Raw genomic sequence first — 71,488 nt, 5'->3', positions numbered from 1 at the left:
GGGGCCCTGCCTCCAGCCAGGTGGAGGAAAGGGACAACCAGGTTTATTGGACTGTGTGGATTTGATGGCCTGGCATGTCAGACCCACAAGGAGTATAAGGCTCTGGTAGACACAGGGTACCCTAATGCCATCAAGCTATAAAGGGGCAGAACCCATCTGTATTTCTGGAGCAACAGGGGGATCTCAACAGCTAACTGTATTGGGAGCTGAAGTGAGTCTAACTGGGAATGAGTGGCAGAAACACCCCACTGTGACTGGCCCAGAGGCTCCGTGCATCCTTGGCATAGACCGTCTCAGGAGAGGGTATTTCAGGGACCCAAAAGGGTACCGGTGGGGCTTTGGTATAGCTGCATTGAAGATGGAGGAAATTGAACAGCTGTCCACTTTGCCAGCTCTCTTGGAGGACCCTTCTGTTGTGGGGCTGCTGAAGGTTGAAGAACAACAGGTGCCAGTCGCTACCACAACAGTGCACCAGCAGCAATATCACACCAACCGTGACTCCAATTCCCACCCATAAGTTGATTCATTGGCTGGAGAGCCAAGGGATGATCAGCAAAACTCAACCCTTTAATAGTCCCATATGGCCAGTGCAAATGGCCCTACCTGGAGCCTCTGGCAGAAAGCACCTGGGGACACCCGAGGCCGACCCCTGGGGTTTTGGAGTCAGCGATACAGAGGATCCGAGGCTCGCTATATATACTCCAGCTGAAAAGAGATGCTGGCAGCATACGAAGGAGCTTGAGCTGCTTCGGAAGTGATTGGTACTGAGGCACAGCTCCTCTTAGCACCCCGACTGCCGGGGCTGGGCTGGATGTTCAAAGGGAGGGTCTCCTCTACACATCATGCGACTGATGCCACGTGGAGTAAGCGGGTCGCACTGATCGCACAACAGACTCGCATAGGGAACCCCAGTCGCCCAGGAATTTTGGAAGTGATCGTGGACTGGCCAGAAGGCAAGGATTTTGGAATGTCGCCAGAGGAGGAGGTGGCATGGGCTGAAGAGGCCCCACTGTATAATAAACGGCCAGAAAATGAAAGGCAATATGCCCTGTTCACTGATGGGTCCTGTCGCACTGTGGGAAAACATCAGAGGTGGAAGGCTGCTGTATGGAGTCCTATACAACAAGTTGCAGAAACTGCTGACCGAGAAAAGTGGCCAGTGCTCTATCTCTATACTGACTCATGGATGGTGGCAAATGCCCTGTGGGGGTGGTTGCAGCAATGGAAGCAGAGCAACTGGCAGCACAGAGGCAAACCCATCTGGGCTGCCCCATTGTGGCAAGATACTGCTGTTCGGCTAGAGAAGCCAGTGGTAAAAGTACGTCACGTAGATGCTCACGTACCCAAGAGTCGGGCCACTGAAGAACATCAAAACAACCAGCAGGTGGATCAGGCTGGTGGGCCTATGACACCTCAGGCCATCAAGGAAGAGATGCAACATATAGATGGGCTCATGATCGAGGGGTGGACTTGACTGTGGACACTATCGCACAGGTTATCCATGAACGTGGAACATGTGCTTCAATTAAGCAAGCCAAGCGGTTAAAGCCCCTCTGGTATAGAGCGCGATGCGATGGGTGAAGTATAAATATGGGGAGGCCTGGCAGATTGACTATATCACACTCCCACAAACCCGCCAAGGCAAGTGCTATGTGCTATAATGGTGGAAACAGCCACTGGATGGCTGGAAACATATCCCGTGCTCCATACCACTGCCCAGAACACTATCCTGGGCCTTGAAAAACAAGTTTTATGGTGACATGGCACCCCAGAAGGTATTGAATCAGACAATGGGACTAATTTCTGAAACAACCTCACAGACACCCAGGCCAAAGAGCATGGCATTGGGTGGGTATATCACATCCCTTATCATGCAGCAGCCCCCTGGAAAATTGCACTATACAAGGGACTGCTAAAAACTGCACTGAGAGCAATGCGGGGTGGGACCTTCAAACATTGGGATACACATTTAGCAAAAGCCACCTGGTTGGTTAATACTAAAGGATCTACCAATCGAGCTGGCCCTGCCCAAGCAAAACTTCCACATACTGCAGAAGGAGATAAAGTCTCTGCAGTGCGCATGAAGAGTATGTTAGGGAAGACAGTCTGGGTTAGCCCTGCCTCAGGCAGAGCCAAACCCATCTGCAGGATTGCTTGTGCTCAAGGACCTGGGTGCACTTGGTGGGTGACACGGAAGAATGGGGAAGTTTGATGTGTTCCCCAAGGAGATTTGATTTTGCATGAGAATAGCCAGTGAATTAGACTGTATGATGTTAACTGCTAAATAACCCTGCCACTGTACATCATTATATCTGTAGTGGCTATATGCTGTATTGATGGTATTACAGTAAGAATCACCCAAATCACTGAAAGATGGACTTTGAAACCAAGTGAAGTGCAGCAGTGATGGAACTTGAACTGGCACCCAGCAAATTCCTCAAGATCGACACCTTCAACCCGCAGACCGTGGGCATGGATTGCATCAAATACACCAGCTGCAAGCTCCGGAGGCAGCATGCAACAATCCAACAGCAAACACCACCTCTCCTACGCTGAAGGACTCTTATGACAGATGGAGCCCCAAAGTCATTAAATAAAATCAGCTGTCATGTTAGAGGGATGGCCCATAGACTAAGGGAATGATATCTGTGGGCAGGGGTGTGTGTATATATATATATATAAAAAAATATATATACACACATCAAAGACAGGGAAATAGGTGGTGATTAATTGGAAAGTCTAGGAACTGGGCATGATGTAGATGGTATAGAATAAGGGGTGGATAATGTCCTGGGTTTGGGTGGGATGGAGTTAATTTTCACAGGAAGCTGGGAAAGGGCACAGCCAGGACAGCTGACCTGAACTAGCCAAGGGGATATTCCATACCATGTGATGTCATGCTCAGTATATAAGTGGGGAGCGGCTGGGGGGTCGGTGTGGTATCGCAGCAGGGGAAGCGGCGGAGCATCAGGTTTGGGGTGGTAAGCAATTGCGTTGTGCATCGCTCGTTTTGTATATTCTTTTATTAGTACTATTATTATTGTAACTCCTCTCCTTGTGTTATCCCAGTAAACTGTCCTTACCTCAACCCATGAGGCTCTACCTTTTTTTGTTGTTGTTTCTCCTTTCTGATTCTCCTCCCCATCCCACCAGGTGCGGGTGTGTGGGGTGTGGGGGAGTAGAGTGAGCAAGCGGCCTTGTGGGCTTAAACCACGACACCATGTGTTAGCTTGGTTATTTTTGTAAAGTAGTCGCAAAACTAGTTTCAACACCCTAACTCTAAGGGATCACTCATTTCTGTGGAGAGAAGATGATTCATTTCTTTGCTAAATGTAGGTCTGGGCCTCTCAAGTACATTTTATTTAGGTGAAAGAATGATTGGAGCAAGATAAGGCAGTATTAAGTTCTTGACCTAAAACGTAAATGGACTTCTAAGTGAAAACCCCCTGTGTCTCTTCCACCAGACTTCTTTTGAAGTGCATGACAGGTCCAAAATGTGAAACAGGAAAAAGTTGATCATTGTTTTAAAGGTGACCTCTGTAGGTTTGGTAAGTCTGCTGGTGCTGTCAAAATGTTATTGTAACAGTATAATGGATTTCAAAGTGGTTTAGCTGATTTATAACCTTCATTTTGCCTTTTGTAAAAATAGACCTGAGCTATTTTTAGTGTTTCTCTTATCCATGCTAGATCAGGATGAGAAGTCTGTGTAAACAGATGAAAGTGATTGCTTTGTTCTGCTTGGTATTGTGGGATTGTGTGACGTTCTGCAAAGTTAGCAGCAGCTGGATTCACCCACAACTGGATTAATTTTATTCATTGGGCTTCAGTCCCTGGTGAGAACATTGCTGGCAACACAATGCGAGCTGTTGATCCTCATCCTTAGGGAACTGGTATTTATAACCACTCTGGAAGACAACTGCAGATGAAAAAGAAAATGAATCAGTGGCAGGAGCATACTAAACTGTACAGGGTTGCCTGGCCTATTTTTCTGTTCTGTGCTAGGATGAGATGTAGTGCAGTGTTAGGACAGCCTGAGCACTTCATCTTTGACAATGAGTACAGCAAACAGGTGGGTTCCTACATTTAGCTTGCTACCCGACAGGCTGGGATCAGCCCTAACCTTTGTATTCACTATGTACCCAGCAAACTATTTCATTCAGTCTGTTTCTGTAATCAAACATAACTTTGCTGATGAAATGTAAACCCCACAATATTTTGTTGCCTTAGTAATAAATATAACAAAATATATTTCTTCTAAAATACACCTTTTAATGGAGAAAATAATCGTATGATCTCAGAGTCTTGCTATCTGTTTTCTTAGATGGATGTGTGTAACAGGACCAGGGATAACGACTGTGCCACAGCAGAGACTACATTTAAAAAAGCTTTTTGTTCTGAATCCTATCCATAATTCACTGTCCTGCATTACCTACAGCAGGTTCTGTTCAAATTTCTTTGCTGAAAGGTTGTCAGGCATTGGAACAGGCTGCCCAGGGAAGTGGTGGAGTCACCATCCCTAGGGGTGTTCAAAAAACACGTAGATGTGGCACTTCAGGATGTGGTTTCGTGGGCATGGTGGTGTTGGGTTGACGGTTGGACTCGATGATCTTAAAGGTCTTTGCCACCCTAAACGATTCTATGATTCTATAGCGCGTGTTTTGGTAGAAGATGTGCTCCTATGGCTTAGTTTATTAGTTTAATGCCTCTGCGCTGCTCTGATCTGGGTCAGCTACAGAATCAAAGCTTGTGGGTTTGGTTCTCATGCATGTTTAAGATTGAGATGATGGTACCAGGGTTCCTGCACAGGAGCCATGAGTTACATCTTTAGAGAAACAAATATCAAGAAAAAAAAGCAATAAGCTTTTGCTTTGAATAGCCAGGAAAACATGCATCAGTTCATGTAAGGAAATGGAATAATTTCTATAGTAATGAAAGGTCCTACCATTTGCAGAATAGCCCTGACCAAGATTTGAGGCTCCAGTGGGCATGTTTGCTAAGGAAATAGATAAAAAACATAAGAGTGAACCTTGTCTTTTCTTTGGGGTGATTATTTCTCACGGTACTTTTTTTCCAGATACAACAGTGTTTGTGGACGACCTAGTCTTCCTCTTCACAGTTTGCTGAAAAAACAGATTGCAATCTTATTTTTTAAAGAAAGAATTTGTAATGGGAGCATCACTTGCTCCGTAAATGCTGACAGTATACTCAGCACCTATTTGAATGCCGACATCTCATGTTGAAAACATGGGTACCTAACTTCTTTTGTCCTACTCAAATCAACTCACACAGGTTTGTCACACTGAGTAGGCCATATGTGAGTAGGTCACATTGACTTACTCACACAAGTAAAGTTAGGCATGTCTGCTTAGTTTTTCCTACTGTGCTTGTAAATTATTGTTGGATTGCTCAAGCAGTGTGTTTTAAGGAAAACAGTAAATTGAGACACTGTGTGGCTGTGTAAATGTTGGAGTTTTACGCATAGAAAAAGTAACAAAAAATACAGAAAAGACATGCAGCTGGCACTGGATGTAGGTCTGATCTTCTTCTTCTGAGAGAAGCCATCCCACAGGCACTAACCTCGGGTGCAGTCCGTGCCCCACTGTGCCAACCGAAGGCTGCATTTTCCTTAGGCTTCTCACTGTAAACCTGTCCCAACAACACTTCTAAAAGCTGTTATGTTGATGCAAAATGAACGAAACCTGTTTTCCAAAGCACCCTAAAAACTGTGTATGGTGAAATGTGAGGCCTCAGTGATGCAATGTGTGGCATCAGTCCCATGTATGTAGTAACAGTATTCACAAATACAGAGAAAGTCTCAAGAAGCTTGTAATACAGTAGTGTCTTAGCTGAAGATCTTGCAAGACTTAAGAGCTGCCCTACTTGGTTCAGTGGTTATCTTTTCCCTTTCTCTCTGAATATCAATATTTCTATGTGTGCATGTATGCGTGTGTTTATATACGTAGACATTTGAAGAAAGGGAGTACAAAAATTGGATGGGTTCTGTCTCTTTCACGGAATATACATGGGGAATTATTTAGATTAGCAGGAATGGACTACGTCGCTCCTCAGTTTTTCATCTGTGGCCTGAATCTTACAGTAAAAATGTTCTCACTTTCTAAATCGTGTGAACCCCAGGCAGTGATGCTGCCCATGCCAGCAGAAGAGGCAGTACCTGAACGAGGGCAGCAGTTGCTGCGCTGGGTCACCGTGCCGTACATTGGACATGCTCCAGCTCCGGGTGAGACAGAGGAGGAAGGCTCTGCTCCCACCCAAACCAAAGTTTGTTACATCTGGATGTATGACATTCTCTACAACAGATTTTGAAGTGCTTCCCAAGAGCTGAATTCCTATGCTCAATTAAAGAACACCTGCTCTAATTAACAGCATAACAAAGCTATTGTTTATGAATTGTAAAAGTTAAGGAAGAAGATGCACAGTGGATAATTTGTATTATTTGTGCTGTAGTCGCTAGGTTCGTGTTTAGAAAGGGCAGTTTGGGTCAGGTCATGTAAAACCCCATATAAGCACAGTTCTTTGAACACTTTGAGGCCGAGTTTCACAGTATTAAAGCACTGGAGGGGGTGAATCCATCCTGGACTTTGGGTACCACTTGAAGTATTTACATGTATTTTTATGAGTGAGAATATTTTGAGTTTTGGATTTTTTTTCCTTGGGGAGTGTCAGAAGTTTGGTAGAGTGAAGGTAAGTAGAAACCAGGTAGACCTTTTTCTGAAGGCTTTTCTCCAGTCCGTTTGAGAGCAGTCCCACTGAAGCTGTGTCCTTAACTTACAGAACATATTTCAAATTATTCTTTTTTTTTTTTTTCCTTTTGAACTCATTGAGCACTAGGACATGGCAATATTGTTGTGGAGGGATATCTGCAAATAGATAAGTGGGCCAGGTCCCTGCTCATGGATGGCTCTTACCCGTTAGCCAGAACTCATCTAGGTTTAATAAGACAGGGTGTGAAGGACTGCGTGGTTTTTCAGAGAGGGGTGGGGTCAGAGAAGAACCTCAAACATTTGAGGTATGTATTGTCTTGAAAGACTGTGATTTTGATTTTTGTTACGGTGTGCTGCAGCAGGCACAAGGCTTTGAAAAAGCCAAGTCAAACCACTGGCCAAGAAGGGTGTAGAGTGAGTCAGTGGTGTAGGGATGACCTACATCAGCATTTTTTTTCTCCCCTGGAGAGCAGAAAAGGTATTCCTGGTACAGGGTGTGAATGAGAGAACTGTTCCTTTTCATTCTTTAGGATGAAATTAGTTTCTGGTGCAAAATACCACCAGCACAGGAGTGTAATAGCTCCAGTAATAGCTGGAGTGTAAAACTGTTTGGTTTATGTTTTAGAAGTGGTTTTAGAAGTTCATTTTAATGGGGATACCGAGCTGTCTTCAGCATGAAAACTGATGTCTTAATTGAAATTAGTGACGATACTATTTGTGTCTGTGTCTTCAGCTTGTACCCGTCTCTGCCTCCATTTGGGGAGTAGTTTGCATGTTAATTCTGTGTTTATGCTGAACACATAGAGTGCACAAGTATATGTGTTTTGTAATAGCTGACGTAGCTAAGCCATTCCATGTAAAGCCCTAACGCTTTTGTTTCCAAAATGCATGTGGTTAGAGAGGTGCTAAGAAGTCATAGCAACAAGTGGGAGTGCCTTTAACAGTGTGCATTTGGTTGCAGCCCAGGTGGTATTTTTAGGATTTAGAGTAGACGTGTTGTAGACATTTGACAGGTGCCATGTTTGGAGTCACAGTTATGTACTGTTTGATTTACTCAATCACATTGCTTAAGCATGGTTTAGTGTGATTTTTTTTAAAGCCTAGCCATATATAACATAAAAGTTACTTTGAGATTTTGCATCTCTGTCCACCATTCCACCCTCCATGCTTTCTAAACCCTGGCTGCATTTTAAATAATAAAGTACTCTTCTGTTCCTGTGGTTTCAGGATATTTTAGGGCTCTTTATTAATATAGAGAAACAGCAAGAAATATTTTGCTTTTTAGCTGAGATTAAGTAGATATCAATTAGTAAGAATAATTATCATCGCATATTTAAATACACAGGCAAGGAGGAACATCAGTAACCTTAGAGCTGTAGGGTAACAGCTATGCATCGTTATATTTAATTATTAATCGTATTTAATCCTACAAAGTAGTAAAGTGAAACTACTGGTTATGTCACTAGAAGCTGTATTTCTTTTGCCTAACTTCTACTGGTGGGACAATTTTCTGGAAATGCTGCTTAATTATTCAAAACGTGGCAAAGATCACCAGGCTACTAGCAGATCATCAGCTAGTAGCAAGGAGAGGGCTGGTTCTACAGACAAGTGCAGTTAATAAAGGAGAAGGGACACAAGTTTGCAGAAAAGCATCTCAAAGGTTAATGACAGTAATGGAGCAATTTAAAGCTTGACAACTAAAATAAAGAGAATGTGTATGTAGAGGAATTAGAAGTCAGCATGTGAACAGGATACATGAGTAATCAGCACAAAAAGTTATGTCCTTTTGCAAATAATGGTGGTCATATACCTTTGCTCCAGTGCTGGGATATTTGTAGAGATAACTCAGAGTCTGACTGCAGTGAAACAGAGCTTTCCAGGGGCAGGTACCCCCTACCTCTCGGTGTTGCCTGTACACCCCAGCAAATCACCCTGTCTGCTCTGTTCTGCTGCTGCAAGGTGTTTCTGTTACTCCAGAGCTAGTTCAAATATTTCCGTGCACTTGTAGCCCTGAGCTGTGTAGTTTTAGCCCTCTTTGCCAGCTGCATGCTGATCAATAGCTGAAAACAAGCTTGCTTATGCTTTCTGCTGCTCGTAGAGACGGGTCTCGCTCACTCAACCAGTGCATTGCGATAGACCTATGCATATTTTGATATCGTTACAGGTTCTGCTCCCTATGCGTTGTTTTATGGACAACAAATAATATATGGCTGTAGGAAGCAAAGGAAGGATATATGCAGCGGGATAGTTTGATGTACAATGCACCCAATTCATGCTGAGATCAATACTCCAATGTACTTAATTGGAAACCAAAGGCTCTATTTTTAACATTGTAAGAAACTCTGGAAACTTGCCAGAGCAGGCAGCATCCTTCCAATTAAGTGTAGGCCAGGCCACCCACAAAATCATACTTGTTCTCACCCCCACATTGATTCTTGGACCACTTTAAGTAGCAGATTTGACATAAATTACTATTTTTCATATTCCAACGACTGACAAACTGAAGCTGATACTTGACCTGCGGTAAGTTGTACCTTAGGGAAAGGGCAGATGCACGGTTAGAGCCCAGCCTTCCAGCCTACGAGTCTGCAACTACAAGGGAAGTCAGACTTAGTCTCAGATTGTGTTCTGTAGCCCAACTGAAACTAGTAAATGGCAGTAGCAAGACTAGAATTTAAGATACTTGGGTTTTGTTTGTTTGTTTGTTTTTTCAGTGGGAGTTTTATTGTAAATCTCCTGCCTTGCGCTTGCACAGAAATCCTTCCAAATGCAAATCGAAGGTTGTCTTCAGGTAGGGTTGCGGTTTACTCTTTGGAAACAGCCTCCTGTGGGAGGTGTGAACTTCCACACCCTCCAGTGGTAGAAGTGGAAAGGTTGCTGCAATAAATGGGTTTGGTGGTAATATTATATCTTCTACAATCAGCAAAAAATCAGTCTTTTTCTCTGTACAGAGACCAACCACGTATGGTCCTGATCTAGCTCTTGTGCTCATAGTGACTCAATCACTGTTTCTTCTGCTACCATTAATGCAAAATAAGCAACAGGACAGAAATGATAATTGTGGCAGTGCAGTACTGACTAAGTAATATTTACACCTAATCCCTTTTGTCATTAGATGTATATTCAGACTGCAAAATTAAGCTATCTTTAAAGAAATGCCATATTCAAAAACATGATATGGCTGTTTCTGGGGGAGGCACCCCTCCTATTCTCCCCATAGCAGTAGCCCAGCAATCAATCACAAGTAATGCATGGGCAAGGGAAGAAGTGTTCAGTTGTTGAGCGGTATTTTTCGGCTGTTCTTCATCACTGGGAAAGACTAACAAGCTGGTGGGAAGTGTAATTTCAGAGAGTAAATCTTTAACAGCATAATCCAAGGGATTTTTGTTAAAAGCCAAAACTGAAAAATTAAGGGGAAAAGGTTCTGGTTGTGTTACATGATTTCCATGTAGAGTGTTTCACTGAAATGATCCCATATGTGGAAATTGGTGCTGTGAACAATCTTACATGTACTGTATCTGCACCACCACTCTTGTGAAAAGCTGGTCACAGGTCCACGCTCCTTCAGAAGCTGCCCTGGTAGTGGCGAAAACAGGTTTTTTTTAAAAGGGTGGATAACATTGTGGTAATAATCAGTGTGAACAGGCCTGAGTATATTTTAGTATCGCCTGCTGGAGGAAGAAACGGTGGTAGTAAGACTAATCTTCAGAGCCACACGGTGCAGCATTATAAAGCTCATTCAGTAAAGATGGTACATTCCCCTTGGTAAACTACAGTGAATGGTCATGATAGCAAATGTGAGACCCTGCGTCCCTCCCCTCCCATCCCTGCTAGCATCTCCGTTCATATCAGCAGGAGCTTTGTGCGAAGATCAGAGGGAGACTCTGAAGGACAAAACGGCATGTGATCCTGTAGTGCAGTTGGTGGCTCTCGGCCTGGAAACTAAGGGTACCAAGACACTGGCTATGGCTTAGCAGAGAAAATAGTCAAAGACGTTATTTTTTCTTAAAAGATATGTAAAAATCTATGCAGACTCCAGATAAATCCTAAAATTCATGGTCAGAAGTATTCCCCATCTCCTTAGGGTCAACAGCTCTATATAATGATAGGAAAAGACCTGAAAATTCAGTTGTCTTTGACTTCCCGGAGAAACTGAAGCCATGACAGGCTCCACAAATTTCTACAAGCTGCGGGAGCATTTAGTTTCTCTTCAGAAAGGAGCTGCCACATCAGGCACATCAGAAGTTCCATTGTCCTCATAGTGGTGCTGGAAGGACCATCTCCATCGTAGACTTCAGCAGACCAGCATCACCTGCAGGCAGATTTCCACCATAAGCAAGTTGAACTGTGAGCGTTTCGAATGATCTGCAGGACACATTGTGGGCTCTTCAGAAAGTTACCGCAAGCTTTTCTTTTTTCTTGCAGTAGAACAGGTTTGTACCCCTGGTAATTTTGATAGGAACCATCGAGTCATCACCCATATACTTTCTGTATTCAAAACCAGTGCATACAGTTATTTTTTTGAGGCATCACATTATAGATACCACATTTCTAACTGTTCCTTGCATTTACCTCTTCTATCAGCCCGTAGAGTAATGAATTTGCTGTGTTACTCAGGAGCCAAATACTCTGCCTTAGCAGCAGCAGCTTTCCAAGCCACTCAGCTCAAGAGGAGCTGCTTAAGGTCTTTAATAGCAGTTGTTGTTGATTTCTTATGTGCTTTTGAAGATGATGACTTTTATAAATCAGGATGGTAATAGATCATGTTCATTGGACAAGTATTAAGTTGGCTCTTTGTAAAATTAAAGACTGGCTCTGATCTTGCGAGCATGTAATTATGGGACTAACTTCATGCCTGTGAGTATTGAACTCATTTAAGTGTTTGCAAGTAGCTAGTTACCCTGTTCTTAGAGTCCTGTATACTAAATTCCCTCTCCTGCTGTTTTACTACATAGGGGAAACTGGGGGGTTTTGTGTGTATTTGGAAAAGTAAATTTGTTTTCTCATATTTGGCAATAACAAGTCATCTGGTCACTTCCAGCTGCAGCTGACAAAGAAGACATAATATATTGGAATATCATTTTTAATAACTAGAAATTGTGTTAGGCATCATTGAAGGAAAGTACTTCTTACATCAGAGTGACAGATCAGTCCTCTGTACATCTATTTGTTGTTAGAAATGACTGTTTATAAAACTAAAGTTCCCTTCCAATCCTTGAAAAGAAAGTACAGAAAAATGGAAAGCCAACAAATAAAATAAATAAATAAAATTAATTTTCATAATTTAAAAAAATTAATAGAATTGATAAAAATGAAATCACTATTATTTTCAAATTATATTTAATTTTACTCCAGAGTCCTATTTTTAAACCTTTTTACATTTGATTTTTAATGTGTTTCGTATGAAGCAATAATTTAAAAAAATCTCTTACACATTTTGAGGACTATTACAACTGCAGTTTTTATATAGTTTATGCTCTCATATAAAATCTGTAAAGTAAATTTGTTGTGATTTTTAGAACAGAACAGTAACTCGTTACATTTGCTGCTGTTGAGAGCTTGTCTTCTCTGCTCCTGCCATAGCATTTTGCTGGGGATATATGGAACTAATGCAGTGTGGCCACTTGGTTTTCTGGCTGCCATTCCACCAAGTTTCACATTTTAATAGCTCAGACTTCCACTATAAAAGCTGAAATATCAAATTTTTTTTTTAAATATAAGTATGCAAAGTCCTTAGCAGTGATTCCTTCTTACCCTAGCAATACCCCAGCCCTATAATAAACATTTAAGAAGTCTGCTGATATGATTATAGATAAAAGTTAACTTGAAAAATGCTTCTGAGACCACTAAATCAGAACAATTTCATTGCTGGAGATTAAAAAAAACAACATCATTTGGATAAATGTGAATTGGGTAATGACTACATGGAAGTGATGGGGAAACAGAGCTGCTATTACAATACACGTTAACGTGATTGTTTTCCTGAAAGAAAAAGCGAGGGGTTTTACTAACTGGCCATTCATAATTGCCTATTTTAAGATTCCATCACTGAGTATGTATCTGGCTTGGATATGCTGTTGTGAAATGACATCCAAAAGACACTGATAGCCCAAATTTTCCATGAAATCACATCATCATGTGTCTGTTTTAGAAGAATTGGTTTCCAGTGTTTATGAATGTCCATTTCTACTGCAGATGGGTTCAGTGCCTGAGCACCAAAAGAGGAGTCAGTGTCTGTACTCCTGAACTGGTGTTGGCCTCATTCTGCCCCCAAAGTCTGCACAGAGTCAGTTCATCCACATGAATGAACTGCTCAGTGTATATTTTATTTGAAATGCTATAGCTGTAGAAAAATGAAAAAAGTGCATTTTAAAGATTAATTTTGACAGCATATTGCTTAATAGAACTGTTTTCTTTGTGTCTTGAGGATGTTGACCTCATGAAAGCGTGTCAGGAAGCTTTGGATGACTGCTGTCCACACCAAGGAGATGATCAGCTGGAACTGCAAGAAGAGGAGGAGGAGGAGGAGGAGGAGGAGGAGAAAGGCATAAGTCAAGTAAATGATGAAAAAAATGGAAGAAGGGAAAACTGTGAAGAGGAAGTGAAAGACGATATAGGTCTTATCACTAAGATAGAGAGTAGTGAAAGAAATGGAGTGAATGGTTTTGAAAGGAATATTTGATTGCTTCTTTTCAGTTGGAGTGTCCCTTGCAAGGGCAGGAAAGGAACAGTGACTTCAGATGGTACTTTGTGAATGATGCCCTTGTACACCCTCTCGAAAATTGCACACACACACCCACCCCCCCCCAGTATAGTTTATGTACTTGAAATGTTTTATAAAGCTTACAGAAATCCCTTGCAACTAATAATTTTTCAATTTGGTTTAATCTTCTTCATCATGAAGTTGTTGTGTTTGTGGGCAATGATTTTTGGGGCCTACAAACACTTGAGACGTGGATGCTAAATTATACTGCTTTCACCGTTACGTGAGACTTGATGCTCAGATGTAGAATTACATTTGGGAAACTGGATTGTTCAGATCTTAACATGTGTGTTGTAACTAGAAGGCAGAGAAGTAATCTTAATGATGTTAAACCAAAACAGTTGCACTTTGGATTTTGTTCTCTCCGAGAACTACAATGAAAAGAGCATTCAATCCTCTTGAGACCTTGTGAGAGCTAAGAATATCGGATCCAGGTTTCTTGCCACTGCCCTGGGCAGCTAGTTTTTGAAAAAATACTTGATTTCTCCACAGTGGTGGGTAGGTGCAGCTTGAGAGAGGAGGAAAGCCCAGTTCTGCTCTTGCGGGGCAGAGTAGGGATGCTCCTGCCATGGAGTTATTCTGCTCCATGACATCTCCCATCAGGATGAAGACTTGATGGCAGAGGTCAGCAGCAGAATTTCACAGAGCTGTGCTCTATTTCCTCTTGGACTTTGATTTTTACCTCCTTTTATGTAAAATAACTGTACTTTACAAAGTGTTTCTGTTTCTTCTGTCACAGAGCAACCACAGCCACGTAGATTCCCTTCTCTCCTTGAAGGGCTGTTTACAGCTTCTGTCATCACAGATGGAAAATATGCTAGAGGTAAAAGAGAAAACATCTGTATTGCTAATAGGCTGGAATACAGTCAGTGATTACTGGATAATAAAAAAACTCCAGGGAATAAATCAGCAAATCAATGTAGTAAAACTTACCTGAAGACACTATACCCACCTTTTACAGCAGCCATCATGGGCTCTACTTTAAAATTTCCCCAGTAACTTGTCTGGGATATGAAAGCTACAAAGTCCTGTCTTTCCTGTGACCTGGTGTTCAAAGTCAGATGGAACTGCTGGACAGCTTAATTCGTTCAACTAATAATTCCCTTTCTGAAATCTAATGCCAATTCATATTTATACAGCAGCTCTCGGTATGTTTCTCTAGCACAATGCTGAGTTATTAAGCACTAGCAGCTATTAAGCATTTGCAGTGAAAGATTACAGTTGTCATAAATATTAGGTCAAGTGCTTACAAAGATACTTCCCTCAAGAAGAACAGACCCATTTTCACTGCTAATCAGGTCAGTCAGCATTAGGAGCAAACCCATTTTGTTTTCTTGTTTTATCTTCTGGGTTTCTGATACTATTGTTTACTTTCTGGGTGCCCATCTTCACAAAAAACAGTTATCTTAATTGGAGTCTCCCTCCTCTTCCACAGCTCATAGTTGCAATCATTAACTGGGAAGCTACTCCCTACATTCATTTTTTGCAATACTCCAAGGGCATCCTACGTAGGCTTCTTGTTGTAGGAGTCTTTCAGGGTCATTACTGTTTTCCATATAACTTCATGCTTATCACTGGAACACCTCGTTTGGGGAACCTGTAGGTTGGATAGTGCCTCCTAGCCCATAAATTAGCCACCTCCTCTGTTTAGCTTTGGTAATGGATTGCACATTAATGGGGTTCAGAAGTTCATCAGTTTCATTTTCTCTGTTCTTTTCATAATTGGAAAGGAATTTGGCTCTAGCCTTTATGTAGCTATAACAATACACAGTTGCATATTTTATTTAAGACTATTAATGCACTGCCATCTTGTGACAATCTATCTGTTGAAAATTGATTGCTTTTTTCTTCCAGGTACCAAGTCTTTACAGTGTGAGGGTTTTTTTTAATAGCATACTTGCTAAGCATATTTCTTTTCAAGGGCTTAATTGAAAATACCAGCTCTATGTCACAGACTACAGATGGCCTAGTACAAGGAAACTCCCGAGGAGAAATAAGGCAAGACTTTCTTCACTTACCTGAGCTCCCAGTAAGCATAGTGGAGAATTTAAGACATTCTGGTCTTTATGGTACATCATTCCTTCTGTGGAAAGTGCTTTTTACATTGTCTGTTCAATGAATGGCAGTCAGAAAAGCCCTTTCCTGCACCACAGTGGGGATGCTCAGCTATGGAGGAATCATGTCATATGCTTCCTACTTGATGTATTTACATTCTCAAGTTTTTTGTATCCGTGTATTTTATGACTACTTGTCAGCAAGTACCCTGACATAATCTTGTGCAGTGGCTTTGTATTTCTAGGACCTGGCAGCTATAACCCAGGCCCACAAAAGGTATCGTCCTGGACTTCAGGTCCGAGGGATCATACAGCAGCTTTATTTTTCTAAAGAAAAACTGAGGAGTAATTTAAGCCAAAAGACATCCACAGAAGGTGTGATCTGGGGGGGTTGTTTCCTCTAAACTGAGTAGTAAAGGAATTGAATTGAAATCTGAACACAATAAACCTCAGTTAAGGAGCTAAGCCTAGCATGGCAGCTCGCAGCCCCAAAAGCTTTATAAACTGTGGAAAAAAAAGCAGTGAGAATGTGCCAGCATGACCGTAGTGCCTTAACATTCCTGTCCTCCTTCCCCCTTTTCTTACACCACTGTTCTCACTGGTCAAGTTCTGCCAGTGAGCTATTTATCTTCTTTACAAGGTTAATTTTCTAACAGTTTAGCACCTTGAACCAGCTCACCCTGGAATCAGATGATCATCAAAACCACTACCAGGGAATGAGCAGGACTGCCCCTCCTAGAAGGACCTTTTCTTAGACCAGATCAGATGAACACATAGGCTGTAGTTTGATATATGCTTAGCAACGGTCCCATTTCCACCTCTTAACACTCATCAGTCCCACACCATCCTTCGCAAGCCCTCCTCCTCCCATCCCTTCAGTCACTCTTGTTCAGCACCCTTCCCGCTTCTTCTTACCATATGCCAGTGCAGGTTGTGCTGTGTACAAATGAGAAACAGTATTCAGGATAGCCAGAAGAAGAGTTTAACATATAAATTGTTTTACTTTAATAGATTCAAATAGAGGAATATTAAAAAATAAATTGATGAAGACCATGTAGGTGAGGAATGTAGAGGCATTCATTTTACAAAAGATCCCCTACCCACCCCACCCCCCATCATCTTTTAAGCGAGTTTACTGGAAGATATACAAGTTGCTACTTCTAGTAGAGGCTGAGACCTATCATGCTTACACCACGATATAAGTTGTTTGACCCAGACACTTTGCCACTGTTTCAGTCCTCATGATGCCACGCTATTAAGAACCGACTACCCCACTCAGTCAAATTCAGAAACAAGACATCTACAAAGGCAAAAGTCTTTTTCTCAGTCAAGCTCTAATATCACAAATCATTGGTCAAATCTGATGGGGCTGTTTTCAGCTGCTGGCATTAGAAACCTAGCGGCCCATGATGATAATTTTGATGAAAATAAACTCATGTCTTTGGCTTTGGAGGAAGGCTTTGATCCTGTAGAAGTTTCTCAGCAACTTGAAGAACATGGGTCAGATTTGGAATTGTCTTTGAATTCAAGTCACAGCACTGCCTCTTACTGAGTCTGCAGTGAAGGTGCTGTTGGGTACAGCAATGACATTAAATCTGCTTCTTCACACAGCTTAGGAGCTGTTGGTGGCCGTAGCCAAGAATGCAGTAAATATGGCCATGTGGAATACCCAGGTGATTCAGAGTGTTCTAGAGAAGCCATGCTTCAGCATTTCCTTCATAACCACATTTATAATCAGCTGCCAAGACAAGCAGCATCCACTCCAGAGCATCAGCAGCAGATGCAGATGGAGAAACCAAACAAAGTAAAGGGTAGGTGCCATAATTCTACTGATACAAACCTTAGCAGCTCTGAACACCATGCAAAAGCTCTGAGAGTACCATTTTTGGTAGATGAAATTGTGAGCATGCACATTGACTCTTTCAACACCACACGAGCAAAGAAACATCTGACAGATACTCAGGTATTACTTTTACATGACATCAGATGAAGAGGAACAAAGTTGCTGCCCCAGATTGTCATAAACAGAATGCAATTCTTAACTTGGAAGAAGACATATGTAATCTTCAAACACAAAAGGAGAGCCTTAAAAAGGAGCACTCTCAGTGTAGCAGATCAATCTGCCAGATGAAGCAAAAGTTAAATAACTTTTACTGTGGCATTTTCAGTAGATCAAGGGATGACCAGGGTAAATCTGTTAACCCATGCCAATATGTCATTCATCGCAGTAGTGATGGCAGTGTTTTCATAATACCCAAACACTTGGTCAAATCAGAACAAAAACAAGATAATGAAAAAGAGCAGAAACAAAAATAAGATGGCTGAAGATCACTTAGGTTTTATTTTTCCTGAAAGAACAAAAAGGATATTTGCATGAAGACTGGAGGTCAGTAATTACAGTAGTACAAACAGAAAAGACTACACTTGAGGAGGAAGACTGCATGTTCAAGAGTCTGGCAAAGCCAGCCGGCTGGAATCTGTGAGAAAGTCTATCAGCCAAGGCTTCTGAATGAGGAAATCTGCTTAATTTTAATTAGAATTAAAGGACCTAGGCCATCAGTCCCGGTGTAGTTATATAAGCCTATGTAAAACTAGGAATTTAGTTTCTGGTGATGGGGGAGGGGGTAAAACATCAGTGGGGGGAAAAAAGCAAGCTTAGATCAATGGTACACATGGAAGAAAAGTGTGTTTTGTTCTTGAATACTTATTCTTCATACACAAAATGAATGTATTTTATTCTTCTTTTTTTAGCTCAGAAAGGAAAAGTATAGCTCGAGTTCAAAATCACCTTAAAAATCACTGTGGATTTATGTATTCCTAAGAGATACTCTGTGCTTTGCATTTGTTCAGAACTGTTCTGCATTTCCTAGTTTTCCTTTGAGGAGAGAGGCCCAGGAGGCTATTGCATTTTTCCTCACTAGTTTCACAGTCATAACTCCAAGCAAATATAAGGTAGCAATTAGTTTTACAATGCATATGGTCAATCTGCAAACGGATTCTGAAAAATTAGTATCTGATTCAATATTGTCTTACCTTCGTCCTATGCAACTGAATCATCCTCAACTTCCTTCCATGAAAATGAATGATGGTGAATGAGTTCCTGTTCTGTTTCCTACCTGATATACATTTACTTGTGTACCTTCCCTTCTCCCCCCACTTGGATACCTTCCTCCAGAAGAAGTACTAAAGCTTTTCTTTTTAGCTTTTTTAAACTGGTATTTTTAAAGTATCTTCAATGTTATGGATTTAATTTTTTTGTTTGTTTTCCCCAAGTCTTTAAGTTGAACCAAATTACTATTTATCTGTACTTGTAATAATGAGGTTACACTCCTATAATGGCATTAAATAAAGAGAAGAGCTTTTGGCATTGGTATTTATTTGTGCTATGAAAAAGAAGTAATTTTATTCACTCACATGCTTATTCACAACAGTTTATCCTTTTCTTTTTTACATGAAAAGCATCTGCAAAAAAGACAGCCTAAAAGGCACATAATGAATGATAAGGAAGGAACATTATGAGGTATACTAGTTTGTGAGATAGTAAAATCATTATATTAACAAGTAGATAGCAACAAATACTTTTCATATCTTTTACAAACAAAACCCATAAAACTGGTATTAAGAAAAATCTCAATGGTCACGGCATGATGACAACATAGCAACTTTATTGTCAATTGTGTTAAAAAAACCGAAACACTTGCACCAAACAAAAACTACACCTACATGCAATACAAGTTGAAATACCAAATTATACCTTTTTCAGAAATAAACTATGCCATTAGCATACAAGTCATGTTGTTTGTTTGTGTTTACACAAGTTAACTGGTATCAAGTGGCATTTTCTAAAAAGGGAGCACTGCCTCAGAGTGCAAAATGCACTGAATTGTCGATAATGAAATCGGCCAGTTCGAACAATTTACTCTGCATTTCATATTAAAGTATTTATTTAAATAAATGTGTGCATCTGTTATTTATCAGTTTTGCCACAGCCTCAGATTGATAGGGTAAATTCATAGCAGAAACTTTCATTAGTGAGACCCTAAAATTTCTTGCTGTTGATTAAGCATCAGTGTGAAGCCTATCTATCATAACTGGTATTCACAAGGAATTTATTTAATCACTAGTTCATGAACTTCAACCAAAACATGCAACTGTTATACATATGATGAATTGTGAACTTTATTTCTAGTTCCTGGCCCGGGGTGGGTGGGGGGTGGGGTGTGTATTTGAGTCGGCATGATGGTAATCTTAATTAAATGACATAATACGGCACTTTAAAGTCCATGCATGTAGCCTTTGCAGGACCAGGTGTTTTAAGTCTACTTCATGGCCCATGTGCACAAATTCTGATAGATACCACATTGGCCCATAACCGATAAAACCAGAAACCCAAGTATTTCTGGTTTAGGGCCTTGCAATGCAAGCTTCTACAGTCCTACAAGGGAAGGGAGAGGAAAAAAAAACCAACAAAAAACCCCAAAAAACTAACCCTTCTGACGTCCACTCCTTTGGTAGCAGTAGAAAGGGAGCATTGCAGATTGTAAAGCCAGCTACTACTGAAGTAAAGCATACACCCAACTGGGCAACAGTTACAGTTAGATTTTGGCACATGCTGATGATTTTCATAGTATGTTGGAACTCTGTTTCAAAGAGAGCAATCCTAATAGAAAGCATCATACTCCAGATGGTCCATATAAAGTGAAGACATCAGCCCCACCCCCATTCCATTACCTTTAAGTTTTCAGACTGGAAAAGTATAATGAACTGCCCTAAGCTAATCCTACTTTCGTTATTGTTCAACAACTGTTACTTCTTTAAGAAGTTTATGTATGAATCTCAATTTCTGAGAACTCGGCTAGCAACTATACCCTTACAAAACCTCTCGGGTGAATTACTAATTTTGGGTGGAGTCTGTGTTAGTGCTGATGATGTAGACACTGAGCATTAGGTCTGGATGCACTACGTACTTTTCTCAAACCTTAAGCTACCTACCCACAGACAAGAAAAACTAGGCAGTTTTCAGAACAATGTCCCGTTTCTTCAGTTTTAGTAACTGCCATTAAGTTTAATCTAAACTGTTCAAGCTTTTTGAACTGTCTTCCCTTTCTGTGACTAGCTCACGGTTAAAGAAATAAAAACTCCCAAACCCAAACACTGCGTGGTCTTGGATACATCTTACATTTTCACATCCTTAAATTATTTGTGAAAGTTAGGCTAGTCAGGTAAGGGAAGAGCAGGTTTTATAGCAAGCTTTCCTCCCAAGACAAAGGGTTTCCGAAGCTACTTTTAATATGCTTCATATAATGGCCTTACACACTATTTTCAACTCGTAGACAAAAAAAGAGACACTGTACAAAGCTCGAGCAGCTCTTCAGGGAAACAGCATTGTTAGAGAAAACTTTTAACAGAAATGATTGCAAAAGGTGGGAAACCCCTGACTGAAATCTATCTTGGCTTTCTTACTATACTATTGTAACTTTCAAGAAACCAAAATCCCAAGTGTACAAACCACAACCATGTTGTGCAAGACAACATGATATGGTATCAAACTTACTGGAGCTGGCTGCCTAGAGAAAAAGCTATTGAGGCTGCACCCTACCTTACTGAATACTAACATGGAGAAAAGCATCTCTCTGAAGAGGGAACAATGAAAACACTTTTAAGACTTGCTAGGAAACTGCAAAGCTGAGGACTGTACATTTAGTTGTTGATGCAGCAACAAAAAAATGGGAATACCAATGTGGGAGTTATCATTAAGATACTGTTCCCATGGTAAAGCTATTAAGTAGTCCATAACATTTGAGTGGTAAACTGCATTTTTGCTACATTAATAATGAAAAGTAAGATGTTATCTGCAAGAGGTTAGAACAGGTCAGACTGAAAAAACACCAGGTGGTGGGCAAATCACAAGCAGATTACCTTCTCCATTATTCCTGGTAGTAAGACGCGTAGGCACTCCGTAACAGCATGAGCTGCTAGCTGCGCTTAGATCCGTACCTCTTCTAGAGAAGCATCCATTCAAAACAAACCCAAATTAAGTACTTCATTAGAATGCAGTACCCTAAGTGTTGTTTATGACAAGTAAGGCTCAACACTCAGATACAGGCACACCACAAGTATACCCTCACAGAAGAGACATGGCATACTGCTGCAACACTACACATGCTTCAAATGACCAGTAACAGTACTGCACTCAAGTGCAGCTTTAGCTTCGTGTTCTGGTTTTATTCCACAGACTTGGCTTTTTACAGAAGTGAAATTTTACAAGCTAAGACTGTTCCTGCTCATGAGCTTACAATCTAGTTTTAGATAGGGTAACCAGAGTAACAAACTTTGAAGAGGAAAGAAAGGACAAAGCGACTTCCATCAAGGTCAGTTTGTCAGTTTTAACAGCTCAGTATTTGTCCCAAAATACACATGCTACATTTGTATCTTACGGGAGTCACAAGTATGGTTCCAATGAGAATCTTGAAGATAGAGTAGGTAGAGGCCTATAAATGAGGCAACAGGACACTCAGCACCAGGTTCTAGTGAAAAACTATTTATTAAATAAACCAAATAGAGATGACACGTAACCATGTGAAGTCTTATTACCGTAGCATACCTCATAAAGGCACTGCAACTTCATACCTGCTACACAGCTACCAGAACCCCATTAAATCAGCCACTGATTTCGCACAAGAATGCCCAAAAAAGGGCCAAGAAAGAACAGACCAAAGAAGAAGTGGGGGGTGTGGGAATCATGTGTTGGTGAGAACTTAGGGGGAACAGCCATTTTCTAGGACTTGCCCACAGTCACCTTGTTCATACAATGAAGCACAGCATGGAAGGTCACACAAGCCAGTTTGTACTACATGGTCCCCAAACACTGCTGACCTAGTATGCTCATAGCACTGTCGGGCGAATCACACAGCCATTTAAAGTTAAACTGTTTACTTTTACTGTTGATAAATAAACCAATTCTTGCTACCTTAACTGGAATAACTCGGACAACAGTGAAACTTCTGCTGCAATGCAGATCAACACTAGCTGCAAAGCAAGAACACAACTGTTAAAAGGGACAGTATGACCTCTGGCAAAATAGATCAACGTTACGCAGGAAAAGCCTTCCATGTTACACTCCTATACATTCCTACCAGTATTGCTGTATAAATGAGAACCTGGCATCTCCCTGAGGAGGAAAAAAAAATATTTAACAGTACTACTACAGGATTTCACTTGCATCATGCACTCTGCTTTGAAAACAAACCAAAACCCTAAAGCTACAAGGGATGTACTGTTCCAGTATGTTCTCAGCAAATCATCCTTTCACAAATGCAGTCAAGCTGCCAAAACCCTCAGCTGACAGCCCCTTCAAAATTCAGATCTATGTTTTCGGGGTTTTTTTTCTTCCCCAGAAGTAGTATGATTTCATCCCCAAGGTAGTATGTACATTCATCATAGAATTAAAAGAATGCAATCTTCTTCACAAACAACAAAGTTCAATTCCTGCTGATTTTACAGTATTAAGAGCAATTTTTCAGTCTCCTAAACAATTTTCACCACCTGAAGCAGAAGTAATAGGAGTGAATAAAATTCAACTTTCTTTGTAAGTAACACAGGAGAACACAAAGTCTGAGTGGCCAGAACCCTGGTATTGACTTCTCTTCACCACCTTTATAAATGCAAGTCATACACTGTAGTTTTTTGCTCCCATACCAGTTACCAGCAAGTCATGTTTTCTTTCACATTCTTCCCTCAGTTTGCTGCAGAAAATGTTTGCTGGGGGAAAGCTGGGCCTAGTACTAACAACCTGATCCCTCAGTACACTGAAACATACTGACCAGCAATGTTACCCTTACTTTGAAAACAAAGTCTGCAGAGTGACAAAAAACCAACCTCTTAGAAATTAAAAGATGAAAAGCATACATTGTCTACAAATTGAGGACCAGTAATTGACCACACACTTGTTTTTATTCAAAGTTGCTAGCTTTCAGTATCAGGTTGACTCAAAACGGCGACTTCTCTCACTGAATTCATCAGTAAACACTGTGATTGTCACTTGTTTTAATTCTTAAGAACATACCAAGAAAGAAAAGTCATGAAAGTTCAACAGTAAGACAACAAGAAACTTACTCAAATAATCCAAGCTTTCAAAACTTTAAAATATCCAGTGATTTAGTTTTTGCATACTGCTGTTGCCTATACATTCCCTTGCCCCATCACCAGTAGATCAAAGTTAAAAAATCCTCATTATGGAAAATATAATGTACTTAATTCAAGTAAATTTTAAACCTTGTTGTAAAACTACTGAAAGAGTGTAAGTATCTCAAACAGAAAAAGAGAAGAATTATTTCCCTTTGAAGTGCTTTTTTTTATGTCACATGAATGCGGACTTGGCAACTGTAAAGAAAAACTTCCATCAACTAAATCTAAGTTACAAGGAAGAAGGCAAATTCCTGATCAGCTGGTCAACTCATTCTGTTGGAAAGAAGAAAGTAAAGCAGATTTTGCGCCATCTTCATTTTCTGCTTCCACTGCAGCCCACTGGTTACCTATGCAAATATTTCAAAGTTTAACTTAAGAAACAGAAAAAAAAAATATGTGAACCCTTAAATAATATTGAATCATATAAAGAAGGTTAAAGACACTATGATTCTGCCAAAGCCAAACATATAAATTTCAAGTTTAGAATAAACGATGTATGTAGGTAACAGGTTAAAACAGTACAGACTGAAGATACCTTCCCTCAGATACATTCCCAACTGAAGCTTTCCCAAGCTCACGCTTGGAGTTTGGTTTGGTGGGTTTTTGTTTCTTGGGGGGGGGGGGGCGCAGTTTTTTGGGGCTGGTTTTTGTTGTTGTTTGTTTTTCCCCCAGAAGATGCAGCTATCAGTACACAGTTCTGGTACAGCAGGAACTCTACATTCCATTCAAGTCTTTCTCTCTTGATGCTAACAACTCTTTACAGGTGGAAAGGGTAAAGCTATTGTCCTATCCCATTTTGACAAACTGTCTTAAGTGGTTAGTTTCATTAACAGGAAAGGAGGAGGTATTTTTATAAAGTGATATAAAACACAGTCAAAAAGCTATTTTAAAGCAATTGTGTCCAACAGCAAAAAGCTCAGCATTTTTAATTTGTAGCACTGTTTCTCCCAACAGAGAACAGATGCCTATGGTCAGAGATACAAGTTCTGTGAATGCACTTGCCAAGTTGACTTTGTTTTAAATCCACCTCAAAATTGAATGTTTCAAATCATGAAAGGGTCTAAAAGCTGCACATAAACATTATTTAATGTTAGACACACACTAAGTTTTATTAAGCATTACACTAGAACTACTTTGGTATAAAAAATACTTTATTTTAAAGCTATGAAAGTTATAAAAATATGTAGTTAAACTTTCTACTCACAGAATGGTTGCTATTTTAACATTAGTGATTTGTTTCTCCTAACGATCTTAATTTTATTCGAAAGGTTTACAAGACATTATTACTGTAATTTAAAAAACCCAGCATTACAGGGAGCTGTACTAATTGTGATGTTTTATCAGTACTCATTTAACCTCTAGATTTTTAATGAAGGCAGCAAAAACAACTATTTTCTGATGATACAGAATTTCTTATTTCTTGAAGCGTTTCTGTGGTTGACCACTTCTTCATTAGTTACCTGCAGCATGGCACCTTCCTGCCAAAGAAAAAAAAAGTGTATCTGAAGATGTTTATCACATATGTCTAAACCAAATTACCAATAGGGGAACTTCAGCCATTTTAAAAAAAAAGTATAAGCAGTTCACTGGTGTGTCTAACACAAAAGGAACAGGACTTCTGTTAGCTGAGTCCACGTTCTTCAGTGGGTAGCCTTTTAAAGGCAGTGGAACTTTGAAATTAGGGCTTTTTTTTGGTTGCCTTTTTTTGGTGGGTTTTGTTGATTTTTATTTAAAAACCAAATCTAGTAAAGTATGCCACCCTTACTCTGAGTAACTCATTACTTGATGAATTTTCATTAATTTGAGGTGCAAACATTCAATGCAGTGAGAGTAAGGCTGACTGAATTTGGCACTAAGGTTTATTAGCTGCAAGAACTATAAAAAATGGTGGAAACCTCAACATTCTAGCCAAATTCCAATTTACATAATTACATTATACACTTATGAAATACCACCTGCAGTTTCATTTGAAGTTTTCACTTGCCCTCCTAAAGAACTGCTTATGCAGTTGTTAAAAGAATGGACGACACATTCCTTCACAGAGGCAGATGTATTCTGTGGTGCAATTTTTTCCTTACACGTAAACAGTCTACAGTTACTTGGGAACCTTCAGGATGAAATGTGTTATATAAAATAGATTACAGTAGACAAGACACAACAACATAGTTCATTTTCAACAGCACAGAACTACCTTCATCGCATTACCTTGCAACCACCATAATGCATAGACTCCCAAGAAAAAATAAAATGTTGCAGGATGCAAAAATAAAGTTGTATGATTTAATTAACTTGTGACCTACCATTTTAACTACCAACACCAGGGATGGAACCCTTGCAAAGCTTTACTAATGGACACTTGCAGGTCTCATTTGTTCAACTGTAGCAGTGTACAGTGGCAGCAGTCTATGCTTGTCCAGGTTTCATATCATAGCTAGATTCCAGTAGGAAAAAAATATGTTAAGTAGCTGAAATTAACAAAAATTTGTTTGTAAAAAATTTAATAATACAAGAAAACAGGATTCACAAATTTCTTTTAAATTGGTAATTGTTAACTCAATGCATTGCTATGTTAAACTACATAATGATAATCACTATACTGAAAGAATACTGTCATACAATATTAGTTTCTTGGTTTTGGAACATTAAGAAAGGAAAAGTAAATAAGATCTTACCTAAAGAAGTTTAACTGAAGCTTAGAACTATTTTGCTCTACACCCTCAGCCTTCGTTGGCATCCTTATAAACTACTGTAGTTAAAGCTTTGCAGAAATACAGCGCAGCTTTTTAAGACTGGCTGAACTTAGTGACGTTTTCAAGAGTTCTCTTGTACTAGACCTGTGTCCCTGGAAGAGTACCTCGCTGGGGATATTTCCTTTCCTTGCCATTGAAGAAGCAGCATCTAAAAGATCTAAAAAGGTGTTTCTCCTTGCAGAGATATCCCTTAAGTTATCTAGATATTTTAAACCTGATCATTTACAGACAACATACTTTTTTCTGACCAGCATTTAATTTTACATGTACAACAATAGCTTTATATTATTTGTGGGACCTTATACTACCCACTCCTTGCCTTATTTTACAGTATTAAAAAAAAAATCTAAAATTACACAATATTTCCTTTAGAATTATTTTATTAAATCATAAATGTACAACAGCTTCTTAACTCTACACACGCACTTAAATTTTTAAAAGGAAAACGTTATGTCTTATTACACCATGATCCTGGCTAATAGCTTTTCAAAACTTTGAGAAAAATCTTAAAAAAGGTTTCACATGTCACCTGAAACTTACAAATTTAACATTATCAAAGGAATGCTTCTACACTTACAAAGACCACTAGAAAGAAACAACAATTAAAAAGCTAAGAAACTGTCTCAAAGGCATTTTTACAATCCTTCCTCCACAGTAAGGTAATGTTATTAAATAATCCAAATCCATTCACAAAATGGCTCTCTGCATCTGCTCTGGTGTCTTCTGCCATATCACTGCATATTTATGCATGACTGAGATAAGTGTTTCCTTAACATTGTTATTTCGATAACCTGAAGCTGTTCTGTTACCTCTGGGCTCTCATCCTCTCCTATTTATACAGTGAAGCCTGTTTCAACAGAAGTAAAGAGTAAAAAAATAGGTTATGAAATTATTCATCTAACCATTTTTTAAAGGAAAGATAATATGATCCTAAAAAGCTTTTAACTCCTGCAGCTACTCTCAAGAATCACTGCAATTTTAACACTTATAAACATACTTACCCATGGCATGCTTGCAGAAACTCAATAACGGCTCCTCCCTCCATATCCACCACTTCCTCCACTGCCCCCTGGACCATAGTTTCCTGCAATTGCAGAAAAACAACAAACAGAACAGTTACATCAGCACACTTTTGAAATCTAGGAATGCTTTTGATTCTGTATGAAGATTAACATCTCCTTTACTTCCAGAGACAGCATATACAACAAAGATTTTAACATTTCACTGCCTTCCTCTAAATAACCTCCAAGAACTGCCACAGGACTACATGCTAAAATCTTAGATTCAATCAACAGTGTCACATGTAATTTGATGCACTGTACTGTCTTGAGCTTGCGAGGGCTAACTTTATCTGGATGCTAAACCTTACATGAAAGGATTTCCTGTTTCAGTTTCCGTTTCACAAGCTTTACATGCCATATTAAACAACATTTTAACAACAGAAAGTGTCAGAAAAAAGTGACACTACGAGGGGGAAAAAAAAGAAATCCCAGCAAACTTAGTGGATATTCACTAGACACTCTACAAAGCTGACAGCAAAGAACATGAAACTTGGCTAAAATCTTTACTGACTGGAAACTGCAAAATATTTTATAATATTCTGGGAAAAGTTACTATCTTGTCATTATCTTTTAATAAAAGAGTAGTAATAATTTTTCCCAAGACAAGCTTTACAGTTTCAAGATGCGAAATTGTATCCAACTTGCAGAAAGAACATGGGCACTGCAGTCCATCTACTGCAGGAGTTACCAATTTCTTCATAACAATCTTAGAATCATAGAATGGCTCGGGTTGGAAGGGACCTTTAAAGGTCATCTAGTTCCAACCCCCTGCCACGGGCAAGGATATCTTTCACTACATAAGGCTGCTCTAAGCCCCATCCAACCTGACCTTGAACACTTCTTCCAGGGATGGGAGCATCCACAACTTCTCTGGGCAACTCGTTCCCATGCCTCATCACCCTCACTGTAAAGAATTTCTTCCTTATATCTAACCTTAATCTACCCTCTTTTAGTTCAAAACAGTTACCCCTTGTCTTATCTTCCCTTCCACCTCCCCAAGAGACTAAAGCCCACCCACTCTGGCTGCAAGGCAGGTCAGGACATATACAGTACCTCCACCATATGGTCCCCCCATGTTCCTGCTGCCACCAAAATTTCCACTTTTCATTGGACCATAATTTGAAGGTTGTTGGTTGTAGTTTCCAAAATCATTATAGTTTCCACTTCCGTAATTGCCTGCATTATCAATACAAAAGCGGAGAAATACCTAGATGAGCTAAAATGCATATGGCACTCACCAAGTTATGTGGTTATTAGAATTTTAAATAAAGTACAGAATCACACAGGTATTCCAGCAGTGTATGCAACGAACTGCTTTTTCACACTATTTCTTACTATTTAGAAAACAAGAGCTTCCTTATACAACATTTACAAACACATACCTCCCCTGCCCCAAAATCTCAAATGACTTGCACTAATTTACAACTGAAATGCTTGGCCATTTCAAGCCCGTAGGTTACCTCCTCCATAGTTGTCATAGCCACCTCCATAGCCCCCACCCTGGTTGCCATATCCAGGTCCTCCTCCACCATATCCTCCTCTTCCTCCTCCGTAACCAGGACTGCCACCAAAGTTGCCACCTATGACAATATAATCCTTTTAAAATAAACTTTTCCGTGTATAAGGCAACCAAATTATACAGGATCAGAGGGTATTTTTCCATTTAGTTGTGACCAAAACCCACCAGTCAGACTGCCTAAAAGCTTCAATTAAAAGGCTTAATTTACATCTTGATTTTTCAGGAAATTTAAGAAACCCTGCTGTTCTAAAGAAAAGGGCATTGTTGTCCAAGGAGTAACAATTTGCCATGTAGAAGTATAACATGAGCCAACAGCCACGTGTGCTTCTTAAAGCCAACCAAATGGCTTTGGCAATTAATATCGATTTATTACAAATGGTAAGTGAACGTAAAAAATGTTTGAGTGACAGAAAACAACCACCACCACTGAAAAAATAAACTAACCTCCAGGTCCTCCACCATATCCATTATACCCATCACCAAATCCGCGGCCACTTCCATATCCATCTGTTGGAGAAAAAAAACCCAGAAGTATTTCAATTCACCTGTAGCAAACTAACTGAATTCTCAAACCCCTACGACCTTAAAGACCAAATCTCAAGAGATTATTGATTAAGCACACATACACCTGAATTCAGAAAAATATTATGTGAAATAACACATCCAACCATTGCTCTACATCTTCTCTTTTCTTGCACTTTTAAGACACCCAGTATTTAATTTTGGACATAGCCCTTCCACTATAAACGTCAGCAAGTGCTGCATAGAATTACAGAGGAGAAACTTCTGAATTCCTTAACAAAATTACTAAGTTTAGGTTAATTTTGGCTTTTAATAAAATCCTTAAAAAAACTAAACCAAACCAAAACAACTTCATTTTACTGAATATCCACATAATCAATTTCTGTACTACAGAAGTGGTTTGCAAGTTATTTTTCAAAAAAACTCTGTAACTGCTATAGCTGCACTTCAATTAAACAGCAGTAGCTTACAAAGTTATCCACAAGTTATCCACAACCAGAAAGACAGTATAAATAAGGAAAAAAAAATAATGCTACAAACATGCCTGTCTTACCAGCTCCCCCTCTGAAATTGCTGCCAGGTCCTGGACCAAAGTTGCCACCACCTCCACGTGCATCACCAAAACCGAAGTTCCCTGTGGCAGTTCAACATTTTTAAGCAGTGAGGTGATGGAAAGTGAACACAAAAATCAGCCACAAACCATTAACCATTACTTGTACATACCTCCTCTCCCACTCCTTGAATTTTGAACCTCCTGCATTTCCTGTCTAGAGAGAGCTTTCCTTACTTCTGCATTATGGCCATTAATGGTGTGATACTTCTGCACTGTAACAACATCAAGTAAGATACCATCAGCATTTAAGTACTGATCTGGCAATAAGAATATCAGACTTCCAAAAATTGAAGTGATTTCCAAATTATTGCATACATATTCTGGATCATTTAAAAAAAACAAAAGACCATACGATTTTTAAGCAAAGAAGCCTGAACTTAAATTTAATATACACATTCCCACACAATTCACCAAAGGTACAATGTAGCAAATATTCATGCACATAACTAATCCCATTATCTCTTTAGTTTAACTTTAGCTTTACACAATTACCCTAACTGCAAGGATTAACACTATCAAATGAGAGAGTGAAATGAAGCTTACTTACATACAATTTTATCCACAGGATCATGGTCATCAAATGTAACAAATCCAAACCCTCTCTTTTTACCAGACTGTCTGTCAGTAATGATTTCAATAGTGTCAATTTTTCCATATTCCTCAAAGTAGTCACGAAGGTGGTGCTCTTCAGTGTCCTCCTTAATACCACCAACAAATAATTTTTTCACAGTAACATGAGCACCAGGTTTTCCAGATTCCTGTTAAAAAAAATCCTTTAAATTACCAAAGAAAAACAACTGCATAACCCACTATTTTGCCAGGATTTCAGGAATAGAATATGGATAAACCAAGATTTTTCAAGCACCGAGATAGCACTCTTATAATGCATGACCCTGCAGACTTGCTTGAGGGGCCTTCTGGGACGGAAGTAACATGGTGTAATTGGGATGTTTTTCCTCCCCCCCCTTTATGTCAAAGTCTTAAAAGCACTGAAAAAGATACAGATAAAAGTCCTATTAAATGCAGGAAAGTAAATAAAAAGCCTTTAAACGGATTTAGTGAAAACATAAGATCAACAGTTTGAAAGAACTGGAAGTACTTAATAACTTAAACTAGAGCACGATTTTTGTAACTGAAACAAAGATGTGTCAGCTTCCTCTCCCCATTTCCCCAACAGCAGTGAAACCCACATTCCACTCCTATCAACAGCAAAAGTCATTCAACCTCAGCAGATCCACAGCTATGCATTTTAACTCCTATTCAAAATATGAAGACAACTCCTCACACTCATGGGTTATTTTTACACTTTGGGCATGATATCCACACTGGTGTACTAGGCAAGAATGACTTACTCCTGAAGCTTAGCAATAGCTTTTGTGTATAAACAGTATGCACGTATGCTGCTTTAATTACCTTTTTCCAACTGCTAACCAATCCTGCATTCTGCAGGGAATGGAAAGAAAACTAGGCTAGCTAACAGGGCTACCAGTCATTACGATTTCCGTTTCCCTTGACTCCCCCTCTGGGACAGCTCATTCAACTCCAGTTTATCAGTCCAAATACATTAAACGCCTAGGTCCAACCTTGAACTGGTAAACCCTCCCAGAGCTCCCACAACATGGTAAACAGAAGTCACCTAGAATCTGCACTTGTTCCTCAAGTACCTCTGTGCCACAGTAACCTGACAGAAAAGTTTACAGGTGCACTGCATTCCTGTGCACAGACCTAATTTATACCCTGACATTTAAAAACCAAATATGCCTGGGGCTAAAACTAGAGCAGTGCTAAGATGATTTTGTATACCACCACTGGAAAGGAAGAAGCATCCCTACTACATTCCCTATTTTTAGTCACGTTATATACGTTTCATAAATACCCCAAAAGATCTTGGAATAGAGTCAAGGGAGATTAACGTGAGTGTATCAGTTTGCGGTTTAGTTACAGCAACCATTCCAGAGAAGAGTCATTTTGGAATTTGCATAATTACAGGCATTCAACATGGTTTTGCTAACACTACTTTCAGACCCCAGTTGTGTCCCTTGCAGACATGATTCTCATCCAGAATAACTTAATTCACTGTAATAACAGACATTTATGTAAGTATCATTTAACAGACTGAAAGTATGGGAAATAGTGCCCCAACTACAGCCTTTTACCTAGAGAATTTAAATCCAAGCAATTTCAAACAATAACAAAGAGTAACTGTCTGACCAAGACAGACATTCCTTTTTCAAAGCATGAAAAGTATTTGCTTTCAAAGCCATCCTTACCTCTCTAGCCACAGCTCTCTTGGGCTCAACCACCCTTCCATCAATCGTGTGAGGTCTTGCAGCCATAGCTGCATCAACTTCAGCCATGGAGGAGAATGTTACAAAACCAAACCCCCTTGATCTTTTGCTTGCAGGATCCCTCATTACCTAAAAACAATAAACATGTTTAAACCATTTCTTCCTCTCTCATAAGCATAACACTAACAACATTTGGAGAAAACATGTAAACTTCATTTACATTTTCCTTGATTCGATTTCAAAACAATTATAAAGTAGCAGGTTGTGCTGATTAAGTACACGAATGGCACTGCTTGGCACAGAAATGCAAACCATTGTTGTCCTCCAAGACTCTACCAGTAACTCAGAAATGCTGCTGTATCAGCAACGTATGTTTATGTTTGTCTTCTCAAAAAAATAAAACATATACTTTCTTTTAAGCTTTCTGAAGACTACAGACTTTAAATTTGTGTTATGAAAGACATATTTACTGCTCCCAAAACAAATTCAGTGGAGGAACTTCTGCAAGAGTCACCGTCCCGGGAGGTATTTAAAACACGTATAGACGTGGCGCTTAAGGACATGGTTTAGTGGTGGACTTGGCAGTGTTAGCTTTATGGTTGGATTCAATGATTTTAAGGGTCTTTTCCAACCTAAACAATTCTATGAAAACATCACACAGAAAGACATCCTTTTCCAGCTTTGTTGAGGCTGCTTACCATGACATCAGCTTTCTGCCAAAGGTTACCAATTACACACACGTAACAGTGCTCTGTGTAAGCACTCCCTAATGCACTTCAGCCAATGATGCCCAAGTTAATTTTAAACTGTTGAAACCAGTGGTTAGAGATAATCTGGGAGATTTTACAGGAAACAGATTGTGAATGCTCCCTAATTCTATCAACAGTTTGCAAGAAAGCCTGTGCATAGCTTCAATGGACTGAATTATGTATAAACCAACCAACTGTACACTTAAAAAAAATTTTAATATTCTATCTTTTCCTTAAGCTATCCAGCAAACGAACTCCCCACTTTTAAAATTTCTAAACATTCTACGCAATTGTTGTGCGTTAGTATGCCAAACTTACCACACAGTCTGTAAGCTTTCCCCATTGCTCATAGTAACTTCTCAAGCTTTCCTCTGTTGTTTCAAAGCTTAAGCCACCAATAAACAGTTTGCGGAACTGCTCCTTTTCCCTCTATCACAGAAAAGAAGATTACATTAATATACTTAACAATACCCCATTTGCATCAGCAGAATTAGACACTGAGGAAGATTTCTTAAATGTCAAAAACTTTCAGTAAGACATATTTTTCAAAATTAGGCTTGTCTCTTCTAAATGTTCTACCACTATTGAAGAAATTAAGCAATTTTTGCCACTTTTACGATAGTTTTTAATTATGTGCTTCTTCCCATGTCTCCCTCCAAATATTAAGAACAAAGGACCACATTCAAAAGACTTCCAGAATAGTCCTCTAAAAGATCTTTAGGATACGCTTTTTAAAGAAAAGAAAAACAAAACCAAAAGTTCTCATTACAGGTAACGTGAATTCATTCACACTGTCTGATTCTACTCCAGATGGCATTTATTTTTAAAAATCATTCTGGCTCAAATTGTTGTACATGGATACTATCATGCTATTTACGCAAGGCATTAAAAATAAAAAGAAATGAAGATACAGCCAAACATGTTCTAAAATGGGTCATCGATTCATATTTTCTCATTAATTATTGAAACGAATAAAAGCTGTAGCATCTGTAAAATTAAACTGGGATCCTGCACCATTGCAATCAGTGTAAACCTATCCACCCTCAACGGTAGCACTATCAAAACTCGATTCCCTTTAAAAAATAAATGTGAATAACACATATTCACATATGTATCCACTAATGTAAATTATCCTTTCAGTAAGACTTAATTCTATTACCTTTCAGAGAAATTATCACTGCACTTGCCATCACAGCAGGAATTTCTCCTGAAGTAGTACATAATGAAAACAACCCAGGACCAATAATAAGGCATTACATTTACTATTTTGTATGTAGTATTACACCAAAGCAGGAAGGACAATCTTCCAACCTCTACCAGTTAATACTTTCATACCAACTTTTTATACTAAGCAAGCATCATAATTGTCATTTTCTATACACAATAGCATCACTAGATCATAAATTTTGCCGTTTCATGTGTCAAACGGCAACCATTAAAAAGCTTTATACTGTTAACTAGTTTTAAAAATCAAGAAAATCTGCTTGGGTGTTTGGTTTTGTGTTTTAAACAACCCAAACGCTGCATAGTTAGCTGTAACTGACAAACACAACATGACCAACTATGCACTTGACACTAAGATAAATGTAAAAAAGGAAACTAAGACAACCAATGAGATTTGGAAAATATGCAAAATAGTTCAGTGCACAAATGCTTTTAAAAGTGTTAAGCCAATCTGCATGTAGATGAACATGTTTTCTGAGGTTCTCCAAGGCAGACCTGGATCTAGATGCATGTAACAGGAAGACAATTACTGTAGGTAGTACTGAATCAGTATTTGTTCAAAATGCATCACCCTATTACCAGCTTGAGATACTGTGACAAGGAAGTCACCCCCCCCCCCCCAATAAATACTGTATTTGAGAATGATCAGTTTAAATGTCTCTTAGAAAACACTTGGAATCTGCTATTAGATCTACTATTTTTTCTTCTAAGGAACACAAAGGAAGCTAGTACTGTCTCCTCCTCATATAGACAGGCAAAATTAGACACGAGTTTAAAAGCAGCAGACCCACGTTAGGTCAAATTTTGTTTCACCTCATCTCTTAAAAGGAATAAAGGAAAGGATGCTGCACACTAGACTTGGGCTAAAAAGTAATATGCTGCAAGTCATACTATTATTTATAATTTGAGTAGGCTAGCAAAGAAATCATTTTAAGCAACGATACTGCAAAAAAAAAAAGCCTCCCTTCAAATTACTTCAGTTCTGCTGCTTGAAAATTAGGGACTACTTGCTACAGTTTCATATGCCCACAAAAGACACTTTTTCCTATATAATCGATTATTGCCTGCCTAATAATGCATATTTATAGTCTTATAAAAATAAGAGAATCAAGCAAATTTAGTAGACGTGTAGGATTTTTCCAGTAAGTGTTAGGTTTACCTTTGAAAACAGGTATAAACATGTAAATGGAAAGAATGGGATTATCAGCTATAACAACTGCACTTGTTTTTTAAAGGACAAACATATACCACACTATTAATAAACATTAAACAGAATTAACAACACACTTGAAAAATGTGTGAATTCTTAGAAACTATAATCTACCATATATTAAATGTCATGCAGTACATGCCCTACCCAGAACAACATCTAGGCACCACACACATCAGGACATGGCAATAACAAAATTCCCTACCAGTTCTTTAGTTAAAATGACTGTGTGAAAAGATAATAAATGTGTTGTTCCACTAATAGATACACAGCCTCTGTATGTAGAAAGACTATGTGTTTAAAATATTAGTTTTAAGAAGCTATGGTTAGTCTAGCATCAACCGCCCACCAGGGTCCAGAGAATTCTGACCCTCTGAAGTTTATGCTGAAGCTGCAAAATGTATGATAAAGATCATTACCACTCCAGTCCTTCTCAGAATCTTGATAAAAATCCTCATGTGCTAACCCCCCCCCCCCAGGCCCACAATATAAAAGCTGGAAGAAAAACCTTTTTTAAGGTTTCCATACTACTACACTCTGTGGCAGGAACAGAGTGCGAGAGGATATCTTTGCGAACTCTGTCGAATCTTCATTAGTGCTTATTTTAAACCTTCCTTCACAGGCTTAAAGCAACGCTTCAAAGGACTTGGAAATGCAGAGCTTTTGCTGGAAAATTCATCATTAAAGCAAGGAAAAGTATTTCACATAGCAATAACGCGTGCGCAAATACTCCAAGCTGACCGCAGACTTCTGCAGAGTTAAGAACCCGAGTAACAAAAATGGTTAAGAGACAAGCGAGTGGAAGCTCTGAACTACAAAGGCTAGGCCTGGCAAAAGCAAAGCTGCGTTTACTGGTCCCAAACTAGAAAGACGCTTCTCTCCGCCGCTCCCCATCCCCTCCCCGCCTCCCCCCCCCCCCCCCCCCCCCCTTTAGCCCCTATACGTTCTACAGAGCTTTGCAATCCAACAGCCTGGTTCTCCCCCTTCCCCCGCCGTCTGATGTTATCAGGAGCTAAGCGGTTACCGAGCCGGCTCCGCCATGTGGCGGATATCAGGAAAACAGGGGCCCCCGCAGCCAGAAGGGGAAAATGGCGCCCAGAAGCAGCCGTCGCCTCCAGGGACAGCGATACGGCGGGAAGGAAATAGCTTCTGGAAGCACCGACCCCAGATGAAAAAAAAAAAGAAGATAAATAACACCCGAGTCCTCGGGCTAAACTGTAACCAAGTGCTGCAAGCCGCTTCTAGCGTGCACCTACACACACCGTACCAGGAAGGCGTTGCAAGCGCTCTTTTCCGCCCCCCGCCGATACCAGACGACTATAGCTGCCTGCCCGCCTCGCAGCCCCTACTGCCCCCCCGCCGCCTTAGTCGCTTTCTCGCCCTCGGAGCGATCCTCACAGCCTGACGCACAAGCGAGTCTCGGCGCCGCCATTTTACCCCTCCCCCTCGCCACCGCCATTACTCGCAGCGCCACCCCGGCCGGTCACCACCTCGCAGGGCAAAGGCGACTCCCCGGATCGCGCACTGACTGACCTCCATGGTCGTGTGCCCCCCCTCCTCCAGCGCCACCTTAACGGCAGCTCGGCTAACGGGTACGTCAAGTAATTTAAGAACTCGCCACCCGCCATGCACAGCTACCGCAGCTTCCGCCTCCTCTCTCGGCTGCGCACTAGACCCGGCCGCCGCTTCCAGAACCTTCCTCCCCGCTAACACTTCCTTTGCGGAAAGACATCCAGCCCCCTACCCGCAGCGCACCGACGGGGAGCCAGCAGCGGCACCCAGACCTTCGCTGACAAGGGCTCAAGCCCGCTCGTAACGCCCAGACCCGGAAAAATTCACTCCGTACGCATATCCAAACATGCCACCCTCCTTAAAAGCAAACTCCGAATTTTCCCTTTTCACGTACCATATTCTTCATGGTTTACGTATTCCTGCTTGAGAGTACCGTACAACTGGTCAGTAATGGCTGCCTGAACTGTTACGTAATTTGAAATTCAGCTCCACGTAGTGCTAGCGCCCTCCTTCTCCAGCTCAGGCTCTCTTCCGAGGTTTTAGTTTAAAAAAAAAAAAAAAGACTTGAATCTGGAGCTTAAATATCTCCAAAGGGGCAGTAGTTCTGTATAACGCCCCTACGTGTTTTTATCATGTAATAAAAACTCATCAACTCCGTTAGTAATGGCTGTCTCCGAAATGAGCCGAAGGAGCCGTCGTCGTCGAGCTTATCCGCTTCGACAGTCGCCGGAAAAAGCCGAAACGGGAATAGAAGCCTATTCGACTCACTTCGGCAATTTCCGGAATCTGCCGAAGCAGACAAGAATGGCGCTCGGAACCTGCTCGGCAATTTCCGGAGAAAGAGACGCTGCAGTCACCGACTACCCAGCCCGTTCGGCAATTTCCGACAACGGAAGAGATTCGCAATACGTGCCCGAGCCGAGCCGAAACCTCCCCGATCGCGACTGGCACCGTGTCGGTTTTTTTTTTTTTTTTTTTCCGGAAATTGCCGAACGGCCCCGAAGACTCAAACCTCAAAGCGAGCGGTTATAATTAGCCGAAGGCGGCCTCATATTGCGCTCCCCCTCTCCCCTCCGCTGTCCTCTCCGCTGCCACCCATGGTACTGGCAGGGAGCGGGCGGGAGCAGAGCGAAGCGCGCCCCCGAAATCTTCCCTTGCTGTTGGCGGCCTGGCCCCTTCCCCCTCCGCCCGGGCAGGAAGAAGTGATAACTACCCAGATTTTGGCGCCAGCACCGACACATCGCGGGGCCCCGGGAGCCAGCGGAGGGAGGCGGATTTCGCCGCAGCCTGCTCCGTTCTACCCCGCACCGCCGACATTGGGCGCGCCGCCCGCTTCGGCACTCTGTTCTTCCTTCCTTCCTCCCCTCCCTCCCTTTTTCTCTCTTCAGCGGTCTCGCACGCACCGCGACAAAGGGTGAGTGCTGCGGCCCCGCACACCAGGGAAATGGCGCTGGAGCTGCTCCTTTCTTCCCGCCCCCTCTTCTCTCCCCTCCCCCCTCCCCAGCTCCCGGGAAAGCCAGCGCGGATCCACCCGCGGCTCCTCACCCGGAGCGAAGCCTCCCCAGCCGACTGCGACCCCTCTCCCCGCTAATAAAAGAGTTTCCGAGGCGCCCCCCCCCCCCCCCCCCCGCGCCGCGCTTTCCGAGCCCCCTTCTCCCTCCCTCCTCCCCCCCCCGCCGCCCTCGCTAACGACTAGGCCCCTCCGCCGCAACGCGGGAAATGGCCGCGTTCCAAACGGCCCCCTCAGCCACACCGCAACGAGCTTCGAGCCCAGCCCGGCGCTCCCTGCCCGCCCTCCCGCACCGAGGGCCTCGCTCCGCGGCGGGCGGCGGCCGCTCCGGCCCAAGGCGCCCTCATGGCGGCGGCCATCATGGCGGCGGCAGTTACCGGGCGCCGCGGGCCCGTTCCCCCACCCGCCGCCCACCCGGCTCACCCAGTCGCTTTCTCTGTCGCCGCGAGGCATCTTCCTTCTTTTGGACGCCTGACGCGGTCCTGCGCTAGCCCCCCGTTGGAGAGACGTCTTGGCCCCCCTCCTGTGCTGGCGGCGACGACGGTAGGAGGTTGCAGCTCGCGCGTAGGCGGCGTCGTGCGCTCTGCCCCGTCAGCCGCCGGCGCGCACTGCTCGGCCAGCCCAGCCCCGCCAGCCGCCGCGCCCGCCCTGCGCCGCGCTGCGCTGCCGCCCAGCCGCTCCCCACCCCCTCCCTGCCTTCCCCCACCCCCCGCCTCAACCCCCCTCAGATGTCGCTGTTGCCGCCGCTGCTCAGTGCGCGCAGGGCGAGAGCGAGGAGGAGACGGGAGACCCGAGCGGCTGGGCACTATTGAAGTCTGTATCCTTCTCTCTCCCTCTCTCTCCCTCTTTCTCTCGCTCCAGCCGCCTCCTTTCCCCCTTCCCTCCGCGCCCCGCGGAGCGGGCCTCGCCTGAGGGCCGCCGCGGGGAGATGGGGGCGCAGCCCGCCTGCCTCTTCCCCCCCCCCCCCCCCCGTCAGTACGCTGCCGCTTCCTTGGCGGCGGGTGGGGGGGGGGGGGGGGGGTAACGAGCGGAGCAGGGGGGCCGCGGCCCCGGCCCTTTCACGGCGCCTCCCGGCCCGCGCCGGAGGGAGGGAGGGCGGGCCCCGGAGCGAACGGGCTTTGCCGCGGGGAAGGAGGGCTGCGCCGGGGGGCGGGGGCAGCGGCACCCGCGCGGCGGCGGCGGCGGACGCGCTCGGGAGACAAAGCCGGCCCGCCACCGCCGAGGGGCGGCCTCCGCGCCCGGGCGTCCCTGCGCCGGGAGGCGGCGGCATGTGCCCGGCCCGGGGGAAACGTGGCGGGGTGGGGGAGGCGGCGTGGAAGGGGCCCTGGCGGCGGGGGCGCGGCGCAGAGGGGCCCGCCGGGCGGCGGGGGCGGGGGCGGCTGCCCTCCCCCGGCCCCGGTAGTGGGGCGGCGGGCCGGCCCCGCGCCGCCCGGGGCAGCCCCGTTAGCTCGCCCGGGGCGTCCCCGCCGGCCTCGCGTGCGGACACCATAGGCCCGAGGCGCAGCCTCCCCCAGCAGGCCTCCGCAGGGCTGCCTTTATCTTCTGGCGGGGGCGGCACGGGCGTTTTGTTATTGTTGTTATTGCTGTCGCTTTTCCCCTTCCTCCTGCCTTTCCAACCGGGGACGAGACGAGCCCCTCCGCGCTGGGGCCCTCGCCCCTGCCCTTCTCCCAGCTCACCTACCCCACCGCCTGTAGGACTGCCAAAACCCACCTCCCGCATCGGGGGAGATTTGGGCGGGATTGCCGAGTCCGGGAGGTTTTCTGGCCTTGAAGGACTCTCTCTTTTGCCTTGCCCAGGCATATGGGGAATTCTAACAGTTCTATAGTTTGCAGTGGGGCGGGGACAATACATGCCTAAGGAGGTGCCCGGTATGAGAAATGACATGGAAAAGGGGATGGATTGTGTTCAGCATCGTCTGTGGAGGTTAAATATCTAGTACGTACCGCTTAGCTGAGTTAATGTTGCTCTAGGGCCTTAACTCTTGCAAACTTGAGAATCAGAAGGCAACGTTATAGTTGCATTAAGGAAAATATTCGCTGTTTATAAGCATTTACTACCATGTAAGAGTAATGGGTGACTCATTATTACACCACAGATACGTAGCTGCTCCCCACCAGATTCGCAGTTAATATACCTAGGTATATCTTGATTAACTGCTAGAATCTGAACTCCTGTTCTATTGGGTTTAAGGAAATAAGCATCCCTGATGGTCCTCCCCCTTTTCCCTAGAAACATCTCTATGCCTTAGAAGGCCTTGGGAAAAACCTTTTTTCAACCCTATGTACCACTTTGTCAGTATCGTTTATCCTGGCTAGCATAATGGTGCGTTACTGGGTTATGCCGGACAAAGTAGTAACCTACTTCTTGTTCTGGATTTAATCCGTATTAGAAATGTTATATGTAGTGAATACATGGGGGTTGGAACAAGGACCATGCTTGTATTGGGATGCCTTTCTTTCAGTAATGTAAACTTCCTTTTAATTGTCATGCATTTTTCTAGTAAAAGCTCTGCAAGTCTGCAATAAAAATGGCCTCCAATAAAACTACATTGGTAAGTTCATGCACACCTAAAGTATATAAGGATTTAATCAACATATTTTTCTTCAAACTTATAACTTGGCATCTCCATTTAAAAGATACATCCACATCTCCCCTCCCCAGCATTATTCTGACCAAAATTTCAGATCCAGAAAGTAAGGCTACTAGAAAGGACATTGTCTTTGGCTTTAATAAATCTGCCATTTCTAAAGAGGCTTGTTGGGAAAAAAAATAATAATAATAAAGGACTCTGCACTATTTCATCTGTCCTACAGTAGAAAACACTAAGGATTTTTTTAGCCTCCTTTCAGCACACCATGTAATTCATCATATATGTAAAAAAAATAAAATCCAAATCATGTATTCATTTAATTTCTCCCAGTGTATTTGGAGAAAACTAATTGCCTGAGAAAAGGCAGTCTTTACAGATGAAAAATAACGTTACTGGGAAATAATGTGGCGTAGTTAACATGCCTTTTGAAATGATTTTTAACAAATAACAGTTTCTTTGAATTTCATAGGAGCAGAGATTATCAGATGTCAACCCCTCCTGGACCGTTTTAATGATGCATTCATGGATCTCAAGTCCTGTAAAGCTTTGCTTGACGTTAAAATATGGACTTCTAAGGGCAGTTGGTTGCTGGTTACCATTCAACTAATAATGATGTTTAGTTTTGTGAAAGACAGAACTGAAAAAGCATAGTGTGAGATGCATCTTGAGGTTGAGGCAGGGAAGTAAGCAAAAATACAAGTGTACGATTCAAAATTTGGATAGCAGAACAACTGATTTATAATGCACTCAGAAGGCCTGTTCTTAAATTGACTGAAATGATTACTGGTTGACCCAGATTGAGATATATTAAAAACTTGTATTAACTCCTGGCTTAGAAGTGCAATAGAGTGCTTCCCTTATATTGTACGACAACAAACTACTTTAAAAGATTTCACCAAGGTGAATGTCTGAACTTTCTCTTAGTAGTTGATTGCCCACTTTTCCCTAATTTGAGGAAGAGAAGGAGTTAGCCAGCCTGGGGAGGGGGTGCCAGAGAGAGAGGAAAGAATCTGTGAATGCAGTATTTTTAATCTTTTGGTGTTGTTGAGAATTTTGCTGCACAGGTCAGGAAAATCAGTTATGGTTCCCATGGGAACCATAACTAATTCTGCTTCATTATGTATTTTTATGCAAAACCTAAATGTATTAAGGGATAGCGTAGCTCTGGAACTGTAATTCCGATTTTGTTACCTCTTGTATGTTAAAACACTTCACCACAGTGTCACGTCCGTGTTTTAATCTTGTCCCTCAAAGAAAGAGTGGTTATCCACAGATCTGCATTTGTCATATGTGACTTCTGAATGCAGAAAGGGAAATGAGCCATAGATGTATGTTCAGTGGTCAAACACCCAAGTTACAGCTTACAACATGCAACTCCAGCTAGAGAAGGGAGCTTCAGGGGTCCAGTGGACATTTAGCAACCTTTAACTTCAGTCAGGTACCACATTCACTTGTGGGCTGAGATTTACATTGGCTTGTGTAATCTCAGAATGTATAGGTTTTTAACAAATGTTAAGTATTTCTGCATGTGCTGCAATCAACTATTATTTTCATAGGTTGAAAAGGCTCAAGAGTTTGGAAAGCAGTGCTGGTGCACACAAGACCTAATTAAACCTCTATTATTTAAAAGAAAAGGCAACATATTCTTGATTTTATTATTTCTTACTGTACTTCCAGAAAAAAAATACAGGGCCTCATGACATTCGTTTTCTTCTGTGGAAGTTTATATAGATACCCAAGTCTTAGAAAGTAAAAAAAAAATAAATTGTTGCTTTGACAGAGAAATCCAAAACATTTATCTTTAAGTGACAAGAATTAGTGAGGCCAAAAAGGGTACCAGAAAACAGTCTTCCATTGAATGAAAGAATTTTAGTCCGATGGAGGTGTTCCCTACTGGTAGCCTGCTTGCCTCATTACCAGTAATTGTAATGTTATTGCTATGGTACAGTGAGTCTGTGACTTTTTTTCCCCCTGCTTCTTTTTTTTGTTTGTTTGTTTGTTTTCCTCATCTCTACCCATTTCTCTTTGTCACGCTTTCATTTCTTGAAAGAAGCTGCCTACATAGAAGCGTTGGACATCTTAATGTTTTTTATTTTCCTTCCATTTCAGTCTTTCATTCTTTTTCCTGTGGAGGCAAAAAAAGCCAGTGTGCTTAAGTTGACACTTTTCAGACATGAATGCTGTGGTCAAAATATACCTGGGATATGCAGGCAGTTAAAATTTAATTGGAAGTACATGCTCTGTTTTAGATAATCTCTCTTCTATGCTTCCAAATCAAAACAAATGTCACATGAGATGTAATCGTATATGGAAACTTGCTGTTTGAAAGAGAAAACTTGAAACTTTTCCTGGTCTTTGTTGTTTGCACCTTCAGTTTATGGGTTCCTAACCAGAGTAAAGCTATTTTGGGGAGGGAGGGAAAAATTAATTAGGAAAAATAAGACGCACAAAGACAGGGCTTTGGAAAGAAAGAATCAGCTTCAAATCTTCAGTTTACAAAGGGAAGACAGTTTTTCTTTGTCTAACATTTTTTTTTTTACCTTTTACAACATCAAGACAAAATTCTAAAAAGTCTAAAAATTTGACAGTTTCAAAATTGCTTCACAGTATTCTCAAACTAACCCACATGAATTCTAGAGAGGACTAGAGAAAGGCCGTCAAGCAAATAGAGGTGCTTTGTGATTTTTGCTTGTTTGTGTTCTGTTCTATAGGAAGTGCATTAGTAAGGAATTAGTTCTGTTCGCTCTGATTTAGGGTGCTGCATGACTATATGTTTTAGGAGCTTAATACTGCTCCCATTAGTTTATGGCTGCCACTTTAACAATTTCCTTATAAGGTGCCGTCCAAAATGGCAAGCAAACTGCTTTTGGTCTGCTAGTGCTCCAGAAATGTGATACAACAACATGATAGGCTTGTTCCAACCTTTATAAGATTACAAACAAGGAAATTCTGAAATGTGTCCTTCTATTACTATTTAATTGTGCCTTATTAAACTGGGAATGCCTTGAGGATGATGTGGATGTAATATTTATTTTAAGAACTTAAAGAATATTACTTGAAATATCAAATGTAAACTTGAACCACTTATAAAGTTTTTTTAAGTTAGCAAAATTTCATTTACGTGTTAAGTGCTGTACTTAAGTGTAGCTGTCTTAAATTTCTGCACCTTTGTGACATCTGTTTGAATGTACGTTACATCGGTGCGTGGCTAAGAATGAGAAGGGACTGCAGTAATGGAATGCTCCTAGCATGTATCCTGTTCAATAGATATGGGTTATTGTTGAGTATTTTGCTTATTGTAGCAATACACCATAAACTTTGCTCCCATCAGCTTCTCCTTTGTTTTTTTGAAAAGGTAGTAACCACCTTTTTTGGAGTACCATCCCTTTTCTATTTTATGCATTTTCACAGTTACCTTACTACTTTTCTTTACTTCTGCCTTATGCTGTTTCTTGCCCTCTGCCTTTTCACAGGCATAGAGTTAACTTTTAGAAGTTTCATAAATTTTTGAGCATGTAGCACTGAAAATTAAATTTATAAGGGGAGTAGAGGCACTGAGTGTATGGACAAAAATATGTCACCTTTTTTAAAACTGGTGTTGTGTATCTCATTAAGCAACTGAAAAACCCCAGAACATTAGCATGTCTTGCTCAGGTTACCTGACCACATGCCCTAACATAAAAGGAGTCTGAGCTTCTGGCTTTAGTGTGAATAAGTACATGATTCTTTGCTGCTTACTGAGCAAAGTTGGATTTGGCCAGTGAAGTAAGTGTGTAAAGCAAAACAATGAATAATGTCATTCTGAATTTCTTTTGTAGCACAAAATGGGAAAGAAACAGAATGGCAAAGGTAAAAAAGTTGAAGAGGCAGAGCCTGAAGAATTTGTTGTGGAGAAAGTCCTGGACAGACGTGTTGTAAATGGAAAGGTGGAATACTACTTGAAGTGGAAAGGATTTACAGAGTAAGGCATTAACTATTTTTTTTTTTTCTGATAGAATGCTAGATACTAACCATTTATTTGAAATAACTGCAGAGAGGGGATTGAATGGTGGGGATACTTTTTAAAGAACCTCAAGGGAAGGACATCCATAAATGCATATTGAAGTGGGGCAGTAAAGTATGAAAACAAAATAGAAAATATGTAGCTTAGTGTTTGTGCTACATAAAATGTTCCAAGACTTTTACCAAGTCTTTAGTGATTGTTCTTTTACCACTGTTCTTTGATTTAGCTTGTGTCACTATCTATCAAGGTAAGCTAGACTGACAGTTGTTATATACGTGGTGGAATGAATGTTACTTCTGAGTAAGAAATTTTGCAGGGATTTAAACTGTAGGCAGCTCTGAAGCAATGAATATGAAGCAGATAGTTTGCTTATTATTCACTTTTCTGAACTGCTTTCAAATTAGATGAATTTGCATAAGGAATTCTGTGGCATGGTTGCCTTCATTAAGCATACCCGAAAGGTATCTTCTGAGTCTCTTTCCCAGGACTTACGGCAGCACAAGAAAACCTTACAGTGGACTTACGAAGTTGATTGTTAAAGAAGGCACGTAGTTGTGCCTCCTCTCTGCCGTGACACTTTCTGCCAGTCTACTGTAGTAGCTGAAAAAAGGCAATGAACCTACCAATGAACATAAGTAGTTACATATGCAGTCAAATTATTGTTGCATACCTCCCTGATTGCATTGCAACATTCTGCATTCTAGCGCCTGAAATTTGTGTAGTGATAAGTGATAAGATAAAAGCAAAACGTGTTTAGTATTCAAGGGTCTGATTTGAAGTTGTAAAAATATGTTTTAGTAACTGCAGATAATTTTTAGGCATCCTGCTTGTGCAGTAGCACTGTGGCAGTATTTGTGCATGAGGACTTCTGGTGAGGTGCTTAGTTGTTGTAGGGAACATTCATGGACTTCTTAAAATTTTAGTTAACAAAATGCACACTCACTGGAACATTTACAGTGCCCAGCTGTGGATGTGGAACCTTTGTTCCCTCCTGTAGTTGGCTGAAGGAAGGAGATAGTTCTAGATATAGTTGATCTCAGTGCTCAGAGACAACTTTTGAGAGTGTTCCTCATATATAGAAGCTTAGACTTGCGTACTTAACACTGTTTGTAGTGAGTGTTGTGTACATTCTATTCTCTGTAAGTCTTAGTGCTCGTATCATATGGTTTGTTCGCATGGACAGTCTTTAGAGGAACCAGGGAAGGGAGTCAGTTTAAATGGACAGGTAGGTTTTGGTAGGGTGGGGATTGCTTGTTTTAACTCCTATAATCCCATCCAGATCATAAGAGTTAATAGAGCTGCTTACTCTGTATCTCCAGCTTAAAAACATTGTTTTTCAACAATAGCAGAGCATATTTTTTTCAGTCATCAAATGCAGTACATGAAGGTTACTAGAGATGGCAAGATGAGAATTCTTAGGTTTAAGAAACCTGCCTTACATAATCAGAAAAAAATTAACTTCCTTAAGGTGAGCCATGTGGCTAGTTTTACGTTTTTCTTCTTTTCCTAGTTTCACATAAATGTATGTATGTTTCAGTGCTGACAACACATGGGAACCTGAAGAAAACCTAGATTGTCCAGAGCTAATCGAAGCTTTTCTGAACTCTCAGAAAGCTGGTAAAGAAAAAACAGATGGTGCCAAAAGAAAATCTTTGTCAGATAGCGAATCTGATGATAGTAAATCAAAGAAAAAGCGTGATTCTGTAAGTATATGTTCATGTGCTAAGCTTTGTTTTTCCTGTGTCTCTTCCCTACCTCTCCATCCCCACTCCCCCCCCAAAATCCTGTTGTGATTTTGAGAACAAGACCAAACATGGGTTTAAAACTGTAAAAATCGCACAGCATCTGAAACTGTGGTTTGAAAAGGATAATCATTCATGGTGGTTAATAAGACTATCCAAATGGTGGGTGAAAGGTGAGTGATGGACTACATGACTAAAAAGTTCTTGCATTGTCCCATGATGCTTACTGAATAATTGAAAGTAAGACTGGTTAAGAGTTATTTATGAATGATACTAAGTGAACAGTTTGTATTAGAGCAAAAATTTCGTTAATGGAACAAAGATGAAGTTCTGTTTTGGCTTTCATATTTAGCATGTGATTTTAAATAGGTGAGTGGCAAGATGGCAAAATGTGAAGACCAGTCAGTTACTTAGATTAGGAACAGACATGATGGTGGAGAGGGAGTAGAAAGGATGACTGAAAAAAGGCTACCTTTTCTTAAAGGTCTGGGTTTCTCCTGCAATTTAAATGAACAGACAACATGACAGATTTAGTGCTGATAAGTAAAAACAATGCACATATAATAATGTGCTTAATAGTTCGCATTTTTCTCTGTAAACTGTAAAACTCTCAATTTGAATCGAAACTCATTGGCAATGTCAGTGGTTTACTGAAGACAGCTGATGGATGTGTGGTTACTGTCAAAAAAAGTTGGAAGGCAACAGAAGGAATAGTTGATGAATAATACAAAGAATATTTTAGTTTCTGTATAAAGTCAGTTGTGTGTCTCCATCTGGTACAGTAGTGGCCACTGTCTCAAAAAGAATATTGTGAACCTAGAGGAACTAATACAGGAAATAGTTGTGATATTCCTTACCACCAGTGTGATCTCAGTGAGCCAAGAAGAGTTGAGGTATTCCCCAAGGGTTCACTTTCATGGTTGGCTTAAGTCAACCCAAGTCTGTTGTTTTGCTGAAAAGGATGTGTTTTTCCCATTTTCATGAGTGCACTTGTGCTTTGCCTCTTTTGTTGCTTTTACTGGCCATGATTATTTGTTTATATACTATAAGGATTTTTAGATCATTTGTTTCATCTATTGAGTTTTCAGAAATAAATGCTAGAAACATTCATGTAAAATTCCTTCATTATTACTCTACATATGAATGACTTGGCCTGAAGATCAGTCATGAAAAAATAAAATTAATGTAATCTTCAGACAATTATATGTAATTATAGCTTTTATAATTATGTATGGTTATATTTTTTGTTCTGATATACACATATATAAATATACATAAGAATGCGTATATCTAGCTCTAACGCCAAAACAGAATTTTATCTTAAACTGGATAACAATCTTCTAACTTACTCAATAGGTTGATAAACCAAGAGGGTTTGCAAGGGGTCTTGATCCTGAGCGGATAATTGGGGCTACGGATAGCAGTGGAGAGCTTATGTTCCTCATGAAATGGTAAGTCTTACATCCACAATTCTTGTCCATATTAAGGGAGTGCGGGTAGTTGCACTTAGGCTAATGAGACAACTTAGTTTCAGGAGTAAGACAGAGAAGCTGGTAGACTGCTTATTAACCTTGCATTCTTAGGAAAACAAGGGTTCTATAATCAGTTTAGGACTTAATCCCCCTTCCTTCAAAACCCAAAATAACTTTAGTTTCTATTGGTTCAGTTTTACAGAAGTAGAAATTTGAAAGGTAAATTCTGATAAAATATGGAAAAATTGGCATTTGTGTAGGAAAGCTGAATCTCAGTAGTGTTCTTGCTGAGGGAATGGCAGGCAGAAACCCAGCTTTACATGTTCCAGTAAGCACAAGTGAGCTGCTGGATAGCCAGCCATTTAACCAACCATAGTGCCAGCTGTTCTGCGTGCAACCAAGTGGAATTGGAACCAACTAGTGGAGGAAGGTGAGGTTGAGATGAAGAACAATATGAAGGAGAGGTTTATCATTATGGGCTAGTAAGAGGGGAAGGTGATGGGGGGAGTTTGTGTTGTTGGGATGGTAGGTGGAGACCAGCTTCATTAGCTACAGTGTTGACAGAAGGACTTCTTGCCTTGTGAACAAGTAGGATAAAATAAGTACTTTTTTCCAGTGTTGAGAATACAAGAGGTTGAATTAACATTTGCTGGGATCAGGTTTCTTATGGTGGTGGGATAAGAAGAATGATAGCTTTCCACAGCCTTTGAGAAGAGCATAGTTTTCTGAATGGAGTCAAACTTAGTGGTCTCCAGCTAAACTTGTCATATGATGTGCCTGGACTGCTGAAGATTAGTGTTTTGAAAGATTCTGTCTCCCTTCTGCCTTTTCAAATTCTCTAACAATTTTATGTGAAACTTAGAAGAATTGCAAAATATAGATTGTGACTATTTGAATTTCTGTGGTGATAATTGGCAAAATCAAACACGAAACATACAAGAAGCAGCTTTTTTTTGTTTAGTTCAGTTGCAGTTGATTAGTTTTTCATAATTGATTGTAGGCAACAAACATAGATATGAATATGTATGCCCAAAACTGACTTGTAAAGGCAGCATACACTTTAAAATGGAATCTGAAGTATGTCAGACTGGAAAGTTTGTTTTATTACCCCAAGACAGCATCAAGAATAGGAGTATGAAATACAGCAAGTTACTTGCGTAAACAGTAAATAGAATTTGGATGCAAGTACCACCTCTTTAAGACTGATGCTACTGATTTTTAAAAGTCTCACTTTGAAGTTTTGATTATGCTTTAAAGGACAAAATTAGCAAAGTTTTACTTCTTTCATTACATACTGCAATAGGTAACTGTATAAATGGTTCCCTTTGAATAGCGTTTTCCTTTCAAACAGAAAAAAATATGGGAAGGGAAGCAAGATGCAGCTATAGAAACCTTGCCATTAGCATGGAAATTCTTGGTAGCTATAGTGAAAGGTATACTGAAAACTGATTTCTAGCTGATGTTCTTTTCAGAATGTATGACCTATCAAGAGCTGCTAAATTTATTGAATTAATGATTATGCATTTTCTTAAATCCCACTCTCTTCTACATCAGGAAAGACTCTGATGAGGCAGATCTGGTGCTGGCCAAAGAAGCTAACGTGAAGTGTCCTCAGATTGTAATCGCTTTTTATGAAGAGCGACTAACTTGGCATTCATGCCCAGAAGATGAAGCACAATAATTGTTTGCATTGCTTTTTTATATATATGAATATTAAAACCTGAAATTTGATTTATTAGCAATGTGAGAAGCATACATTCTAACAAGAATCAAATTTGATATTTTTTTGAAGTAGTATGTTTTGCATCAACAGCGAGTAAATAAAAGCTTTCTGCAACTTGTTTCATTTATCACAAGAGAGCATTTGATACTACTACTTCCTCCATATTAGGTAAAAAAGCTTTTATAAAAAGTTCATAAACTTCCATAGTTATTACAGAATCATAATGAATGTCTAAACAAACTCACAGATGTTTTGTAGTCTTCTATACTATTGATGTGCATGTATCTTCTTTACCCAAACCTAGCCCTTTAAACCTGTAGAATCATTCTTTTTAGTATTTGGGATCACTTGGTCTCAAGAAGACCAAGTGAAAACTAACTTTGTAGTAATTTGAATGTTATCAGACTGTATATTGTTTACTTTACTGTAAATACTGGTGAACAGTGGTCAATAAAATAGTTTTATATTCTTCCTTTATACTGATAGGCTGTGACTCTTTTGAAGCGGTATGATATTTCTGAACTTTTGATATGTTAAGCTCTCAATTCGTAATATATTTAACTATAAGTTGTTTGGGGGGGGTAGATTGATTAATTAATATTACCCCATTGCTACTCTGTAATCACAATACCAGACAAATACCAGGCTTTGATTCTTTGTATTTTTTTTGGTGAACAATGCCTGAAGCATCATTTTTTTTCTAGTCAGGAAAGGCTTGTGAAATGAACGTGCTTCGGGTACTTGTTTAAATCACAGATAGCAACCATACTGCCTAGGTATGGTTGCTGGTCACAAGGCCAAGTGGCCTCCGCAGATATACTAGGAAATATTTGACATGTGTCGACAGTATCAACCTTTGCTTTAATTTCAAGTCTTAAAACAAGGCTGCAGTGTAATTAGCGGTGGTTTGGATGGAATTATTCTTCATGCCATTGCCTGAAGAACACTTGCATAGCTCTGCCTTTAAAGTGGAATATTTTAATGAAGATATTTAAGTCATATACTTTAAACAAAAGACTTTGTTTCTATTTCAGATTGAATTTTAAAATAAGTCCTATAATCAGCTGCTTGGAGAATGCCTTCAGAAGTGCAGAATTAAGGAGTGGGGAACTCAGGGGGAGGAAAGTTGCCTTTTTTCCATTCTTTCTCTAGTTGCCATTCCTCTTTTCACTTGCTTTCCTCTGCACGCATTCTTTTATTTGTGTTTTGACTACCATGGTATAGTTTGCCTTGAGCTGTGCCTCTCCATATGTCAATGGCCAAGCTTGTTTCAGAATTCCCCTTGATTTTAGAGTTTTGATTAAAAAAATAAATAATCCTGTAATATGCTACTATCAGCATGCTAGGTGAGATTAAGATTGCCCAGCTATGCTTTCTTAGAAGGTTAAAAAAGATGGGTATTCCTGGAAACCTTCACATGGTGTCCTGAGGAGTGAATAAAGGAATTTACTCTGCTTGATGTTCTTCCAATACTGTTTCACAAATCATTACTATAACTATTTGTTCTCACATAGTTTCAAAAGCTATTTACATTGTGAATCAAAACTTGTCATTGTAAAACACTTGATTATAGTTAAACACTGTGGTGGCTAAACTGATGCTAAATTACCTTTTTATGTGTAACTGCTTTGTCTTGTCAAGATTTTGTTGTTACTGGGTTTGGGCAGAATTTAGTTGCCATCTCTCTGTGGCTGTAGGAAAAATCTGATACCTCTGTTAGTGCAGGGGTTCCCTTGCACCAAGTAATGATAATTTCAGAGCTTAAGTAGCTTCTCTTGCCTGTTCCTTAGACAGATTACCCCAACTTGGTCGTATGTGTAAGTCTTCTACAGAGTTCATGGCTTAATTCTTTGGGGCCTATAATAGGAATTTACACAGCTAGTATATAGAATTCTGAAATCCTTGCTTTTTTACCCAGTAGCTTGAGAAATACTTGGGCTAAACAAGAATTCCAAAGCAGCTTGTGTTCTCTTGCCTGCTTCTTCAGTATGGAGTGCTTTTTAAAGAGTTTTAAAACTGTTATTCTACAGGTTGCTTTTTATTGTTTGAAACTTTGCAGTTTCTATACTTTGTTTCAAGTGTGGATATCAAGTTTATATGAAGTTGCTGATTTGAAGCGATACTGGTTAAATGATTGATTTAAATTATTGGTTATTGTAAGTGGTAGACCTAGAGATTTTTGTTGGAAAATTGATTCTCCTCAATTTGTAACCCTTAAAATATAGATTTGCAAGTAGATACAGCTTTTGCATTATATTTGGTTCTTCCTTCTGACTATCTGTAAAAATGCACTGTATTCACATTTAAACAACCTTACAGCTTGATAGACAATTACCTAGATTTCTGATTTTTTACATTATGATGGTAGAAATGTTGACTGGTATTTGTTTCTTTTTTTTTTTTTTCCTCCTCACTTTGTGTCAAACTGCATTTTGATAGTAATGAAATGCAACACTTTAAATTTAGTTACACCTTATGTAAAATTATGCTGAATGTGCTGCAAACATATGCAAAAAGGTAACATGTTATTAATTTAAAATATCTGATTAAATAAATGAGATATCTTCTGTAGTTAGTGAGTTGTATGGAGGTTTCTGGTTATTGTCCTTTCTTATACTAAAAGAAATAGGTTTCAGGCTGTCATTTCATGATCACTCTGTGTTGATGCTGCTGTCCTGAAAAAAAACAACAAAAAAACCCGCAGTTGTGTTTGCTCCAGCACTACTTCTCACCCTGGCTGAAGAAAATACTCAAGTTAAATGTAATCAGGTAGTGCTAGATTATTCAAAATTCAAATCATGATCAGTTATGGCATCATCTTCTCACAGCCTGGTTCTTACTTCTTTGCTAGGAAAGAATAAAACTCCTAATTTGTTAATTAATTTGCAATTAATTCAATACTAATGAAAGACCAATTGCTGTTAAATGGAACAAAACCTTAGTACCTGCAAAAAAAGCTGTCGGCACCGCAAGTGAATTTTATCAGTTCAGCACAAAGAGATTTTACATGCTTCATGGTAATTCTTCTAGATTTATGGTCCAGTTCTCTTTAAAACTGCTTGACAGTTTCTTAACAATAGATTATAGCACATTTAGGACTCCAGATATGTTGCCATAATTTCAAAGGTAACTAGAAGTATGTTCTTTAACTGCAAATTATTATTTCTCTTAGTCACTTACCTGAATTGGGCTGTTGCACTATAGATTATTATCTTCCTCTCCTGTTCTAAGACCTTTCTCCAACATCCTCAGCATTTTCCTTAGTGTTGGCATCCTTGTCTTTCTTTTTGGAATTTCTTCTCAAAATGCCACCTTTTATTCAACTTTTGAATTTAGCAGCTTGTGTTAAGACATGTCTACTCTGCTGACAGAGGCCTCTCTCTAAACTAGGACTAGCAGCCAAGCCAGATGCCCCCAAATTTGTTTCTGAGGTGCCTCCCCCAAAATGAAAAGTCTTACTGCACAGGCTTGCTGTACCTTACAAACCGAAGTGCAGTACCATGGCAATAAGGCTGTATGGTTCCTGGGCCAAAATGTTGCAGGGTCAAATGGAGCCACATTTTTCCTGGTAGATCTCTGAAGCTTTGTCTCCACCTGCTCAAGGAGTTGCGCTTTGTTTTACAGAGCGAATATGTTGACTAGCTGTTGGGTTTATCTGTCTGGTATGTATACTGTTCCCTGGCAATTTCCTGTTCTCCCAGCCTTTAATTGTGACAACACTTGAGAGGATGTGCACCAGCTGAGGTAAAAGTGTTTGGTAGTACCTTCATCTCAGCAGGACCTGGAAAGAGCTGCAGAAGCTTAAAGCTTCGCTCCTTCTCCTTCCTGTTCGACAATCCCAGCCATCAGCTTGGGTAACATCAGATCCTTTTGAAGTTCAAATGGAAAACTTCCATCTCCCAAAATCCCTCCAGGGACTCCTATCAAAGCATTCTGGGCTCTCATTTCAAATAAATGATAGATGGTTTAAGCTAAAAAAAAATAATAAAAAAATGCCAAGGAAGATTGAAGCACTTGTCCCAGAGAAAGAGCCTGCAATTGTTCCACCCCCATGCAAGCAGGAGCAGTGCTTTTCTTCCTTGTAAAGTGCTGTGGGATTTATTAATGTGGTGAGAGAATTGGATATGATTCCCAGGGCTCCAGATGGCACCTGCCAGATGGGAGCTCATATTCTTATGTCTAAAGATGCTGGTGTTGATGGCGTGGTGTTTGAGAATGCAATAACCTTTTGTGATGGATTTTCTTACTAGATAATGGTTTTAGTAAGTGGTCAGTAAGTGGTCAAGTACTCCCATTTGTTGCAGTGTCTGTAAAATTATTTTAATCTGATTAAAAGGTAGCCCTGCTGGGTATTGTATTGGATGGCAAGGTTTGGTTTGTTTCCTTGGTTGAATGTACAAATCCCTTAGATATGCTAGACCAGTGGAGACATCATTGGCTTCTACATCTGATTCCTTTACAAAAATGGTTTTCTTATTCAGGTCCACTGCTCTGCACAGAGTTCCCATTTGAAATCTGTGTGTATTTTTGCTTCAACATCTTTGTCAAAAACATCGGGCCTTGTTGCCTGACGTTTTATAAGCAGGGTCAACAATCAGGAGGTTATGTCTTTATAAAGAAAAGGCATGTTAAAGAAACTTAGAATCATAAAATCATTTGGATTGGAAAAGACCCTTAAGATCATCAAGTCCAACTGTTAACCTAACACTGCCAAGTCCACCATTAAACCATGTCCTTAAGTGCCACACCTACACGCCTTTTAAATACCCCCAGGGATGGTGACTCCACCACTTCCCTGGGCAGCCTGTTCCAATGCTTGACAGCCCTTTGAGTGAAGAAATCTTTCCTAAAATCCAATCTAAACCTCCCCTGGCGCAACTTGAGGCCCGTTTCCTCTTGTCTTATCACTTGTTACCTGGGAAAAGAGACTGACAACCACCTCACTACAACCTCTTTTCAGGTAGTTTGTTGAGAGTGATAGATAAGGTCTCCCCTCCACCTCCTTTTCTCCAGGCTAAACAGCCCCAGCTCCCTCAGAGGCTTCTCATAAGACTTGTGCTCCAGGCCCTTCACCAGCTTTGTTGCCCTTCTCACCTCAGTGTCCTTCTTGTAGTGCGGGACCCAAAACTGAACACAGGATTCAAGCTGTGACCAGTGCCAAGTGCAGGGGGATGATCACTTCCCTAGTCCTGCTGGCCACACTATGTCTGATGCAGGCCAGGATGCTGTTGGCCTTCTTGGCCACCTGGGCAAACTGCTGGCTCATATTCAGCTGGCTGTCAACCAGCACCCCCAGGTCCTTTTCCACCAGGCAGCTTTCCAGCCACTCTTCCCCAAGCCTGTAGCGCTGCATGGGGTTGTTGTGACCCAAGTGCAGGACCCAGCACTTGGCCTTGTTGAACCTCATACAACTGGCCTCGGCCCATTGATCCAGCCTGTCCAGATCCCTCTGTAGAGCCTTCCTACCATCGAGCAGATCAACCCTCCCTCCCAACTTGGTGTCATCTGCAAACTCACTGAGGGTGCACTTGATCCCCTCATCCAAGTCATTGATAAAAGATATTAAACAGAACTAGCCCCAGTACTGAGCCCTGGGGAAGACCGCTTGTGACCAGCCACCAACTGGATTTAACTTCATGCACCACAACTTTTTGGGCCTGGCCGTCCAGCCAGTTTTTTACCCAGCAAAGAGTATGCTCGTCCAAGCCATGAGCAGCCAGTTTCTCAAGGAGAATGCTGCGAGGAATGGTGTCAAAGGCTTTACTGAAGTCCAGGTAAACAACATCCCCAGCCTTTTCCCTCATCCACTAAGCAGGTCACCATGTCATAGAAGATCAGGTTAGTCAAGCAGGACGTACCTTTCATAAACCCATGCTGACTGGGCCTGATCACCTGGTTGTCCTGTACTTGCCATGTGATGGCACTCAGGATGATCTGCTCCATAACCCTCCTTGGCACCGAGGTCAGACTGACAGGCCTGTAGTTCCCCAAATGCTCCTTCTGGCCCTTCTTGTAGATGGGTGTCACTTTTGCTAACCTCCAGTCAACTGGGACCTCCCTGGTCAGCCAGGACTGCTGATAAATGATGGAAAGTGGCTTGGTGAGCACCTCTGCCAGCTCCCTCAGTATCCCATCTGGCCCCATGGATTTGTGTGTGTCTAAGTGGTGTAGCAGGTCGCTAACCATTTCCCCTGGGATTATGGGGGCTTCATTCTGCTCCCCGTCCCTGTCTTCCAGCTCAGAGGGCTGGGTACTGCGAGAACAATTGGTCTTACAGTTAAAGACTGAAGCAAAGAAGGCATTAAGTACCTCAGCCTTTTCTTCAGCCTTTGTCACTATGTTTCCTCCCACATCCAATAAAGGATGGAGATACTCCTTAGTGCTCCTTTTGTTGTGAAGGTATTTGTGGAAACATATTTTATTGTCTTTTATTGCAGTAGCCAATTTAAGTTCTAGCTGAGCTTTGGCCCTTCTAATTTTTTCCCTGCATAGCCTCACGACATCCTTGTAGTCCTCCTGAGTTGCCTGCCCCTTCTTCCAAAGGTCATAAACTCTTCTCTTTTTCCTGAGTTCCAGCCAAAGCTCTTCGTTCAGCCAGGCCAGTCTCCTTCCCTGTCAGCTCGTCTTTCAGCACACAGGGACAGCCTGCTCCTGCGCCTTCAAGATTTCCTTCCTGAAGAATGTCCAGCCTTCCTGGACTCCTCTACCCTTCAGAACTGCCTCCCAAGGGACTCTGTTAGCCAGGCTCATAAACAGGCCAAAGTCTGCCCTCTGGAAGTCCGAGGTAGCAGTTCTGCTGACCCCTCTCCTTACTTGTCCAAGAATCAAAACTGCTATCATTTTGTGATTGCTGTGCCCAAGATAGCCTCCAACCACCACATCACCCACAAGTCCTTCTCTGTTCGCAAACAACAGGTCCAGCAGGGCGCCTTCCCTAGTTGGCTCACTCACCAACTTGTCTAAGATACAAATGAGCTGATACTGCTTAATTTTATCCAAGGAATTTTTACAAAATAATCCTGAAGATAGTTCTAATCTCAAGATACGATATGGAGAATTTATGCGACATAGTATCACAAGATTGTAAGTGGAGCACCATTGTCCACCCAGAGCAAAGATAAATTATGTCTCTTTGGATGGAAGATGAGCAAATCTCCACCTTGTTCCCAGCTTGAAGGTATTTTAAATTCCAGAACCGAATTGAGAGGATTTGTTCACACATCTAAAGGCACATGTCTGCTCTGGGAATTCATGTTGAAAAGAAGATGGTGGTAATTTTTTTTTTTTTTTTTTTTTGGCTTCTCAATCATTTCTAGATTAAATGTGTTCAATCAGAAATTATCTCTTTCAGCTAATGCCTCTGCTGTGTACTGTGGCACTGAGCCACTGCCTCTTCTTTTTCCATCATCTTCTTCCTTAGGCTGAAGGTTTTTCTTGGGCCTGAGATCCAAGACTCAGGATTGGTTTAACTTGTTAGAGCTCTTTATTTGTAGGAATTTTTACAGACTGAAAGACAACTTTGGTTATTATTTTTGAGTATCAGCTAACCTGCTCCTATTGAAGCAGAACTACAAGTTTCATTCATGCTCAGTAAAAGATGTATTCCTTTTTTGTTGTTTTCTGCAGTGGTTTGATATTTTGTGATGACGTATATAGAGGCAGCTGTTCACAGACACAACATGTATATTGAAGCATGAACATTTTTCGTACTGGAACACTGCTTTTCGGGCTTAACTTCTGAAATTGTTTCTCACAGTATTTCTACCTGAAGGGAGAACAATGAGGAAGAGAAGTCTTACAGGAGCACACTTCTCCTGCAAGTCACAGCTCAGCTTTTCACACTCAGCAGATTTAAAGCAAGAGTTTATACTTTTTACACGTTTACTCAAGCTGAAACTTCAGACCCTCCAAGGCTCACTTTCCTTGGTTTGATCCATTTTGGATGCTTCACAGGTCACATGCTCTTGTAGGGGAAATAGTTTCTCTCTGATCAGGATTGGGTTTTGCCACTGTACACAGAATTTCTCCAAGCAGGAAGGTCTAATAAGGAGCATCATAAGAGATTGGTAATAATATATTTAAAAGCTGACAAGCTTGTGATTTTCCTTCAATGCCATGATACTTCAGAGTTTATATGCTTCAAGCTTGTTGTAGTTCTTGCTGTAGAGTTTTTTGGTGGAAGAATATAGGCAGAGGATATATTTGTATCCCAACTTCACATCAGCTTGAGAGGTAAAAACAGTGAATTATAACGATCACAAAGGAGATTATTTGTAGTAATTTAATGCAATATCTTCATATATCAGTGCATGGCATCAATGTAGCACAGATGTTGGCAGGGATGTTAAGAAGATGGGTGGTTTGCGTAGTCAGGAAAACGGCTATTAGCTGAAAAGCTCTCTGAAATGTAGGCTATGCCACAGAAACCTCTGCAAGTCCCTGCTTTTGATATTTGTGATGTGACACCATGGGTAACTATGACGGTGACAGGAGCTCTAGCAGGTCCTGGGGTGTTACAGGCTGTGAATGCTGCTCTTTCTGTAAAGAGACCGTTGGTATAGGGCTGACATTGGGGCCCATGAATGGACATGCCAGCCAGCGCCAAAGGACAGCAGTCCTTCACCTGGCAAAGCAAAACTCGTCAGTATTGCCCTTTACCAAGCACGTGATGTGTGTCTCTAACACAGAGAAGAGATTTCAATCCGTTGCCTCCTCCTTTCCCCCGTGGCCTGGCTCTCCTGCTGGCTAGGGAGGTCACTATTTCTTGATCCTTTCCTTCTACAGCCCACCCTTCTCTTTCAGTGGGGACATCTCAGGGACCCAACTCAGGACATCGCGTGAATTGGGAACAAGCTGTCCCTTCACAGCTTCTGTTTCCTGCCTTTGGTTATGAACAGCTCTTGCAACAGCATTGCTGCTGCAGTTCCCCCCAGCTTGTCTCACTTTGCCTTGGCTGCAGCTCTGGTGTTTTGAACTGTTGTCCTCAGCTCATGCCATCTACTGGACTTACCAGTACTGCTGTGATGTGAGGGTTTATTTGCACTAACCCAGGAGATAGGTATAGATATAGAGATATGTAGATGTAGATAGATATAGATTAGGTATAAATATAGATATAGATTAGATATATATTGTGTGGTTATGTCTGTGTATTATTTTTTCCTGGTTGTGCTAAGAGGTGATTATGCTCATTTTGTACCAGGAGTCAGCAGAAGCAGTAGCATTTTCCACTGTTGTTTTCAATGTGAATAATGGTGTTTTGCCTAAAAGAACAGCTTGTTCAGAGAGACAAAAAATGTTCTCATTTCTGATAGGAACCCAGCTGGGGTCTGCAGCCTACAGCAACATCTCCAATAACAAACTCAGTGACTTTCCCTTTTCCCCTGACAGACCACTGAAGAGATAAGCCTGATGGGAGAGAGACCAACAGTCATTCTACATTTCAAGGATGTGAACAAACTTGCCAGGGTGATTTGTTGTCAATCTCTAAATCTCTACCCTCTATACAGTACCCTTCAGTGATACTTAGCTGAGGTTTTTTAAACTATTCTATACAACTGAGTCAGATACTTGTTTTTCCTAAGCGTTATAGGGAAAACATGCTGAATCCATGCAGCTTAAACCACATTGGGATCAAAGCACTTCATTGATCTGTCAACAACATGGAATTAAGCAGCAGTCAGTGAAGTGTTGCATTCAAATAATAATACAACAGGTAAACGCCCAAACTAGACACATTAATGTTAATAAACACCAGCAAATTTCTAAATGCCCTCTGTAACAAACGCAAAGAAGATTTCTTAAATGCTACAAGCCTTTCCATAGCAAAGGCAAGCATTGTGCAAAGCCCTGGTGAGAACTCACCTGTACCACTATGGACATTTCTCATTACTCCCATTCAAGAAAGATAAATTCCATCTAGGACGAAGGCAAACAAAGACTAAGCAGTTGATGAGGGGCATGGAGGCCCTACAGAAGAAGATGACTAGAAGGAGCAAGACAAAGGCTGACAGAACTGCCATCACTTTCAAGAAAGATACCAAGAATGAAGGCCAAAGGAGGAAAAGAGCTATTGAAGGGCAAGGAAAAATATGGTCACGAACACAAAACAATTCAGGTCTTCTTTCCAAGAAGAAGACCTTACCATAAGCAGTGTAGTAGCAAATGTCACTTGGTGCATTGATTAGGAATGGTGAAATCCTGCACACTGTCTACGTCTCTGCAAAGTTCATGCAGAGGGAACCAAAACCCTTCCTTTCACCTCTGGCATTGCCACAATCAACTGAATATATATAGTATAAATGCCCTTATTTACACAGTTTGAACGTACAGATTAATTTACAGGGACACTCAGCAGCAGTACCCAGTGCATGGCCACCAAAGGCAGGGACAGCCCCCTGGGCCTCTTGGGCACAGGGACTGCCTCGCAGCCAACCCCACAAATGCTGGGCGGAGGGGTGTTGGGTGGGGCTGCAGGGGGTTCTGTCATCCCGATATCACAGTGCCACCACCCGCCAACGCAGCAGTCACAATGCCCCGGGGCAGGATAAAAGGGGCATCCTCCTGTGTCCCGCTGCCAGTCTGCCCGGCTTCGCCAGCAGGACAGAGCTGCCCTGGGGGCGGCCTGAAGACATCCGAGAGGAACTCCTTGAGCAGCTGGTGGAATTACTTGGAGGGGGCTGACGGAGGAAGACTTGAGGCTGGATGAGACTGCTGGAGGTTCTCCGCTGCAATTCCAGCTCCTGGTGGGGCCATACTCAAAGCTTATCTGACCGGTGGAAATCCTGCTTCAGCCTTTGGGGAACAGATGCAAGCTCCTCAGGAGATGAGAAGAACCACCAACGCCTGGAGGTGCCCGAGGGTCTCAGGCTTTTTCAGCTGGATAGTGGTGGCAAGACCAAGGGAATGCATTCTTGGCACTCGAGGAGCACTGAAGAGCTCACCGTCCATCCTCATCCCCTGCGGAGCCAGTGGCAGTAGCTGTAAGAAATGGGACGCACAGATGTCCCAGTGCTTTGGAGCATCCACTGGTGTCCTGCCAGGCACGGGAAGGATTCTTGCCCCCCCAAGGTCGATCGGGCTGGGGGCCTTTTGCTACTCTTGGAAGCCCCTGAGATGGCTCCAGGTTGAGGGAGGAAAGGTGACGGGCAGTGCCAGTGTCTCCTGGGAGGCGTGACCAGCCTGTGGGACGAGGAAGCAGGTCTTGCTCGCATGCTCAGGGAATAGCCGATCGCCAGCTCTGGGGTCAGGAAGGAATTTTCCCCCGGGGCAGATTGGCACTGGCCCCCGGGGGTTTTTTGCCTTCCTCTGCAGCACTGAGCATGACCACTTGTCAGGGCTCCTCTGGTCCATTTTGGCTAGGTTACTGCCTGCTGCTCATGCACCTCTTGTGCCCTGCAGCTGGGGGGAGGAAGGCTTTTTTCCCCCCACGGTGGGCTAGCAAGTGGCTCCGGGGGTTTTTTGCCTTCCTCTGCAGCACTGAGCGCAGCCCCTTGTCAGGGCTCCTTTGGGCCATTTTGGCTAGGTGCCTGCTGCTCATGCTCCACAAAGGTGGCCCTCGTGCCCCGCATCCGGGGCGAGGAAGCTTTCTAGACTCCCAGGGTGGGCCCCAAGGGTGGCCCCCGGGGTTTTCATCTTTTCCACTGTAGCACTGGGCACAGCCCCTTGTCAGGGCTCATCTGGGCCATTTTGGCTAGGTTCTTCACTGCTGCTCTTTCACCACCAAGGCACCACTAGTGCCCTGGCTTGCTCTGGCTCTCTTTCCCATTGCAAGTTTGTAGCGGGAGCGAGCTCTGCTCTTCCCTTGGCTCCATTTCCCCAGGTGCTCTTGCTCGTGCAAACCCCCCTGTCCTTGGAAGGGCTCCAGGCTTGCTGCACCATCAGGAGCTGCCACTTTCCAGCTCTCCCTGCACGCAATACAAGCGCCAGTCAGGCACGAGAGCACTTTTCGTGCATTGCTGGCCAAGAAGTACAGCGGAGGAATTTTCTGAAGGCAAAAAAGTGCAATTGTCATGAGTTGGTGTCATACTTTTGAAAATACTCCACGGTGCCACAGTCCTCCTCTTCTTTTGTGTATGATTGGTACCGATCCTCATTCTTCAAATTCTCACTCTTCAGGAAACAGGGACTGCTTGGCCTGTACTCCTGCTGCTACTTTCCATAGCTCTGTGGCTTTCCTTTGCCAGACTGCAAGGGATGTTTTTTCAAGCTAGACTGAAGCTGAACATCAGCCTGCTCCTGGCTACACATGCACATTGTGTTAATGCTTGTGAGCATTGGCTCTGAAACAGATTCAGAAAAATAGAATAAAATGAAATGAATCAAAATGAAATGAAATTAAACAAAACAAAACTAAATAAAACTAAATAAAATAAAATTCTGTTACCATTTGTAACTTTTCTGATGTGTGTCCTTGAAAGTGTTTTTGGAGCTGAAAAAGCCTTGGCATTTCAGGCAAATAACAGTTTCATCATTATTGGACTCATTGTGAGTGCAAGGAAGAGAAGAGAAGAGAAAAGAAGAGAAGAGAAGAGAAGAGAAGAGAAGAGAAGAGAAGAGAAGAGAAGAGAAGAGAAGAGAAGAGTTGTGCTATGTTATGCATATAGTTACGCATTACAGGCTATGACCGAGGTCTGAGGGGTCCATCCAGGCGAGTGGCTATCTGCAGTGCAGTCCCAGGCCCATCCAGGAGACAGGGTGAGAGATGGGCACACCTACAACATGGCTCAGGCAGGGACTGAGGGCTGCAGGCTGAGCTGAGACACGACCCTGGGCTTTTGGCAGGAGGTGGTGTGGGTGGGGGTCCCAGGGGAGGCCAGTCCCAGCCTTTGAGGCCTGTGAGCACCCCCAAACCCTGACAGAGCTGCACTGCTTGTCTATTCTCCTTTAGACATTTATGGTTGGCCACTTTGGAGACAAGAGTATTGGGCCAGATGGACCTTCGCTCCGATGTAGTACTGCTGTGCTCAGGCTCTTGTGTTTTGTTCTGTTTTTCCAAGGGAAACAGCTCAGACATTTCTAAAAATGAGTATAAGAAAAAAAACCCCAACCAAACTAATGGGGGAATGAACAGATATTGCTCACATCAAAAAGATTTGCAACCATTTTGTTCCAGAGCACATCCTGCTTCAGACAGTGTGCTTGATCTTTGAGCCTCACTGGTGTCAGAGATGTGGTCTTTTGCCATCCTGTGGAAACCCAGCTAAACTGAATGAACACAGAAGATTTTCAAAAACCCCAGTTCACACATGCTTTTTGCAAATTTGTTCAGATACTCAAATTATCTCAAGACAATCCACAGCTCTCACCCCATCAGAAGGTACATGCCTCCTTCCCACCAAGTGACAGAGCCAATGCCTAGAATGGGACATGATTACCCATTCAATCCCTTCTGCTAGTGTGGGACTGGGAAGAAATGTCATCAAAGATTTCCTCAGCATGTACTGTTAGGGAAAGAAGGAGGTAGGAAGAAATATTAAAACAGAACAGAACAGAACAGAACAGAATAGAAGTAGTTCAGTTGGAAGAAACCTACAGTGATCATCAAGTCCAACTGCCTGACCACTTCAAGGCTGGTTAAGAGTTAAAGCATGTTATTAAGGGTGTTGTCCAAATGCCTCTTGAACACTGACGGCTTGGGGCATCGACCACCTCTCTAGGAAGCCTGTTCCAGTGTTTGACCACCCTCTTGGTAAAGAAATGCTTCCTAATGTCAAGTCTGAACCTCCCCTGGCGCAGCTTTGAATCATTCCCACGAGTTCTATCACTGGATCCCAAGGAGAAGAGATCAGCAGCCCCCTCTCCACCTCCCCTCCTCGGGAAGCTGTAGAGAGCAATGCGGTCGCCCCTCAGCCTCCTTCTCTCCAAACTAGACAAACCCAGTGTCCTTAGCTGCTCCTCACAGGACCAGAGTCCTTCCAGCCCCTTCACCAGCTTTGTTGCCCTCCTCTGGACACATTCAGGGACCTCCACATCCTTCTTAATTTGTGGGGCCCAGAACTGCAGAAAATACTCAAGGTGAGGCTGCACCATTGCTGAATACAGTGGGTGTCCTGGTTTCAGCTGGCATGGAGTTGATTGATTGTCTTCCTAGTAGCTGGTATAGTGCTATGTTTTGGCTTCGCTATGAGAAGAATGTTGATAACACACGGATGTTTTCAGTTGTTGCTAAGTAGTGTTTAGTCTAAGTCAAGGATTTTTCAGCTTCTCATGCCCAGCCAGTGAGAATGCTGGAGGGGCCCAAGAAGATGGGAGGGGACACAGCCAGGGCAGCTGACCCAAACTGGCCAACGGGGTATTCCATACCATGGGACGTCATGTCCAGTACATAAACGGGGGGGAGTGGGGCTGGGGGGATCGCTGCTCAGGAGCTAACTGGGCATCGGTCAGCAAGTGGTGAGCAATTGCATTGTACATCACTTGTTTAATGTATTCCAATCCTTTTATTAGTATTATAATATTATTATTGTTATTATTATTATCATTATTAGTTTCTTCCTTTCTGTTCTATTAAACTGGGTGAGTGGCTGCGTGGTGCTTAGTTGCCGGCTGGGGTTACACCACAACAGTGGGATAATCACCTCTTTTGACCGGCTGGTTACGCTGTGTTTGATGTGTGCCCCCCAGGACGCGGTTTGCCCTCTGGGCTGCCAGGGCGCACTGCTGACTCCCATTGAGCCTGCTGTCAACCAGCACCCCCAGATCCCTTTCTGCAGAGCTGCTCTCCAGCCACTCCTCTCCCAATTTATACTTGTGCTCAGCGTTACTCTGTCCCAGGTGCAGAATTTGGTGTTTGGTCTTGTTCAATTTCATGCCATTTAGGATAGCCCAATGCTCCAATCTATCTAGATCCCTCTGGAAGACCTCTTGCCCCTCGAGAGAGTCAACAGCATCTCACAGTTTGGTATCATCTGCAAACTTGCTAATGGCGCATTCAACTCCTGCATCCAGATCATTGATAAATATTTTGAACAGAACTGGCCCTAGAATTGAGCCCTGAGAAACACCGCTGGTGAGCAGTCGCCAGCCAGATGTAGCCCCATTCACTACAACCCTCTGAGCCCTGCCATTCAGCCAATTCCTCACCCAGCACACCGTCTACCTGCTCGTCTCACAGTTGGACAACCTGTCCAGGAGGATGCTGTGAGGGACAGTACAAAAAACTTTACTAAAACCCAGAAAAACTATATCCCCCACCAACCCTTCACTCACTAGGCGGATGACCTTATCATAGAAGGATATCAAATTAGTTAAACAGGACTTTCCCTTCATGAACCCATGTTGACTGTGACTGATGATTGCATTGTTGTTTAAATGTCTTTCAACAGCACCCAGCATGAGCTTCTCCATAATTTTTCCAGGTACTGAGTCAGATTTGCACATATAGTTGCATACCAGTTCTACATCTCCACAGTAAAGGAGCTGTTATAATGAATTATGTGAGGTCTAACGATTCTGCCAGGCCTGACAGATCACTGCACCGTAATTCAGGGCTTTGTGTTCAGTGGATTGTTTACCATCATTTCAAATGATTGACCTGAAATTAAAAAACCCTGCAAATAAGCATGAAGTCTTAATATTTCAGAAAACTGTATATTGGTGAAATCATAGTTACATAAAGGAGCCTCCTTGCATAGCTAAGAAATAGTACTTTTATTAAGTAATTAATTTTGGATTAGATGAGCAGAGTTGCAGTTGGGTTCTCAGTTAATTTCCATTTATTTGATTAAGTGAGATAAACAGACATATACCTGTAAAACTAGAAAGCAGAAATTTTTCACCAGGGCAAGGAAAGCAATCACCTTATATGCTGAACCTTTAAACTCGATACTCCAGCTGTTGTACAAAGCCATAAATCCTGTTAAGGCAGTAAAATCAGACATTCGAGGGAGAAACAGCATCTCACCTTGTTGTCACAGACATTCTGCAGTTGTTGCAGGAGCATCACTGGCTTTTCCTGAGCAGCATTTCTGATTATTCTGTATAATTCCATGCATTCTATCTGATTAATCCAAAGTTTTGGATGCTATTGGTGAACATTTCTTGATTTTGATAAGTCACAGCATTGTTGATTTCTAGTAAATGCATCTCTCTGAATTCAGGATTTTGTATTTGGCAACCACCCCATTGCTCTAACTGCAATATAAAATCCAACAAAGAAATAGGTCAGTGCAACTGACCTATTGACCTCTACAGATGAGGAAATTTAAGGAAAAAGATACTACAAAGATAGACCTGAGACATATGTAAAGATGAATAAAGAGTACTTGCTTCCTTAAGAAAATAGGAATTAGAGATTTTGATTTTTGGTAAAATTCTCAGTGATGTCTGTCCTAATAGACCAAGTTGCAAGTTTCAAGTATTCTGTAACTGATGCTAGAAAGTCAGTGTTTTTCTCTTCACTTAATGACATCCAAAAGCTAGTTTAAACTAGATAACTACATTTAAACCCAAATAAAACAGAGGAAAATACTGAGAAATACAGAAACACAGTTCTCAGCTACAGGCAACACTAACACTTACTACTACAATATTGATTTGTATTGTCTTTTTCTGTCCTACGGGCAATAAGAACTTCTCCTTAGTGTGCACATGCTATGGTCAGCAAGCTAAAAATATATCTCATTTTTGTGGACAATCCATTTCAAAAGAAGCCAAGAGAATTACACCAATCAAGATAAATACAGTTATGGTGGCTACTATATAGGAACCAATATATTTGGACAACTTGGGCAACATAAAAGTGCTAAATTTATTTTTTTCTTCCACTGCCTGAAATTCAAAGGCTGCTTGAATTTCTTCCCCCCACCTTTTAAAATGCCAATCAAAAGGCAGGCAATGAATTGTGACTTTGGTTTTCCCAGAACCACAAAATGCTCTTTGTACTGAATGTATTGGGAAGGTTAAGAACTGAAAATCCATTTGCTCCTTCCATCATCGAGCACCACAAGTAGCCTGGACAAGACGCAACATTTCTGTTGAACAAAAGCCAGCTGAAACACTGTGCAGGCAGCACGCTTCCAGTCACTTGAGAAATGCTTGTGTCCTTCCAGTGTTAATAGTCATAGTATCAATGATCCAGGTGGAGGCGCTTAAAGCTTTTGCTTTTATAGAATAGCACATGGTAGTCCTGAGATAAAAAGCAGAATTTATGGGCTTCTCTTTGAAATTCTGTTGTTTCCCTTAATTGTCACAGACCCACAGGTGCTGTGCCTGTCAGTATTCTGCACATCGCTAGTTAGAAAATGTATGCTATCCCCTCAATTTAGAGAAAAATGGGTTAAATCTATCTTTTTTGGAATGAGTTCTTGACTTACAGCTGATTTTACTCCTTCAGGGGTAGTTGAAGATACGGTTGCTAGGTTTAAGCGTTTAAACGTGTGGTTAGCCATAACACATAATTAAAATACCTCATGTATAGCTGCTTTTGTTTCAAATGCTGTGGCTAAATCTACAAACCCTCATCACATTGCCATAGGCAACGGTGGTGGTGATGCAGCAGATGGCACTCCAGCCTGGGAGTCACGTAGTTGCTTGTGCTCGGCCCTGTCAGCCCACCGCAGGTGGAGTGGCTGGACCAGCTATGGCTGAGCAGGCACCTAGGAGGAGGAAAGGATGGGGAGCCACAGGAGATCTCCAGGCACCCCTGGCTGCACATGGCGTGAACAGCACCTTGGTCTTGCAGGGAGTCGGTCACCCTTGTGCCATCCTCCTGTTGGCTCTTCCAAGAGTTTCTACAGCTAAAGGGACCTCAGGCTGTTGCGTTTTAATAGCAGATGGCCGCAGGCTGTTCCTCCCCTTTCAGAAAGGCACTGATGCTTGTGGGGGGTGATGTTTGTTTTTTCCCCACATAACTGTAAAGAATTCATAGCCGGTGTGCTATGCTGCAATGCTATACCTTTAGACTGCCCCATAGCTAGTCCCAAGAATGCAATGGCGAGCAGTGGCCAAAGTGTTTCAGAGGTGAACGGCGGCTTCCCTCAAGATGGTTCCAGGCATTGACATCTCCTTCAGGAAAGTAATTGTCCTCATTGCTTTCTAGTGACCAATCTATTTGCTGCCAGTAGATCAGCGGTCGGAGCTGCTGTCATGAAGATTAGTGCCTCCATTAAGAGGATGTTGTGTTCATTTAGAGGGAAGTAAGTGGGCCTGGGGAATAAGGTAGTAATGTAAGTCTTCGATATTAACTGTTTAAATACGGTTCAAGGTTTGAATAAAGAGACTTCGGTTTTCGTTATCCCTTGGCAGACATGCAAGATCCATGCTGAAGTTTGCAAATGTACTTGTAGGATGAACAGCAACTAAATGATAAAGTTTAAAAAGTTTAAACTTAAATGGAATAGATATGTAAGATAGCATTCTTTAGAATAGTAAAATCCCTTACCAAAGATATTGTAAAGGACTCTCTTAACCTGCCAATAGTTCTGATGAAAAAGAACGGGTTCTCAAGCTGATTTTGGGACAGTCGTGGTTATCTTCCTGCTTGTGATTTCATGGCTGCTGGTTACATTGGTGGTGTGATGCCCTGAAGATCCAACTTAGTATTTACTTCCTTGGCTTCCAAATGGTTTTACTGAACATTTGGACAGGAGGCAGAAACTGTTTAACTTCATCCAGGACAGCTGTGGAGTAGCAGCAGGGAGCAGATGTGGATGACTGTAGACTAGCTGTACGTAGTGATGGGCACAGTTTGCTTGCTGTGCATATGTGCAAGAGCAATAGAAGAACCACAGCAAATGTCGGTAAACAGATTTGGGAAACTTTCTCATCAGTTGGAAATGTTGCCTCTGCAAAATGCAGATATTTCAAATTGGTTAAAAGATTATGCATTGATAAATCACTATCTTCCCAAGAAAGCTGTTGTGCTAAAACAGCCCTTGAAGCAGCACCTGCTGAAAAGTTCCTGTTCCTTTTGCAATAACATCAGTAAATGCTGGACTTAGAAAGCTGACCTGCTGATGCAAGGCTGAGGATGCAGCAGGGTGGCTGAAGGAAAACAATGCAAATAAATGACAGCACTTTAACCATATGGACAGAATGATTATAGCGTATACTGGGGATGTTGTGTGGAAAGAACAGACACGGAACATTTCGCTTTTCTTTACACAATTGGAAGAAACCTATAACACCGACACCATCACAGGCTTGATTCCCAGTCCATCACTCTTTCCCATGATGAATATTAACTGCTCTAAAAATAAGAGAAGCTGTATTTTGAAAAAGATGCAATTTTATTTGATAGGCACTGCTTTGCAAATGCAAAACTGAAGTTTAAGGCAATACTAAAGCTTGAATTAGTAGAGGACAACGTATGAACATAAAGCCATCAGCACTGGAGTAGATTTCAAAGACAGAGTTACAAACTTCAGAGATACTGTCTGTTAGTGGAGAACTGAAGTTCAAACAATTGAAGGCCTCCTGCTCTTCCTTAGCGTCCTCTGTATTACTTGCCATGTGAAGCTGCTTAATTACAGATGCTACAGACTGCTCACTGCCTGTGTCTATTTTGAATAAGCACAAAAATGGAACCAACTTCATCTTTCTGTGTCTGACCCAGTCATACCTCTCTATTAAGACAACTCAGCAGGCTCTCACTTAAAATTTGCATGCCTCTTTCCTGTACTTTGTGAGAAATTAATTCCGTAGTCTCTGAGACTGGTCTGAGTGGAGGTCAGTATATCAAGGCCTAGACCCTTGCAGATATGGAAGACAACATGCTCTGAAAAGGCAGGTGAGAGCCACAAGGAAGGGAGAGTTGCTTTTGTACTCCCTTGAAATCTCAATTCTAACTGTTCCCCAGATATTACACAACATATATGTAAACAGAGCATAAACAGTATAACTGCACCAGCAAGCCCAACTACTGTGTTCTCAATGCACAAGGACATAATGATTTTTTTTATTATTTTATTTTATGTAAGTAATACAAAAACTTTCTGAGAAAATAAATAAATTATTGCAAAAAGACTTTTGATTTCTTGCTTAACTGTGCTGATGAAGTGAGGGAGTACAGCACAGTACAGCATGGAAATACTTATTTGAAATTACAGCAAGTGCATGATAGAGTCCCATGTCACAAACTGAGCTAAGACAGGAGGCATTACAAACCTCCCTAGGAATATTGCTATACCAGCAAATCCTAAGGTCAGACCAATGATTTTTGTAAAAATTTAACTAAGAAATTCTTACCACTCTTCCCACCACAGAAGTTACACTCATATCCAACACTGGTGATTACAAGGCAATTAAAAAATAAACCCAAATGCTTTAGAATTTGGAGTCAGAAAGAGGGAATCAAGCCACAGGCAGAAACTAAGGAGTCACTCACATGCCTGAAAGCATGTCTGATTAAGTAACACACACTTCAGATAGTCCTTGGCCTTAGCTTTTTGGCCACGTAATAACATGAATAAACCTCACATGAAGTCATTAAGGGCAAATAAAGCCACCATCTACGCCACAGGACTTGTCTACACAGGAAAGAGCTCAGAACAGCTACTGCAGAGTATCTGTTCTGCAACAGCTCCCTGAGGGGACACTTTTTTGCAATAAGTATGCATTTGTGTGGTTTAGCTTAATACACATGAGAAGTGAACTATGTTAAAAGCAAACAAAGGCATCCATCATGGAAAATAAGAGCATCTACTTGAGGAACTGGTACACCATAGCTGCTGGGCTTTGTATTCCGCACTTCAGATTGTTTCACAGCAACCACCTTATACAGATCAATCCAAAGTGCACTACTCCTTCACTGTAAATGTACAAAATGAAGGAAATGGAACAATAGACTGCGTGGCTTCATGATGAGGTAATAGTTAGCCAGAAGCTGCTTGTGGTGCTGAGCTGTTACTGTAACTCTACACACATATAGGCTCAAAAAGTCCAGGCTGCCAACTGCAAAGAAGCAGCAATAGTCCAGCACCACTCACGCCCTACAACGTGTTTCTGTGGCCAGAAATGGCCTTGCAGGTGTTTATGAGACAATCAAGAAGCTGTTTCAAATATACTAATGCATATGATGTAATTTGTATTGTAAGTTCAAATATTACATGGACATGACTGCTTATTCCATAGACTTTAGAATGAGTCTGAAAAAAATAGCACTGTTTCTTCACTATAATGCTTTAAGGCAATGGATAGACTCTTCTAAAAGGGGCAGAATACATGGGCAGCAGGGAGGGCAAAGCCTGTCTGATGTATCTGTGCCAGGCAGTAGGAGGTATCTGATCCACTTGACTTACTATTGAAAGAACTAAGCAAGACCCCCTAAAATAC

The 71,488-nt window shown here is 41.6% G+C and overlaps 3 protein-coding genes across 13 annotated transcripts; 2 read left to right on the top strand and 1 right to left on the bottom strand.

Annotated features, from left to right (window-relative positions):
• Positions 1 to 6,048: 6,048 nt before the first annotated feature.
• Positions 6,049 to 19,205, top strand: NFE2L3 (NFE2 like bZIP transcription factor 3). The gene is given in 5 exon segments (XM_049798912.1): positions 6,049 to 6,238; positions 13,127 to 13,360; positions 14,225 to 14,308; positions 16,667 to 17,530; positions 17,533 to 19,205. Coding segments are annotated over 5 exon segments (1,695 nt in total). The 3' UTR covers positions 17,856 to 19,205.
• Positions 19,206 to 24,856: 5,651 nt separating this feature from the next.
• Positions 24,857 to 39,315, bottom strand: HNRNPA2B1 (heterogeneous nuclear ribonucleoprotein A2/B1). Of its 7 annotated transcripts, XM_049799258.1 has the most exons (13): positions 39,108 to 39,315; positions 33,547 to 33,657; positions 32,462 to 32,608; positions 30,739 to 30,949; positions 30,302 to 30,403; positions 30,123 to 30,212; positions 29,501 to 29,563; positions 28,998 to 29,117; positions 28,591 to 28,713; positions 27,478 to 27,560; positions 26,399 to 27,323; positions 26,027 to 26,157; positions 24,857 to 25,204 (listed from the first exon to the last, which is right to left on the bottom strand). In XM_049799258.1, the coding sequence occupies exons 1-10, from the start codon at positions 39,135 to 39,137 to the stop codon at positions 27,499 to 27,501; spliced, it is 1,059 nt and encodes a 352-aa protein (XP_049655215.1). In that variant the 5' UTR covers positions 39,138 to 39,315; the 3' UTR covers positions 24,857 to 25,204; positions 26,027 to 26,157; positions 26,399 to 27,323; positions 27,478 to 27,498. The 7 variants fall into 7 exon arrangements, with proteins under 7 accessions (XP_049655215.1, XP_049655214.1, XP_049655216.1 ...); XM_049799257.1 differs by having other exon boundaries at positions 26,027 to 27,323; XM_049799259.1 differs by having other exon boundaries at positions 26,027 to 26,633.
• On the top strand, positions 37,234 to 50,692 carry CBX3 (chromobox 3). 5 transcript variants are annotated; one of them, XM_049799266.1, is made up of 6 exons: positions 38,492 to 38,588; positions 41,186 to 41,236; positions 45,094 to 45,236; positions 46,816 to 46,981; positions 48,377 to 48,471; positions 50,047 to 50,692. In XM_049799266.1, exons 2-6 carry the CDS (start codon positions 41,213 to 41,215, stop codon positions 50,171 to 50,173), a joined length of 555 nt encoding a protein of 184 aa, XP_049655223.1. In that variant the 5' UTR covers positions 38,492 to 38,588; positions 41,186 to 41,212; the 3' UTR covers positions 50,174 to 50,692. The 5 variants fall into 5 exon arrangements, with proteins under 5 accessions (XP_049655226.1, XP_049655225.1, XP_049655223.1 ...); XM_049799265.1 differs by lacking the exon at positions 38,492 to 38,588 and adding an exon at positions 39,381 to 39,497; XM_049799269.1 differs by lacking the exons at positions 38,492 to 38,588; positions 41,186 to 41,236 and adding an exon at positions 37,234 to 37,254.
• The last annotated feature ends 20,796 nt before the right edge of the window (positions 50,693 to 71,488 follow it).

This window comes from Accipiter gentilis, chromosome 4 (assembly GCF_929443795.1).
Source record: "Accipiter gentilis chromosome 4, bAccGen1.1, whole genome shotgun sequence".
In the NCBI taxonomy this organism is placed as follows: Eukaryota; Metazoa; Chordata; class Aves; order Accipitriformes; family Accipitridae; genus Astur; species Astur gentilis.
This window is presented reverse-complemented; position numbering and strand designations above follow the sequence as displayed.

Bases quoted from the DNA above. Each gene is read 5' to 3' on its own strand.
- CBX3 (XM_049799266.1), top strand. From the start codon at position 41,213: ATGGCCTCCAATAAAACTACATTG. The intron at 45,237-46,815 runs GTAAGGCATTAA...TGTATGTTTCAG, and splicing joins AAGTGGAAAGGATTTACAGA to TGCTGACAACACATGGGAAC. The intron at 46,982-48,376 runs GTAAGTATATGT...CTTACTCAATAG, and splicing joins CAAAGAAAAAGCGTGATTCT to GTTGATAAACCAAGAGGGTT.
- HNRNPA2B1 (XM_049799257.1), bottom strand. From the start codon at position 39,137: ATGCCTCGCGGCGACAGAGAAAGCGACTGG. The intron at 29,118-29,500 runs GTTAGTTTATTT...ATATTGTCATAG, and splicing joins ATATGGTGGAGGACCTGGAG to GTGGCAACTTTGGTGGCAGT. The intron at 28,714-28,997 runs GTAACCTACGGG...TTGATAATGCAG, and splicing joins CTATGACAACTATGGAGGAG to GCAATTACGGAAGTGGAAAC.